This window comes from Hibiscus syriacus, unplaced genomic scaffold (genome assembly GCF_006381635.1).
Source record: "Hibiscus syriacus cultivar Baekdansim isolate YM2019G1 unplaced genomic scaffold, ASM638163v2 tig00111848_pilon, whole genome shotgun sequence".
In the NCBI taxonomy this organism is placed as follows: Eukaryota; Viridiplantae; Streptophyta; class Magnoliopsida; order Malvales; family Malvaceae; genus Hibiscus; species Hibiscus syriacus.
This window is the reverse complement of record NW_024063201.1, coordinates 3,065,226-3,137,314: the sequence shown is the minus strand read 5'-3', so window position 1 is coordinate 3,137,314 and position 72,089 is coordinate 3,065,226.

Genomic DNA, 72,089 nt, shown 5'->3' with positions numbered 1-72,089 from the left:
CTCCCGAGGCAGAAATATTGGAAAATTATAAAAATAATTCATTTCTACGCTCACAAGGCTGTACTTATATTTTTCTTATGGTAAACTAAATGTATCACCATTTAATTTTTAGGGTACACTATACGTTTAATATCTAAAATATTAATTTTATTTTGTTTTAGTATCTAGACTTTTGTTTGTTTTAAAATCATACATAACATTTACTTTTTATCTCATTTTAGTACTCATCCGTTAAAAACTGAACGGTACTGTATTTTTTATGTGTAAATTGTACTACCTCTGTCTTACTAAATGTGTCCATTATTAAGTTTTTAAAAGTTAATTTTTTAAACTTTGACAATGATTACTTTAAATATTTTAAATAATTAAATTATATAAAATATATATTCAAAAACTACTTGATTGAATATTTCTAAAATATATAGTTCATATTTTTATCAATAATAAATTTTAGATAATAATGAGTCAAACTTAAAAAAATTGACCAAAAAAGTTAACAGTGGAAAGATTTAATGGGACAGAGGGAGTATCATTTATCACTCAGCTATCTCTTCACTCATATTTCGGTAACCAAAGTTTAAAAATTTTCAATTTAACTACTCAACTTTCAAATTGCTCCTATTTTAATCACTCTTATTTATTTTATTAATAATTTTTGTGACTTGATATTTTTATTATTATTTTATTAATATATATAATTAAAATAAAATATGAAATTTGAAAGTTAAAGTGATTAAATTAAGAATATTTGGAAATTTAAGTAATTAAATTAAAAATATTTTAAATTTAGTGACCAAAAGAGGAATAGGAAGATATTTAAGTGATGCATGATGCAATTTACCCACGAAAAGGTTTCACTTACATAAGTTCCTTTAAATTTTTAACAACGAGGTATTAAAACAAAACAAAAAGTAAATGTTAGGTATGATTTTGAAATAAATGAAAGTTTATGTACTAAAATGAAACAAAACTTATAGTTTAGGTACAAATGTGTAGTTTACCCTAATTTTAATCCCTTTCATTTTGACAAATGATCTTATGATTTTATCATTCAAATTATTTTACTATTTAAATGGTTCAATCAAGTTGTCGTGAGAATTTAACAAAGAATGTGATGTGGTTGTTAATAAAATTAGTATAATTACATGTTTAGTTCTTATTACACATTATATCATTTTAGTCTTGATTTTAAATTAATTAAATAATTTTAATCCCCCAGCATGTCACTAATTAATAACATATATCACCACATGTTCATTAAGATTATGATAAAATTAATATATTGGGTAAGTAATAAGGAATAGATGTGTCGTTATACCAAATTATTAATACTCACGTCACATCCTCAATTAAATTTTAATGGAACGTGACTTGATTAAATCATTTAAATAGTTTGGTAGTTTGATTGACAAAATCGAAAGATTAATGGTCAAAATGAAAAGGGACACTAATTAAATGGTCAGAGGTACAATTTACCCTATTTTTTATTTGAATTTAGTTTTATTATGTACTTTAGTATTTAATTTTTAATTAAATATTTAAATTTAGTTTAAAGTATAGTTTAATATATTTTTTTAATTATATATGTAAATTTGACTTTTAGGTTTAAATTAATACATGAATTTGATTTTATGACTCAAACTAATTCAAATAAGTCATTTATTGTAAGTATTAATTTGGACAAAAAGTAAAATTCAAGTACAAATTTAAATCAACAAGTCAAGTTAAAATACATAATTAAAAAAAAACTCTAGATACAAAACTAAACCTTAAAATCAAATTCAAATACTTAACTGAATAATAAAATTAAATATCAAATTATATTTTAAAATCAAATTCAGATATCACTATAAATATACCCTTCAATATACACTAGATTGATATAAACAAATGTAGCCGTACAAGTAAATAAAAATATAAATAGAGATAAACACGTTTTTTTTTAAATTTTTTAAATATACGTACAAGATATACTCCTTATTGTTCATATTATATTTGTAGAATTTTTGTATTTTCAATGATATTTTGAAATAGTAAAAAAGTAAATAGTTTGAGATGATTATACGATAATATATGTTCATAATATTTCTTAGTCATTGACAGTGTAAATATACCTCACAGATGAATCCACTAGAATTCAATACTTCTAAGAAAATAATATTCTCTTTTACTACTAAAATTACTCATTGGGTTCGAAATGTATAATTATTCTAATAGTGTCATTTCAAAACAAAAAACATATTAACCCTAAGTATTAATAAAACAATTATCCATTTCAAACGAATTAAATTTTGTAAGGAAACAATTTTATTAGGGTAAATTACAAAATTGGTAACTGAACTTTTATATAATTACTATTTTATTCACTGTACTTTCAAAATTTTCAATTTACTCACTTAACTTTGAGATGATATGGCACTTTTATTAATTTTTAAATTAAATTAATATTTATTATTTTATATTATTTTCATTCATCACTGCTCATTTCTCGCACATCTTATTCATCTGTTTGTTCCCTTTCTCTACCACCAATTTAACCGTTAACTATAGTATGGCTGGATTAACTCTCAAATCCTCGACATTGTTTTGGAAAAAGCTAAACAAGGTTTACCAAGGCTCGCTCAAAACAATGCTAAATAGTTTGCACCACCGTCGGCTTAGATCAAAGTTAAACAATCTGCACCAACGCTAACTCAAATCAAAGTTAAACAATCTAAACTTGTAAGCCACCGCCTGCTATTTTCTTTCTGTTTATTTTGTTTTTCACTGCTATTTTAGTTTTGTTTTATCCCTTGTTTTTCTCTACCTCCGATGCTCTCTCGAATTTAAAGTCAATTTTTTTGGGTTTTAATCTTTGGGTGTTAATTGGTCTTGGTATTTTATGGTAAATTATATTTGTTTGTATAATTTAGAGAGTGTTTTGAATGGGTACATTACAGAGGTCTTCGATTTTAAGGATGATGCAAGGATGAGGTTTTCTTATTAGTTGTTTAACATTTGTTTTATCTTATTTTGGGTGTTTGGGTTTAAAGTTTTAGGGGTGCATTGGTAGTGTGTGGTTCAATTTGAAAAGAAAAAAATGAGAGTTGTGTGTTTTGACAGCCTGATTAGAGACATAGATCGAAACTCAAATTTGTTCACACTAAGGAGAGAGAGGGAGACATAGGCAAGGAAGAAAAAGAGGAAAAAGTGCCCAAATAATGCGGTTTGGGATATTATTTTCCCAGAATAATCCACTTCGTAAATTATTTCCCCATCTAGGATGTTTTCTACAGTACAAGGCTAAAGTCTCCAGGAATTTTCGGCGTCTTTAGGCCAATCAGGAAGACTCTAAGATTTCTTGGCGTCTTCAGGCAACCAGGAATACTTCAGAATTTCTCGGCATCGTCAGACAATCTTCATGCAACGCAGAAGACTTCGGGAAATCTTGGTGTCTTCAGCTTTATTTCAATCTGAACCAAAGCAGCAAAATCTGCTGCATGGCGTGGAAAGTTGCATGGCATGGAATCTCAGCATGCATGCATATGTTGGGGACCGGGATGAGTAATGGAGCACCGGGAATCTCTGCATGTGTTATGGTCCCTCCTTATTAGCTGCCACCCACGCAAAATCAAGCTAATAAATAAATACAGGTTTATAAAACCCCAAAATCTAGCCAATGTGAGGTGTTATCTCTCCCCTGATTTGAAAGAGAGAAAGAAATATATTGTAACATTCTTTCCCATTTGGAAAGAGAGGAAAGCAATAGAAACATAAAACATCATTTTCGGAGGTATCAACCAATTTTTTGCATCTTTAGTAACCTTTTTGTTGGATCTGAAAGAGATTCATCTAAGATTTGGAAGGTATTATCGTATTATTTTTCCTTGGCCTTTATGTTTACCTTTGATGTGTATATCTTTGTTTGTTAAAAATACAGTGTTTTTATAGTTATCTTATTTCTTTGCAATGCTTTTTCCCAATGTTGTTTTGAGCTATACAGTTTATGTAAGTTGAAGGTTTGGCAATCGTATTTGTTATAAGTTTTACATCGCGTTTGTGGCAATTTTTTTATTGATATTCAAGTACTGAATTCTATTTTCTAGCTTCACAAACTTAATCGTATTTGAGTATTGTTAATTTCAAATTTTTAAATTTAAGTTTGATTCCTATTTTTTTTAAATTATTTAAATTTTTCATATATTTTTTCTCATTAATTCCTATGAATAAAATAAATAAATAGATTTTTGTCGTTAATAGAATTAAAAATTAATCACTTCAATAAAATATTTGTAGTAGAAATTTTAAGATATTTTGATGAACATATTTGATTTAATATTTGTAGTAGAAAAATAATATTTATTATAATGACGAAAAATAATATTTATTATAATGATAAAAAATAATGACACCAATAATTAATTATCCATTAATAATCAGGGTAGGTTGGTGGTTATTAATTATCTATTAATAACCCGAGTAGGTTAGTGGTTGGTGGTTGAACGGGAAAGTATAGTGAATTAGGGAGTAATAAATTTGAAGTAATAATAAATAGTTATAAAAAATCTGAAGTGATAAATTTAGTATTTGTAGTATAAAAATAAAATTTATTATAATGACCAAAAATAATTGCAGCATTAATTATCCATTAATAATATCAATATGTTGGTGGTTGGTGGTTAATAATTATCTATTAATAACTCGGGTAGGTTGGTGGTTGGTGGTTATTAATTATCCATTAATATCTCGGGTAGGTTGGTGGTTGGTGGTTGTATGAGAAAGTATAATAAATTAATGAGTAATAAAATAATAAGTAGTTATAAAAAATATGAAGTAGAAAAATTAATCATTATTATAATGTATCATGTATTTAAGGATTATTTTTAAAACAATTGTTAACATATTTACATTTATTAATTATAATTTTGTAAATAATTTATTTCATTATAATTATAAATGCAATTTATTATGAATATCTATATTTTTACGTGTAGAGAAAATGAGCAACAAATTTTTCACGATTGTCCATTACAATTGACATAATATGGAAAATGAGGTCGGAGTTATTTTTCAGTCTGAAGCACCTATAAATATAATGTTTAAAAGGGACATCACATTTGTAGAGATGAATGATAGTATAGAAAGAAAAATCCGAGCTAAAGTTGATGGTTTGAGGTGCAGATTTATGGTTTGTCCCAATTCAGTCTTGTATGTTGCAGTACCACTTCAAGAAGGTGATGATATTATAACTATGGTTGAATTACATGACTCAACAAATATTCCAATTATTGAGTTATTTGTTGAGTTGTGTAATTTATCTAATGTGCCTAGGTCATCAAGAAATGCGGTTGGAACTTCATCTCAAATGGCTTTCGAGAGTCATTCCGATAACCCAACATATAGGTTGATGAACAAATTCGTGGCGATGTTGGAAAATGCAAATGAAGTTGGTGGAAAATTTGGTGCCGCAGAGTATGACGCTGAAAACTGCTGGGAAGAAATACTCGATGATTCCAGTGAAGATGAAGAAACTGAGAAAGAAACTGAGGAACCCCTTTTGGCTGAGGATGACGGTATATTCGATAGTGATGAAGCTGATATCAATATTGATGAATATCCGACACCGTATAAACCTACCCTCACATGCAAGAGAATGATTATGAAGCAATGAGGGCACATGAATTCCCGGAGATGCCACATTTAACTTCAGGCTACATGACTGAATTTTCTGATAACTCTAGTGAATTATCAGTTGGGAATCAATACATCGGAAAAAGAAGAAGCTACACTAGCGATTAAAGAGTATTGCATAAGTGGCCATGTAGATTGCAAGGTCGCAGAGTCCAACCAGAAAAGTCTATACACGAAGTGTGTTAAATATGGGCCCTAGTGTAAGTGGCTGATCAGAGTGTCCAAAATGTAGAGGCAAGATGCTTGGGTCATTACAAGGTACAATGGTCTACACACATGTTTGCAAAACGCTATCGAGCAAGACCACCAAGGATCCATTGCTCGGTGTTAGCTGTATCTATTCGAGACCAGCTCAAATACAATGTAAAATACAAACCAGTTTGGCATGCGAATGAGAAGGCAAGGAGGTTGATATATGGCGATTGGGATACATCATACAATAAGTTACCTGATTTGTTATAAGTTATGACACAATTCATACATGGAACCATCGTGAAGTCTCAGACCATACATGCATACAATCGAGAAGGTCAACTTCTTCAAGGGAAGAGGATATTCCATAGACTCTTCTGTGCATTCAAGTCATGCATAGAAGATTTTTCATTTTGCAAACGTATGGTCCAAGAAAATGGTATGTGGTTATATGGTAAATACAGACATATATTATTGATAGAAGTTGCACTGGATGGTCAACGAAATATATTACCAATTGCATTCTCCATCGTTGAAGGAGATACGACAGAGGCTTAAGACTTCTTTCTAACTAAACTACGTAAGTATTTTGTTCGAGAAGATGGAGTTTCCTTGATATTCGATCAAGGAACAAGCCTTTTGGTAGCAATTGAATGACCGGGAAGTGGTTGGACACCTCCACACTCATATACCTCATATTGTATTCATCATATTGGTAATAATTGTATTGAAAAGTTTCATACCAGATGTATTCATAGGGAGAGTGTAAGCATGGGTAAGTTTTTTTCTAGCATTTGTACCTATTTATGTGTTTATTTATAAATTGGCTTTAACACAATATATATTTTGAAACAAGATATGAACTACGCCAACCAAATTTTGACAAGAGATTGGAGGATTTGAAGGTCATAGATGAGCGTGCTTGGAAGTGGCGTCAAAATCGAGTGGAAAAAGTGGTTGCAAGTATACGATGGTGGTCGGCGATACGGACACATGACTACAAACCTTGTTGAGGCAATTAATTCAGTACTAAAAGGTACATGCCATCTCCCAATAGCGAGTGTGGTGAAAGAGACATTCTTTACGTTGACAAAAGTTTAGTCTGATAAAAGGAAAGAGATCGAGTGTCTGATAAATCGAGGTAAAATCTGGGCTCCAACTGTGGTAGAAGAAATAGAAGCAATGAGCGTCTGGAAACCTCAATGTTTGTTCATGACTTTGATCAAATTGGATATACTTTTTTTGTCATCGTATACATACGTTGCAATGAAGGAGCAGAGTGAGAAACATTTATAGTTAATTTACAACAAAGATGGTGTGATTGTGGCATCTTTCAGGCGTGGAGATATTTGTGTGCTCATGCAGTCACTGCATGTATGCATATTGGAATCAATTCATACACTTATGTTGATGAGTGCTTTCACCTACAGAGGATATTAAATATATACAGCCATGTTCAGATCGATCCCAAATTAATCTTATTGGCTAAAACAACATAATGATGAATGATTGCCAAATCCACTGCTTTGTAGAAGTCCGATGGGTCGACCTGAGTCTACTCGTATTCATACCAGTATGGATATCCATATTAAAGAGAAAGGTCAACCTAATAGATGTGGATTATGTAGAGGTGAAGGTCATTCAAAAACAAATTGTCCAAACCTTCCACGGTACAGGCCTCACTAATAATCTTATATCTATTTGAACGAATAATTGAATTTCTTGCCTATTTGTATTTCAATGAATGTTTAATTTTCTTTATTTTAATTCAAACATATGAAGGATAATATCAATAGTTGAATGAATGTGAATAATATCAATAGTTGAATTAATGCGATTAATATCAATAATTGAATTAATATGATGGATATTTGTTGACGATATATTTTAATGAATATGATTAATATCAATAGTTGAATGAATGTGAATAATATCAATAGTTGAATTAATGTTATTAATATCAATATTTGAATTAATATGATGGATATTAATAGTTAAATGATGGATATTAATTCACCTTAAAATTTATTAATTCAAACATATAAAGCATTTACAACTCCTGTCGGTGACAGGGTGTTGTTGAATAATAATGTTAAGGCGCATGTCAGTTTCGTTGTGGTCATTGCACTTGTTCAAGAGTTTGTTCATCATAACCAACCTACTCATTCACCGAGGGCATATGATCTGGTGTTGTAAATATATGCCCAGCACCACTTTACTCTCCCACCTGAGGACAAATATTCTTATTTGACATCATAGATGTCATCTGATCAAAATCATACGTTGCCCCAAACATGGGAGAGAACATGGGTTATCGATAAGGAACAAGATGAGGAGTGTAGGCCATAACACCAGAATCACCAAACACTTGATGAAATGATTCTGTGCCACCAAAAGATTCTGGTGGGATAGTATCCATTGCCGCTTGTTCTGCTCTATGGTGAGAAGAACTCCCAGTCCTTCATGGTTTCTCGGGTTTACCAAATTTTTTCTTATAATGTATAAATTGTCGTCTTTCTCTGTTCGTTGTCAAGAATGGTTTTCCATGTTCCCAATAATAATTCAGGTAATCCGAATTCTGGAAGTCAAAGTCATCCGCTTGTATGCGTTAGCAAGTATGAAGCCATGTTGTTCCAACGGTTAATATGGTTGGCATGCCTGATAGCCCAATCCTCATCGTGCCTACCCCGCCCATCTAATATGTGGAGAGCATCATGATTCTCTCGAATTCCTGGAATAGGTTGGTGGAAACCGAACTGCCTCAACACTCTATCGAAAAATTGGAACTCAACAAATGCGAAATGGATCAATGGTGTAACAACACACCAATATTGAAACCCTCCCAAACATGTTGCGGTACACAATACATAATTTCTCCATCATCATATAGCCTCCAAATAAACTATAAAACAAAATAATATAGTTATTAATTAATTAAATAATTATAAAATTCAACTAAATAAATAAACAACAATATTAGAAACAAAATAAAAACGAAATTCGCTAATTAATTATATATATACCTCAACTTTGCATTTGATGTCAATCTTAAATCTAAACTCTTTCACATTATTGTGCGCCAACCCCGTTTCTTCTATTTTATACTTCCATCTGTATACCAATCAAAATAAAATTCTCTAATTAGTTTTCCTTTACAAAATATCTTTAATTAATTTAAGATAAAATATTTTAAATCAAAATATTAACATTCGGCAAGTGGAAAGTCAACTACAGTTCGACTAATCGGTGTTAACCATGGAATTTTGTGCTAGACCCACGATTATAATAACATCATACATCCACCGATTTACTTCGTACACGCATCATATACAAGTAATGACACCTTGCACATCTCGTGATGCAAGAACGCCAATATTGCCGATCCCCAACTATATTGACGAGTATTCAAAAAGTTACCCAGAAATGGAAGATATTGTATATGAACAAGATTACCAGATTTATCCGGCATCAAGACTCCCCCGATCAACCGTAATATATATGCTCGAGTTGCATATATAATGTCTTGCTCAGTACAATAACGACCGAGATTAAACTCATTCTCCAACCATGATAATCTCACACGTGACCCTTTTGTTAATGTTTTTTCTGGTACCTTCCCAAGGTAATCCCCACATATTTCAAACACATCCTGATTCCCACCACAGTCATTCCATTTAGAGGCACCCTGAGTTGTAAAGCCACGTCCTCCAATGCGATCGTACATTCACCACACGGAAGATGAAATGTAAGAGTTTCTGGTCTCCACCGTTCAATTAATGCACTAATCAAACCGGGGACCAACCTATATTCTCTTACAAATGTGACATCGAAAAAGCCCACAATTTGTAAATTCTCGACAATACCTTCATCTGGCTTCTCACAAGTGATCAATCGACTACGAATGACTCGTTGTTCGTCATCCTGCAATTTGTTAATCCATGTAATTAGAATTAATTCACCATTCTCAACAAAAAAATTATTTCGATCATAATACCAGTGCTCCCAAATGACTAGAAATGTTTCGATCATTTAGTCTCAAAAGAACATTTTGTTCTTCCAAGCTTCAATAAATCTATAAAAAATATTTCAAATTATAATATTAATCATAATTAAAGAAAATTTAAACACAACAATATGTTAAATCAAAATAAATAGTCTCATAATTTATATTACTCAAAAAAAATCAAAAATATAATTTAAACTAAACTTACCAAACTATTCAAATACAACTTAATATATAAAATCAAAATAAATAGTCTAATATTTATAATTTAAATAAAACACCAAAATTGTACTAAAAATACACGAAAAATATAAATTAAACTTACCAAACTACTCGAATATAATTTAATATGTAAAATCAAAATAAATAGTCTAATTACTTTATATTTACAATAAAACCCTAAACAATATATTTCACACTAAACTTACCAACCCACTCAAATAGGATTTAATCCCTAAAATTAAAATAATCAGCCTATTATATTACTAAATAAAAAATATAATTTAAACTAAACTTACCAAACTACTCAAATACAACTTAATATGTAAAATCAAAATAAATAGTCTAATAATTATTTTTTAAAAATAAAAGTAAAAATTACACGAAAATTTAAATTAAACTTACCAAACAACGCAAATATAGTTCAATCTGTAAAATCAAAATAAATTATCTAATTAATTTCTATTTAAAATAAAAATAATGGAACAATAAAATTTACATAAAACTTACCAAATATTTGAATTATTTCTTCCTTTGTTCGAACTTTTTTATTTCCCTTTTCCCCTACTCCTCTACTCTCTCTCGGCCATGCAAGCTTTCTTCCCTTCTTTTCTAACTATACCCTTCTCCCCCGAACTCCCAACATACCATATTTATAAATCTGACCGGTTTCAATTATTGGTGCACAATAATGGCACCAACATGCAGAGCTTCGCTAATTCCCGGTCCCCAATGCATGCATGCATGCAAAGATTCCACACCATGCAGCAGTGCTTTGGTTCAGATGTTGAAGATGCCATGATTTCCCAAAGTCTTATGCGTTGTGTGAAGATTGCATGAAGACGCTGAGAAATTCTGAAGTATTCCTAGTTGCCTGAAGACGCCGAGAAATCTTAGAGTCTTCCTGATTGGCCTGAAGACACCAAGAATTCCTAGAGACTTTAGCCTTGTACTGTAGAAAACACCCTAGATGGGGAAATAATATGCAAAGTGGATTATTCTGGGGGAAAAATATCCCAAACCGCATTATTTGGGCACTTTTGCCAAGAAAAAGAATGGTGAAAAAGATGGTGAAATGAAGGGAAAATATATTTGAATAAAGAACTAATATGGTGTTGTTTTGATCTAGATTTATTATTTAAGGAAATAAAATGATGTAGTTTTTGTAGAGATTGCCATGTCATGACACTGTCAGCAAAGTCACACATTTTCGTCCGATATCACGTAATGTTTCGTGATGTGTTTATAATATATGATACGCTTATGTTATGTTGTGATACTTGTTGTACATTTAAAATATCACTTACATTATAATGTGCATACGTTAAATATACATTTAATATAAAGTATCATACATATATATACATTACATTATTAATAACGTTTGTTTTTTTTACATTTACAGGCCCCAAAAAACTTTTACAAAACATGTGGCCCAACAGTCCGTTTGGCAAACCCAGCAGTGACCCATCTCTATTTGTTCCCAACCCATCAAGCTAGGGTTTCCAGAATCCTAGCATTCTCTTTTGCGCCGCAATTCCCCATAGCTGCATGGTCAGCAGCCTGCGTCTAGCGCCTTTCTCTCCGATTCTTTCGGCGATCGTGATTCCAACACAACAACGAAAACCAACGAAGCCAACAAACGACAAGCAAGGAGTTAGAGTCCTATTAGGATTCTTCTAAACTAAGAATAGGTTTTACTAAGATTACAAATACCCATGTAATCTCACGATCAAGAACACACTGGAAATCACGAGAGTACATACGAAAACACTAAGGAAATACCCATAAGAAATCCATACAAAATATACTACGCAAAGAAATCGAAGCGTGTGTAAAGTTTTTTGAAAAAAAGAAATAAAAGAAAGGTATTTTTTTCTTTTCTTACCTTTTCGTTCGTCCCTAGCCCATGCATGTTGTTCTTATTTCTTTTACTTGAGTTTTGATTCGAAAAATAACCCAAAAACCATAGTGGTGGCCGATGACCGAAGAAGAGAGGTTCAAATATTCGTTTTTAGATTTACTCTCCCACGAGATGTTTTTTTTGGAAAACCATGTTGATTTTTGGAATGAGGGTGCAATGATCTTTCAAAAAAATAAAAGTTTTTTTATTTTTTCCACCGATGATCGACGCCGATCAACGGCGACTGGTGAGGCGGCATGTGGCCGTGTTCTGGAAAGCACGACGACGTGTTCATCCGCCTGATGAACACTCAATAATAGGCGAGAGGTTTTGGGGTTTCTGATTTTGATTCAAGGGAGGGGTGGTTTTAAGATTAGAAATTGTTTGTGTTTATTGAGTTATATACTCAACCCACGGATGCCCACCGACCCGACCCTGTGCCCGAGTGACCCGCGTGTTTTATCGAAATAGTGGGCATATTACATTTTCAATCTCCCTCGTTTCAATATCTCGCTTAAAAGTCCCTAAATTCGATTTTTCACACTAATTTATCTCTAAATTCGAGCTCTAATTATTTTTTTCCTTTTATTTTTGTCCCTTCATATTTTAAACTCTATCATTATCACTTATTTGTATATTTTTAAATATTATATTTTTATTTTATTTTTTATTAATATTTATATCTATATTTAATTATTTCCTTATTTATTCTCTTTATTATTATTATTATTATTATTTTTATTTTCATTATTTCTATTTTTTAATTTATGTACTATTTTTTTTATTCTATTACATATATATATATATTATTCTTATTATATCCTATGTATCTCTATGTATATATTATTATTTTTCTTTACTTTATTTATTTTACTTATTTCTATCTTTAATTTATTTTTATTTTTATATTTGTTATTACTTTCTATATTTCACCTGTTTTTTACTTTCTTTATTATTTATTTTCATTTTTCTATCTAACACATCGTTGGACTTTTAAAGGGTACATTTTCAATCAATCTAAGGTAAGTAACTTGGATCAACTTTTACCTTTTAATTTAAAGTTACGATTTTCTTAATTAAAGACAACTGGAAATTACGTAGTACTGAAAGGGCAGTTCAAGGGTGCTAACCCTTGACTGTAACCAACTCCTGAATCCGACACATCTTTGGCACGAAGCAGATCAAGTAAGAAATAAGGTTTTCGATCAACCCATTTGTCAAAATAAATTATCGGCGGCGACTCCCAATCAATTTATCTAAGTCGAAGCCCAATTCTAGGGCCCACCCGAAAGACGACCATGACAGCTTAGCGACTCCGCTAGGGACATGTAAGTGAGTTAGGCTAAGGTAATTTCTAGTTATCTTTTTAACGAAAAGGGTAAGTTTAAATTTTAAGGTAACATTTCGATCCTTATTGCTTACTTTTGATTATATTTTCGAATAAATAGTTGTACTAAACGTTTTCTAATGATTTCAGCCTTCCAAATTTGTTTTTCATCTAAGGCTCTATACCTGAGCTCTGAACCCTATTTAAGTGGGGGTGAAAGCGACACCTCCGTGTGAATTTATTCACCGTGCGGGCCTAGCAAGTAGCCTTCGGGATTCATATACCTTATGCCTTCGTATGAATTTATTCATCGTGCGGGCATAAGGGAATGTGATCTCTCGAGTTTAACTTAGTCCACACAAGCCTTTGATGTGTTTAGGACTAAGGGTCTAGCAAGACCAAGGGGGCACCGGCAAGGAGAAATCGGGTACTATTTTTAAAACTTAAACCGGGAGATCATGGAGAATTAGAGCCTTCCCCGAAACCATATTTCAAACCCTAGGATGCCTGAATTATTTCCTACTTTATTTTTCTGTTCAAAACATGTGAACTATAAATTTATGCGGTTAGGACTTGTTCGAAATTAACTTGCGGGATAGAGATCATGTCCGAGTAGGAATACCAAGCAAGTGGGTAGATATCATGTGGGGTAGGACTTTTATCTTCATGATTGTTTTTTTCACCTCACTAACTTTTTATTTATTTTCATCTTTTGCATCATTCATTCAAAAGAGGTGTTGATCCACAAAAAACGTGTTCGTTAAATGTAAATAATCTGCATTAATGGACAAAGGGGTTATAATACAAGAGATGAAAAGCTCAAAAGTCTAGCTATGGTCAGAAAAGACTCGGAATGGACCGGGTTTACACCAAGCACGTCAAAAGTCAACTTTTCCAAATCGATATGGCGAATGTTACAGGGGCAAGACAAGAAAAAGGTTACTGACCTGGAGAGTCCTTTTGAAGACTACGAGAACAAGATGGCGAAACCCTAGCTGAGCTGGATGTCGCTGCTGACAAATTCAAGAAACAATCAAACGAACTTCACAATGGAGGCCTCCAATGGCTTTTTCATTAAGGAACAGGCTCAACAGAGAGTGAAAGTTGGTGATGCAGTCATTTGAGACTTTTTGGGGTAAGTAGCTCGTCACTTGCACGGCTTATCCCGAGGATCTGGAACAGTTCAACAGGACATTCGACCAGTGATAGAAAAAGACTGTAGACGAATCAACCAGTCCGAAGTTGTTTGGGATCTATACCATCAAAATGTTTTTGTCTCTTAAAGATGTAACACTTTTGTCCCCAATAAGGATTATTTATAATAACAGGCACATTTTTCAAATCAATGCCTCGAACATTTCATGCATCATGCATTATTACATATTATGCATTATTTTTATTTTCTTTTCCATTTTTTCCATTTCATTCACATTAACTAATAAGAGATGTCTCATAAAGGGAACAAAACAAGCTTTGAAAGAAAATTGAAGATTAGCTGAAGCATGTTTGAAGATCCACAGCGATGAATGAGATACTAGCACGTGCTAGTAAGATCGAGAAAATTCAAGAGCAACTCATGAAAACCCAACGAGAGATGATTGATCAAAGTAGAAGATTTCAGGATGAATCCAGAGAACATATGACCAAGTTAATGGATATAATAAATGTTGTGATCCATGGAGAGAAGCCACTAGTGGATCCCATTTCGGATGGGACTATGAATGCTGATGCTGAAACTGAAACGATAATTACCAGAGGACCTGTTAAGGAGCCATATATTTCACGTCCACCCCAAAAACCAAATATGGAAGGTTCCCCTGGGCCAACCACGGACGAGGAGCTTTCCCTTGTGAGAGATAAGCTTCACTCAAAGAAGAGGGTCACAGAATATGACCGAATGTTGACCAAGAAAGCCAAGAAGGATCAACCTCTAATAATTAGAGGTTCTACCCCTTTTCAATCATTAACACAGGACACTCAAGTTCTATCTATGAAGTCATTTCCAAGTATTCTCTCATCATGGGGACTGAATAAAAAGAAAAACAAAGTGCAAGGTTTTCAGTTCCCTCCCTTCCACTTTTCCCTTGAAAAATTACGTTCAGAAATGCTCACAGCCGGATTGATTACGCCAGGATATATCCAGCCACAGTGGCCCCCGAATGCGAAATAGACCTACAAGGATATTATGTGGGTAAACCAGGATTGAACCCAGTTTGTTCAGCTAAGGTTCCTAGCAACTCTGATGATCCTTTAGAACAAGCAATTCAGGAGTGCAAGGTATAAGAGAAAGGGATGAAGGTCCAAAACTCAGAAGTCGTTAATTCAACGGAGAATGCATGCGAAGAATATAAGAGGCAAAAGAATGAAAAAGTAAATTTAATGGCCTCCGTGAATGTAATCCGAGACTGGCCCGTGGGTTTGAGAATGGATGGGGAAGATATAGCCAAGAAAACAACTCAAACTGCTTCAACAAAGGATTCCTATGAAAAACCTAAGGTGCAATAGGATCGAAAAAGAAATCCAAGTAAAAGAGCTTCCATGGATGTAGTCCGAGACTGGCCCGTGGGTTTAAGAATCAATGGGACAGACACAGCTTCAACACCTATATCAGATTTCTTAAAGGCAAGAAGGATTCTAGGCAACTCAGGAGGCTTGGCGAATATTACGCCAATCACAGTTGCAATATGTGTTCGGGTTCCAACTAAAACTATCACCACCGAGGGAAATCATTTTGGATATAAATTTGGGCCCAGCTTCCAGCAACCAGGAAAGGAAATGCTAATAAATCGCAAGGAAATATGATCGTTCCAAGAAGCTGCTCCGGATCAAGCATAAATTTGTGCTTCTGAGGGTACATCAAAAGGAGCCCCAGCAAGTGAAAAAATTGAGGAATGTGGAGCCAGTGTAGATGAAAGCCCTAATTCAACGAATGGGGCATCCTAATGAGGCCTTATTCCAATTTTGCAACATCTTGTTTGACTTTGTTTTACGAACTTTCTCATATTCTGCTTTGTAAGTTGCTTTTGAACTTTCATTTTATAAGGATATTTGGATGAACTTTCGTTGAATATTGAACCAAATTTATAACTTGAAGTTCTTTTAATATCAACTGGATTCAAAAACTCCATAAATGATCGGAGTTACAAATCTTTGACATTATGACATGACTAAAAAAATAATGACATTGATTTTACCCACAAAGACACACTCGAACACCATACCTTTTTCTTGCAAATAACCAATATAGCCTTTTCTTCTCATGAGATAATAAAAAGAGGCTTGGTATTTAGATGTGCGTAGGTGGACAACATGAGACATCTTTTGCATACGACATTTCTATACTCTTTATTTAAGTGATGATAATGATCTTTACAGATATATCAGTTGAGTAAGCAAATCTAGATTAGGTTAGCTGTTTGGAAATTGAACTCTAAAGATGAGATTCCTTGACTTTCAAAACACTTAGACTATAACAGGTTCTTCTTGACAAACTTAAGAAATTGGACCTTTATACCAAGATTATAATATTATATATATACAATAAAGCTTGATATGTCCCTTTAAAGCAATTGGTTAAAAGCTCTGGCTTTATGGATAAGATTCAGCTAGCCTGATAAAGGTGATTATAATGTACAACAAAGCTTGAGTTGTCCCTCTAGAGCAATTGGTTAATCGCCTCGGCTTTATGGATAATATTCAGCTAGCCTGATAAGGGTAATTATAATATCTATACAATGATATTAAGCTGTCCCTCTAGAGCAATTGGTTAAATGCCCCAGCTTTATGGATTCAGCTAGCCAGACAATGGCAAATTAAATTTATTTAAATAAGGAGTTTAGGTAAAAATAGACTGAGGGAGTTAAGGAACACTTGTTATAGTCAATTTTACACAAGCACTCAAGAATTTCATTTTTAGACCGATATTTCTGCACTACCTTTGTTAGAGGAGCTTACAAAGCTTGAACAAATGGAAGATTTCAGAGAACCGAAATAGAAGGTCTAGTAATTGATAATGCTAGTTGAGTCATTTTGTCCGCATTCAATTAAAATGCCAAGCTAAAGAAAAAGCATGTTGCAATAACCAAAAAATGTCATTTTTTTATGGCTGAAACCGTAGGTCAACCTAAAAGCCAACTAATCCACTTGAATATTTTTCAAATAGCTATAACTTTGGAAGCATTAAAAGAGTTATTGATTCCTTTGATATTCTTTGAACTCATGTTTATGATTTGATTCGATTTTAGGCTTGGATTATAGGGCAATGTTTTACAGGAATTCTTATATTTTTATAACTCTTTTTTTCTCTTCCTCCTAAATTAAGATAAATGAGAAAAACATTTTCAAACAGAACAATCTCAAACTTGAAAGGTCCTGGAAGATGCTAAGGCTCATTTTGCCTCTTTTGAAGAAAGAATGAACAATGCCAAATTTTGAGCATTTCACAAGACAATCAGTCTGAGAGATCAAATAGAACTTGTAACTTTACCTATAACCTGAGAAGAAAATGGGGCATGGTCAATTCCAAGGACAAGACCAACAAAAAAAAATGAGGCTCATCCAAGGGATAAAATAGAATTAATTCATGTTGCATGCATCTTAGACATACTTAAGAGCATCACATTTATCATTTTTAGCATACATAATTTTTTGTAGCTTTTTTAGTCAAGTTTCAACTTCAAGACGAAAGGTACTCGATTCAAAAGAACATTCAAAACTTGATGGTGGTTGCTCGATCTCACAGCGAAGTGCCGACTATCTGATGACAAAATAACTTTCCAAGTCTCGTTCAGAGTCAATTTCAACTTCACAGCAAAGGGTATTGAACTCGAAGCGACGTAATTTGTTTGAAATTGGATTTCAACTCCACAACGGAGGATATCCAACTCAAAACCAACTTTTTTGAGATTGGATTTCAACTTCACGAAGAAGGATATCCATCTCAAAGCAACATACAATACTTGGATTTTGAATTCACGACGAATGATATTCAAGTCAAGGCTCAACTTCACGATGAATGGGCCATCCACGATTTCAACTCCAAGACAGAGGATATCGTGCCCATAAATCCACGATTTCAACTTCACGACGAACGATATCATGCTCATCTACTCAAGATTGGATTTCAACTTCATGACGAAGGATATCAAATTCAAAGCTCAACTTCACAGCGAAGGGGCTTCTCTGTTTCATTCAGAGCCAATTTCAACTTCACAGTGAAGGATATTGGACTCGAAACAATACAAGCTTGGATTTCAACTTCACGATGAAGGATATTCAAGTTAAAGTTTAACTTCACAACGAAGGGGCCATCAACGGTTTCAACTTCACGATGAAGGGAATCGTGCTCACTACTAACATTCATCTTTAGCTTGTGAGTTCAACTTCACGACGAAATATATTGAACTCGAAAGAGATGCAATTTAGAAATGTGGATTTTAACATCACAATGAAGGACATCCAATTAAAAGCTCGATTTCACAGCGAATGAGCCATCTACGATTTCAACTTCACGAAGAAGGATATCGTGCACGATGAAGTGATTTAGTGTCACAGCAAACATGCCATCCACAAATTTGACTTCCTTAAGTCAATGATTAAGAGCTTCTGAAAGGATTTCTTTAACATATCGCCTTTGAGTTTGCTTCTCTCAAAACAAGGGGTCGTCTCGCTTGAGACTAATTTACTCAAAACAAAATTTTGTCTCTCTTGAGACGGTTTCCATTGGAACAAATTTTGTCTCTCTTGAGACAGTTTCCATTGAAACAAAATCTTTGAATATATTTTCCTTGAAATAAATTTCGTCTCCCTTGACACAGTTTCTTTTGAAACAAAGTTATGTCTCTCTTGAGACAGTTTCTCTTGAAAATGTTTTTGTCTCTCTTGAGATAGTTTCCCTTGAAATAAAATCTTTGAATCTGTTTCCCTTGAAACAAATTTCGTCTCTCTTGAGACAGTTTCTCTTGAAACAAATTTTGTCTCTATTGAAACAGTTTCCCTTGAAACAAATTTTGTCTCTCTTGAGACAGTTTCACTTGAAACAAAATCTTCTGTAACTAAGTTTTGTCTCTCTTGAGACATTTTCTCTTGAAACAAATTTTGTCTCTCTTAAGACAGTTTCCCTTCAAACAAAGTTTTGTCTCTCTTAAGACAGTTTCTCTTGAAACACCAATCTTTGAACATGTTTCTCTTGAACAAAATTTTGCTTCCCTTGAGACAGTTTCTCTTGAAACACAAAAAAACCTTTGAAATTGTTTCTCTTGAAAAAAAAATATTTGAAAATATTTCTCTTGAAACACAAAACCTTCGAGTTTGATTACATTCAGCTCAGTGGAAAATCAAATTTACAGCATAGATCAAGGCAAGAAGGGCTATCTGTCAACAAAATTCTCGAGTTCGATCCCATTTAGCTCGATGACACATCAATTACACTAATTTCTAGTTAAAACCGAGGTCTTCAAGTCAAGAAGAAGATCTGGGGCAATCTCTCAGTTCATTACAACATAACTCAAGGCTAAACTGAGGTCTTTAAGTCAAGAAGAATAAATGGGTTAACTGTGTCTTAATGACAAGAAACCATTTTCCGACATCATAGCTTAAGTCGAGAAAAGCTATATGTCAACGAAGACTTTTCGAGTTTGATTTCATTCAGCTCGAAGGCCTATCAACCACATGGTGAAGTCAAAGAATTACTTTTCAGTCGAATGTTTAAACCAAGGTCTTTAAGCCGAGAAGAAGACCAAAGTTGACTATAATTTGGCAACGAGAAGCTGCATTTCGATTAAAATTTCGATCTACGACTTCAATCTAATATCATTTCAAGATGAACTCTACGAGAAGCCACATGGTCAGCAGCCTGCATCTAGCGCCCTTCTTTCCAATTCTTCCGGCGATCGTAACTCCAACGCAACAACGAACACCAACGAAGCCAACAAACGACAAGCAAGGAGTTAGAGTCCTATTAGGATTCTTTTAAACTAAGAATACATTTTACTAATATTATAAATACTCATGTGATCTCACAATCAAGGACACACTGGAAATCACGAGAGTACATACGAAAACACTAAGGAAATACCCACAAGAAATCCATACGAAATATACTACACAAAACAATCGAAGCGTGTGTAAAGTTTTTTTAAATAAAGAAATAAAGATATGTATTTTTTTATTTTCTTACCTTTTCGTTCGTCCCTAGCCCATGCATGTTGTTCTTATTTCTTTTGCTTGAGATTTGATTCGAAAAGCAACCAAAAAACCAAAGTGGTCGCCGATGACCGAAGGGGGAGAGGTTCGAATCTTGAGGGTGCAAAGATCTTTCAGAAAAAGAAAACCAGCGCCGATCAAAGGCGGTCGGTGAGGTGGCGTGTGGCCGTGTTCTAGAAAGCATAGTGGTGTGTTCATCCGCCTAATGAACAAGCGAGAGGTTTTGAGGTTTCTGATTTTGATCCAAGGAGTGGTGGTTTTAAGAGTATAAATTGTTTGTGTTTATTGAGTTATATACTCATCCCACGGATGCCCATCGACTAGACCCAGTGCTCGAGCGACCCGCGTGTTTTGCCGAAATAGTGGGCATATTACATTTTCAATCCCCCTCGTTTTAATATCTTGCTTAAAAGTCTCTAAATTTGATTTTTCACGCTAATTTATCTCTAAATTTAACCTATAATTATTTTCTTCTTTCATTTTTGTCCCTTCATATTTTAAACTCTATCATTATCGCTTATTTGTATATTTTTAAATATTATTTTTTATTTTATTTTTTATTAGTTTTTATATCTATATTTAATTATTTCCTTATGTATTCTCTTTATCATTATTATTTTCCTTCTTTCTATTTTTTAATTTATGTACTATTTTTTTATTCTATTACATATATATTACATATATATATATATATATATATAATATATTATATTTTATTTTTTATTAGTTTTTATATCTATATTTAATTATTCCTTATGTTATCTCTTTATATTATTTTCCTTCTTTCTATTTTAATTTATGTACTATTTTTTTATTCTATTACATATATATTTACATATATATATATAATATATATATATTATCTATATATATATATATTATATATATATATATTTCTATATTATTTTAGTGTATATATATATATATTATTCTTATTATATCCTATATATCTATATGTATATATTATTATTTTTCTTCACTCTATTTATTTTACTCATTTCTATCTTTACTTTATTTTTATTTCTATATTTTTATTACTTTCTTTATTTCACCCGTTTTTTAATTTCTTTATTATTTATTTTCATTTTTTTTATCTAACACATCGTTGGACTTTTAAAGGGTACATTTTCAATCAATCTAAGGTAAGTAACTTGGATCAACTTTTACCTTTTAATTTAAAGTTACGATTTTCTTAATCAAAGACAACTGAAAATTACGTAGTACCGAAAGGGTATTTCCAGAGTCCTAACCCTTCCTTGACTGTAACCGACTCCCAAATCCAAGACATCTTTGTCACGACGCAAATCAAGTAAGAAATAAGGTTTCCGATCAACCCATTTGTCAAAATAAATTATCGGTGGCAACTCCCAATCTATTTATCTAAGTCGAAGCCCAATTCCGGGGCCCACCCGATAGACGGCCGCGACAGTGAGTAAAATTGGAATCGCATGAAAGTTCAATTGTCAAATTTGTAATTTATCCTTTTATTTAAAATATGAAATATCTCATATTATAATAAAGATTCACAATCACAATCGAAAATTTGACAAATAATTAGGAAAATTTCTTATAATCATTGAAACAAAACTAAACTTAAGATCACATAAAGACCATATATGGAAAGTTTAAAATATAACTAAGAAACTCGAACAAAGATATATACAAACAAATCTGATCGCATTGACAAACAAACCACAAAAGGGGATCAAACTATTGAAAGACCACCGACAAACCGAAAATCAGACTAGAGCGACGTGAAAAGCTATCCATGAACACAAATCGGGTATCCAAATCCAGTCTGAGGGTCAAAAGCAAAGAAGATCAATAAGATATCAAATAAACGTCATCTTGATCAGTCGCGGCGATGTCAAATTAAATCTTAGAAAAAGAAAAATGAAAAAAAGACAAACAATCGAAAAACGTGTCAAAAAACAAAAGAAAAAGTGTCATAAAGGAAGATGAAAACGTGTCATAAAGACAGATAAAAATGTATCATATATGTAAACTTATTCAAAATTAAAAAAAATTAAAGATACAATATAAAAAGAAAAAAAAATATAATAAAAAATATTTACGATCTATGCGAACATTAAAATTTATACTATTATCGATTAATAAAGACGGAAAAGAAAAAAATGGACCACACACTAATAAAAAAACTAAATTTTTTAAATAGTTGAATATTCAATGATGTTCAATGTATTGTATGTTTTCAAACGAATTAATAACTTACATTAAGGAAGAAAATAGAAATTAACCCTTTATGTCGGCTACGAATAAAATAGTAAAAATACATAAAGGAGAGGAGAGGCGTTGAAGTAAACGTGTGAAAGAGATGGTCGGGGGACGTACAAAGATTGTTGAGATGAGAGGTGGGTATACGGGCTACCTATCCGTTTAGTCCGCGGGTTTTGATGGTGTGGGCTTAAACGGAGCGGTTTAAAAAGTTCGTATGCATAAACAGTTTTGAATTCTAAGTCTCGCGCCCCGTCCATTTAACTCGCGGGTTAAACAGGCTTACCCATGACCCGTTTAAAAAAAATAAATGCTTTAAACGCAATAAAAAATAATGTTCTAACTTGTTACACCTTTAAAAACGATCTAGTAACTTGAAAAGGAAGGTAGCACAGTAAAAGAAAAAAATATTTAAATTTTATTTTAAATAGTCATAAAAGATTATAAAATAATATTTTTTTTATTTTTTAATCATTAATATATATATAACGATATAATTACTTAAACTCAAATTAAAAACTAATAATATTCACTTATATCACCAAATTGAAAAACAAACAAAACAATAACCACACTATACTTTTATAAAACACAATTATCCAATGCTATAATATGAAGACACAGAAGTGTCTGCAAGCAGAAATTCAAACAGAAAAATTCAACAAAGTATGTTTTCAATTTTTTCTTTTACTTTTCTTTTTTATTTTTAATCTAAATATTACGTGGCATGTGATATATTATTAAAATATCACGTGACTTTTTATAATTAAAGAACGAAATGGATAACATACTTAATGAAAAAAAATAAAGGTCAAAATTAAATAAAAAAATCTTTAAATACCAAAGTGATAATGATGTAAATTTTATAAGACTAAAAACTATATAAATATTTTAATTTTAATTTTTTAAAATGAAAAATAATTTGATACATTGTAAATGAAAAAAATATCAAGCAGCGGTAGAATTATGACAAATGCTCTAATAAATTTAAGAACTACAATGGTTATAAGTAACATCATATTTATAGGTAATTTATTTTATTTTTCTATAAAATTTTTTAAGTTTATTTTCTCTAAAATTTTATAAATTTTAAATTAAGCGGTTTTTGAGGGCTTCGCGGGCTACCCGCGGTTATACTCATTAAACCCGCGGGTTTAATGGTCCGGGCTAAAAAACCATCAATTTAAACGAGCTTTAATTTTTGGTGTCCAAAACCCGCATGAATCGCGAGTTAAACAGGTAACCCGTGAGCCTTAGCCCATATTCCCACCTCTAGTTGAGAGGCAGGTTCATAAATGAAGAAAGCTCCTATTTAGTTGCATTTAAAACCAAAAACTGCTCTAGAATGACTTAAAAAACCGTGTCTAAATATTTCCCTCTACGCTTATCTCTTATCTAAGTATGGCTTTAAGGAAAATTTTATTATACGTTTTATATTTAAACTATTACTTTTTTTAGTTTTAGTATTTAAATTTTATTTTTTTAAATCATTGACGGTAATACTTTTGTGGCATGACATGTCATTTTTTAATTTTTTAATTATCACATCATATTTTTTATTTATTTGTAATTTTTAGTTAATTTTATTCAACCAATTAGGTGGTGATATGTGTCACCTCCTATACGATAAAAAGATAAAAATAATTTTTGCTCCTAGTAAGAATTGAACTTGAGTATATTACATAAGATATAAATCACTCAACCATTGAGCTAAACTAATCATTTAAGTAAATTTCACCACATTTTGTATTTAACTTATTTAAGGATATCACCACAAAAATCAAATTTTTTCGATGATTATAAGATTCACATATAAACACTTTATATTAATCACCGAAAGTTTGGTCACTCAACTATAGTGTGATTTTTTTTATTATACTGAACTTAATACTTACTTGTATTATTATTAAATTAAAAGCTAATTTATCAATTTATTTATAAATAAAAAAATAATTAATATTTTATATATTTTTATAAAAAATATATGAAAACAATTAAAAAAACATTATATTTATAATATTTTAAAAATATTTATTTAATTTTAAAATCCAATTAATTATTTATTTTAAATAATAAATATTTTCATAATATGATAAATAAAAAATTTCAGAATAATTTAATATAAATTTTATAAATAGATAAAAGTAATTATTTAATTATTTTTATTTTCAAATAAAGTAAAAATTATCCATTAATTTAATAATAATACGAGTAAGTGTTAAGTTTGATATGATAAAAATAGATTTTTATTATAGTTAAATGACTAAACTTTTAATCATTAATTTAAAGTGTCACATATTCAAATTTTATAATCATTAAAAAATATTGATTTTGTGTTGATATTATTATATAAGTTAAATAAAAAAATATTGTAAAATTAAAATAAATAATTTCTTAATTCAATGGTTAAGTGTCTTAATTTTCATGTCGCAGGCCTAGGTTCAATGCTAAGAGCAAAAATACATTTTTACTTTATCCACATAATTGTGACGCATGTCACCATTTAATTGTTTGAATAAATTTAATTAAAATTACTAACTGTGAAAATAAAAAATGGTGTGAAAAAAAAAAATTGACATATCATGCCACATCAGCATTGTCATTAATGGTTTTAAAAAAAATAAAGTTTAGGTAGTAAAACAAAATAAAAACTTAATAAAGACATTTTAATTAGTGTGTGTTTCGGTTCGTCACTTTAATAATATTTTATGGTGCGAGACGTGTGCTGTAATGATTGAGAGGTCGTATTTAATTGCATTAAAAGCAAAAAGCTACTCTATAACCAATTGAATTGATTAAAATAACCGTGTCTATAAATTTCTCTACACTCTTATCTAAACTACATGATATATAGCATGAATCAAGTAGCCTATGTGGTAAAGAAATTATTGTTATTTCTTGAGGATTCAGATTTGAGCATCATGAAACTGGGGTATGAACGTTCAATGTTAAAAGTTTAAAAATTATTTTGAAACATATACTACCTTATACTTACCCCAGATTAATAAAAAAACTACTTGCTATATAAGTTATTCCCCACCATTACTCTTCGTTTAAAACAATTTTAATTTAATTTATATCATTATAATAATAATTTAAAGAATATTTAAGAATTCGAATATTTAGTAAACTTATGTGTGTAAATCATTTCATATTCAAACTATGTATTCTATTTGGTCGTTTATATTTTTAATAAAAATTTCTTTGCTGAGAAAAAAATTCAAACTATGTATTATGAATATCGGACAAATTTTATTACTTGCAAGTTGAGGGGCTGTACCAAATTCTCCCGTACACTTAATACGGTGGCATAGAAATTTTGGTCAATAAGCAAGCAAAAAACACTATTTAATTCAATGTCGGAAATCAACATCGGCAATATAATGGGTGGAACCCATCGTTGAAACTTCAAGTTGAATGAATCTAGATTATATTCAATATTTTTTTAATAAAGATTTATATATTCAATGTTTTAAAATGGTTGTCCCTTGTTCCCATATGTAATGGGGTAAGGGGGAGGTAAGATAATAGGCTGCCCCCAACACTAGGTTGAGAGCAGCTTCTGTAGGAGACCTCCCTTGTTCCCATATGTAATGGGGTAAGGGGGAGGTAAGATAATAGGCTGCCCCCAACACTAGGTTGAGAGCAGCTTCTGTAGGAGACCTCCGAATTATGAAATGCCTTCCATAGGACTCGATCCCACGACCTCAAGGTTAAGAACCTTGTGCTCTACCAAGTAAGCTGGATGGTCATTTCATATTTAATGTTTTAAATATATTGTAATATTTGTATTCGTTCTGTTAATTATGTGTTCAACATAAGACTTGGTTTATTTTTTTTTCAAAATTGGATTTCTTAAATATATTAAAAATGGTTTTTTTTTTGCTATTTAAGTGAACTTGTGAAAAAAAAAACATTTTGTTGCTCGACTTTATTTGAAGAAAACATGATTTGGTATAAAAAAAAATTAATGACACATGTACTTAAAAGTTGTTCTAAGAAGAATTATGGGTGTAAATGAACAGAGCGTTTAGTGAATAGTTTATGAACCGTTCGTTTATGTTCATTTGTTAAATTAAATAAATGAATATGAACAAATTTTTTATGTCTATTTAATAAACAAACACGAACAAAGGCGTGTTCAGATCATTTATGTTCACACATAAGCTCATTTATAAGTTCGTGTATATGCTCATCTATCAACTTGTTCATTTATATTCGTGAATAAACTCGTTTAAGGACTCGTTTAGAAACTCATTTACATTTTGTTTTTTTACATTTTTTAATACTAGTAAATGTAGGGACTAAATTGAACACATGGTGAAATTTGGAGTTTAAACTATGAAGCTTAATGATTTAACGAAAAATGGTATTGTCACGCCCTCGGAGATTCCTACTCTGGAGCGCGCAACCTTAGTCGCCTTGGAACACTTCTTGGACAGTTTGGCAGCTAAGTCAGCCTGAAAACACCAAGTAAGAATACTTAGTAAAAAACGCGGAAGCACAAAGAACTAGGAAGGAGATGGCACTCAAAGAACAAGAAGAGAGAATTGAGTGAATGCTCTTTATTACTCAAATGAAGTAAAAAGTTAAAGTGTGTACAAATGAGGTGTGGAGGCCTCTATTTATAGTTGAATCTCCTTACATTGGATGACTAAGATCAAACTAGATCAATGGCTAAGATGAGCCCTATTAATTACAAATCTTTATGCCTAAGGAAACTCCATCAATCACCATCTAATCAAATCCCCTTTTAAAGGGAATACACCTAAGCTACCACTCTTATGACATCAATTAATCTAATTCTTTTATGATGGTTGTTCACAGTTGATATGGTAAGATTCCTTCATAATCTCCTCTGATTTGTTGTCTCTTTCCATATAGTGTGAACAGGCTCAGGCCCTTTGGCATTTTCCACGTTTTTTGCCAAGTCTGACAGACTGGTCGCGCCCAATATGCCCTTTAGAACCTATATCGCCGACTCTAGCACACATGTTTAAGGCTTGATCTCGCAGGGTGTGATAATATCCCTCACCAAATCTAGCAACACCCTCATTGCCGCATCAGACTATACTCGAACTTGGCCACTTTGAATCCCACTTAGTGCCTTGGCTTGTTGCAGTTCCCCCATGTGAACTGCTTGCCTTGTTTTTTGGTATCATGCAACTTCATGATCTCTCATCCCCATGTATGCACCTCGACTGTATGAACCCTTTCCTACTTGTCTAGATTTGCCTCGGTATGAACCCCCTCGATCATTCGGTAAAGGCTTGGATGACCCCCTTAGTTAAACTCTAAGACTCATCGGCATCCTCAGCGTACCTTTTTAAACTCTGAAAGGTCTCCTATGTCTATCCAAACCTTTTTCCTCTTTAACCTGATGGTTAGGTCTCTCCCGACCTACACTCATCGAAGATGGAAAATTAGACTTAACAACACAAGTGTTGTGTTTGAGATGTACCTCTTTCTCATCGGTCACGTTTCTCATTTCTCCATGGATTCTAGTTCCCCATGCATTGATGCTTCATTCTAGAAACTTTGTGCCCCTTGCATCGACACTTCCTCCTCGAAGTTCGGTGCCTCTTGTTGCTTCAATTCTTCTCCCTTGAAGTCTGGTGTCTTTACTATCTCACCCATTGGTGGTTCCTTTATGTCATTCGAAAGCTCGGGTCCCTTTGTTCCTCCCTCAACTGTGCTCCCAAAAGTTGCCTCCAAAGTGATGTTTGCCTCCATCGGGACATCCTCATAAAATTGGATAGCTGAAAATGCTTTGGCCCCTTTCCATTTGTCTCGAGTCATTGGCACAGTACATGGCCAATGTAGATCAGTTATGTTCAAGGTATCTTGGTAAGGGATGATGAGAGATTGAATTCGTTTAAGTAAACTTAAACCGACAACAAAATCAAAGTTATCCAATGGAATTACCTTGAAATCTTTCTTGCCTTTTCAATCACCAATTGGAAACTCTACCATCCTCGTTACTCCAGTAATGAGCACTAACTTGGAGTTAATAGTCTTTATGTAACCATTCGCCTTCTCCAATTTGAGACTGAATTTGTTACCCCCGGTGTCTACTAGAACACTCTTCGGTTATCCAACAATGTTGATGTCTATGGACATCAACCCTTTCTTTCTTTAGACTCCATTCACCTTGAGAGAACCCATGATCATCATGCTAAGCCACATGGCCTCCTCGCCTTTGGACTCATCATCTCCCTTGGACTTCTTGGCTAGATCATCAAATCTTGCAACCTTTGTGACCCCTTCCCTTGGTGGCACTTCAGTTGCTTCGCTTCTACCCTTGGCTTGATAGCCTTGATGCTTGCAATTGTGTCAAGTTTGGCTACCTCTGCTTGTGGATCATTTTTTTTACTCAAGATAGAGGCCACCTTGCCCTTTTTCTTACAATTCCTTTCCATGTGGTTACCCTCGCAAGTGTAACACTTAAGATAACTCTTTACTATCGATTCTCGTAATAGGTTGGCTCTTCCTTTTTGTGGCTTCCCTTCGCCATTTTGATGCACTCTGGATTCATCCTTGGATGATTTCTCTCTGTCTCCCCTACCATTGCCATTGTTTTTGGCTTTAAGATTTCAAATTATGATATGGACTCAACCAAATCTATAGCCTTTGAAAGGTATTTGACGTTCTTTCGTAACACTTCTATGCTGACCCATCATCGTAGTTTGCCCAAGAATGCATAGTATCTCTCCTCTTTATTCATGGTCGGGATTTACAACTTGATCTCCATGGATCGACTTATATACTCTTGGATTAGACCATCGTTCTTAAGTTCTTTCATATTGTTTTGTGCCTCTAATTCATCATTCACGGGGAAGAATTGTCCATTCAATCTAGCCTTGAATTCAACCACTTCCCTATGGGAATTCCCTGCAAGCATCTATATCACCACCACAAAAGAGCATCATCATTCAAATAATTTGAAGCAACATTTACCTTAGTGAAGTCATCCTCGACTCCCATGCCTAAAAAATATTGCTCCATGCACCAAATGAAGTTCTCAACTTCATGTGTCGATCGTATCCCCTTGAACTTGTTCAGAACTAGAACATCGATCCTGTGCCTACTCGTGGGTGCAAATCCTAGTCACCCATTCACCATGGCCTCTATAAAACCAATTAACTCACTCTTAAGCTCTTTCAACTTTTTCAACATCTCCGCCCTCATGGTCAAGTATAAACTCTCAATGCCCCTACTCCGCTCATCAAACGATTCACTCACACTATTGATGAGTCCTCAAGTCTCTCTTCTAGTCCTTTCTCAATAGATTCCAACTTGTCCAGGCGAGATTCAGTTACCTCTAGTATTTTCTAGACTTCACTCAGTCATTCCTCAGACCCAACACCTCAGCTCACAGTATTGTATTCCTCTGTCTTCTTCTTGCCATAATCATCAAGGACTTCCTACACATCATCCATGACTTTGGCCTCAAAGACTTCCAACTTGTTAAGTATCCTCTCAATGGATTCCATGGCATCTCTCGATCTCCCACCCTTCTTCTCTACATCTGCATGGGTTTCGACTCACTCCACAGCCACTGGGACCTCTTCTTGATTTTGTTGTGCCATCTCTCCTAAAACTAGCTTGAAACGCTTGTTGTTGCAGCAACGAACTAGCTCTGATGCCACTTTTCAGACCCTTAAAGATTCCAACTCTGGAGCGCACGACCTTAGTCTCTTTGGAACACTTCTTGGACGGTTTGGCGGATAAGTCAACCTAAAAACACTAAGTAAGAATACTTAGTAAAAACACGAAACACAAAGAACTAGAAAAGATGTGCCTCTCAAAGAAAAAAAAGAGAGAATTGAGTGAATGCTCTTTATTACTCAAATGAAGTGTGTACAAATGAGGTGGGGAGGCCTCTAATTATAATTGAATCCCCTTACAATGAACAAATAAGATCAAACTAGATCAATGGCTAAGATAAGCCCTATTAATTAGAAATATTTATGCTTAAGGAAACTCCATCCATCACAATCTAATAAAATCCCCTTTTTAAGGGAATACACCCAAGCTGTCACTTTTATGACATCAATTAGTTTGATTCTTTCTTTGTATGATTGTTCACACTTGATATGGTAAGATTCCTCCACAATCTCCTCTGATTTGTTGTCTCTTGTCATATCTACACTGCATGTGGACAAAATATGATAGGGTTCCACTTTCCTTATTTGTACGGTCAGTGTAAACAGCAGGTCCTTTGGCACTTTTCAAGTTTTGGGGCAAGTCTGATGAACTGGTCACTCCCAATATGTCCTTTAGAACCTCTGTCGCCGACTCTAGCACACATGTTTCGGGCTTGATCTTGCGTGGCGTGACAGTATGTTTGGGTCGTTTATTTTCATGCATGACCTCGTTTATAAGCTTGTGTATGAGCTCGTTTATAAGCTTGTGTATGAGCTCGCTTAACGACTATTCCATTTATGTTCATGAACAACCTCTTTTTATGACTCGTTTAGAAACTCATTTACATTTTAATTTTTCACATTTTTAAATATTGGTTAATGTAGGGACTAAATTGACCATATGTTAAAGTTTAAACCATGATGCTTAAGGAAATTAAGCACTAGTGGCATAATTTTACTATTTTTCAGCTTACAAATGAACTTGTTCCTGAATGCTAAATGAGCATGTTTGTGAACATATAAACGAACATGTTCGTAAACGTTAAATGAACATGTTTGAGACTGTTAAACGAATGAATACAAACATCTTCAAAAGTAAACGAAAATGATTATGATGTTAAAAATTTAAACGAACACAAACTAGATATGAACAAATTCAAAAATAAACAAACAAACACATATATCATATTGTTCATTTAAATTTAGTTCATTTACACCGATAAAAGGAGGTAAAAGGTTCTCCTCATATCGCCTTGGTTGGTACTATATACTTTTGTTAGTGAATTAGGTTGTAGGAACTTTCACGTGGTCCTCTAACCAAAAAAAAGTACCAATAATAATGCAGACTTGTGATATATATGTATATATATATATAGAACATAATTACCAATGTAATATATACAAACATGCCTTTCTTTAAAAATAATAAAGTGGATGATATAAAATATACATATTATATTCGGAAAACAATAATCTGTTACAGCCTTAACAGGATCCAAGTGTTTGAGAGATAATATATACATAAGATAGTATTTGTGAAATGAAAATTGATTTAACAACCACAAAGTTGGAAGGTTATTTGTTAAGAATGAATTAGGTTATATTGGGATTGTTGGTGTGTATTTTTAAATAGCATCATAAATTGCCTGCTTGCTGGGCGACTTTAAAAACAAAATACGTGGGTCGACCAGCCATACATAAATTGCCACAGATAGTAGCACAAGAGAATCATCAGCGCCTCTTGTTTTTAATTAATTAATTAATGGATTAATGACGTTGAACTTGGTTGAGTTCAAGACAGCTAGCACAATGCAATAAAACCCAATATATATTTATATCAGATTAGTTATGGCTTGAGATTCTCTTAATAAAATTTTGACACATTCAATATTAATTAGCAATTATTTATTGATTAATATAATTATAATCCTTAAACCCTAATAAATTGTATTAGTGTACTATAAAATATTAAAAATTTAAGATATAAATAAATATTTTTATGAATTATATAACTTCGCTATTCGCCATATTTATTTTTCCCTTGGATATGGGTAAAATATTATGGAAAATAAAAGTTAAATTAGTGGTATAAGAGGCCGAGTATATTAATTTGCTTTTTTGCTATTGTAAATTTGTAATATAAGCCATATTACTCGTTTCGTTTTCATCATGCCATATAAAAGAAAACAGGTTTTATACACGTTAATGGTGGTGTGAAATTAAGGGCAAAAGAAAATGAATTAAACAAAGGAACCACTTGTGCATTGGTATGAATGTATTAAACAAAATATTATATGATAATAATAATATATAGCGTGCTTGCCCACTTGTCACTTGTCACTTGCCACTTGCCACTTGCTATTGCAACTGAAGGAAAACCGACAAGGGGGATGACTTAAACATGATATTCCAAAAGGAAAGTGAAATATTGTAGCCATATAAAGTGTACATATGTAGATTTTGATTTGCTTTTTTCACTACTACTTATGTTGGGGGACCACAATGGTTTATTAAAAGTAATTAAATTCCGGTTTCATCTATGTGTATATAAATCTTAACTCAATGGAGGTTTGATCTAATGATAATTATAGAATTGTATTATATTATATTTTATAATGATATAATATCTTGTTGTGTTTTTTCTACAATCTGCACAATGTTTTTAATGGATATCATATAGGATCAAAATGACATTTTTATTATTATTACGAATTAGTATAACATAGTATATGTTTGAAATATTTTTAATAATTTAACAATAGACGCTCAAACATCTTTACATATGTCGGCTTGAACCCAAAATTTCTAAAGATAACAACTATCTCTCAATAATTAAAATTGCTTAGTTCCTATAAAATCATATATATATATATATATATATATAGATAGATACATATAATATACATTTATTTAGGGATAGGATTAGCTAAGGATGACTAGTTTCCTATGGAGAAGGCATGTATTTTGAAATAACCTACCTAATCTTATCTATAATAGAAAATGAAAAAAAGTCAGCCATTAAAATAAGTCCCTTCGTAGATTATAATTACTTTTAAGATAATTAATTTTTATATATACAAGAATTCGTTCGGTCAAGTTGTTTTAAATGGCAATTGGAGTGTTCGAACAGGTGCCTTCGTCAGAGAAAGTCACCGGTTCGGAAATTCATAGCATATAAGCAAAATACATAATTATTAAGAATAATATGTGATATTATAAAATGAAGAAAATGTTATAAAATTTGATAACAATATAATTATGCATAAAATAATCAAATCCTGTACAATTTGGTAATTGACTTTGACAACTCAACTCTTTATAGGGTTAATGGCACGTGTCTTACTATAACTCATTGTATGTATGCTGCTTATCATTAGCAGACTTCTAAAACAAATAAAGACAGAACATTCAGCTAAGACAAATTCCGGATGCAATTGTAAAAAAATGTGCAAAAAATTTAACACTCGTCATCTTGTTATTTGTAAGATTTTTTACGTATTTTTTTAAAACACCATAAATATAAGGATTATTATTTATAACTCTTTAATTATTCTTATGAGATACAGTGCCAATCTTGACTATTTCTAGCTCGGAGTGAAAATAAAAAGATAGGCCTCTAATATAAAAAAAATGTATTAGATTTTTTTATTAAATTAAAAAATTAGTAATTCATTACAATATAAAAGATATAAAAAATAAATTTAAGAATACAAATATTTATAAAAAAATATTACAATCGGTCATTTTTTGATGTAAAATCATTTATGATAGTTTTAACATCAATGTTTTCCAACATATTTTTCTCAATACATAACATATCATTTGAAAATGAAAGAATGATCTCATCTAGAATTTGAAAATTTATAAAAATTAAAAGAAAGAATTTGAAAATGTAATCTACCTAGTCTTTTAAGAACAATCATCAATATGATTCAAGCATCAATTGTGACTTTACATGTGAGAGAAATAAGATAAACTAAAAAATGTGAATAATTTTCAGATGAACCGTGAAACATGGAAAGAGAAAAAAAAACATGTTAATTATACTTAAATTTTTTTCCTCTCATTAAGTTTGGAAGAAAAAAACAACTTTAATAAATTTTTTCATTGATATGAAAAATAGGGAAAGATATTTGGTGAATTGATGGTGGGAATTTGGAAAGACTAAAATTAAAGCGATTCAATTGATTTTTTTTAAATTTTTGGGAAAGAAATATTGAATTAGAATTTTACGGAAGAACATTTTATTAACGTTAATATAAAATTTAATAATGACAATTGACACCTTAATAAATTCATGGGCCCCATTATTTTATTGGGTAAATTACGTGTTTACTACCTAAACTATCTATTTTGATATTTATAGTACCTAAACTTTCAATTTTTTCAAAATCATACCTAAAGTTAGTTTTTGTTTCATTTTAGTACCCGCCGTTAAACATTTTAATTTTTTATTTCATTTTAGTAACCATTAAAAATTTAACTTTAAGTTTTAATTTTGTTTTGAAATTTTAGGTGCTAAAACAAACCAAAACTAATAGTTTAGGTGCTAAACGCATTAAGTTTTTAACGACCGGGTACTAAAATGAAATGAAAACTAAATATTAGATATGCTTTTGAAAAATTAAAACTTTAAGTACTAAAAAGAATCAAAACTGATAGTTTAGGTACTAAATGCATTAATTTTTTAACGATCGGGTACTAAAATGAAATGAAAACTAAATATTAGATATGCTTATGAAAAAATAAAAGTTTAAGTACTAAAACGAATCAAAACTGATTGTTTAGGTGCTAAATGCATAGATTACCCTATTTTTATTTTACAAATTTTAATTTATTATCAGAAAAATAAAAAAATTATACTAAACAAAAATTAATTTGTGGGCCCTAGACGAGCACCCCTCCTGCCTTGGACCAAGGCCAGACCTGATGAGATAATATATATTTTCATGGACTAAACTTTTGGGTCCATGGATGTTGGCGCAAATGTTCACAAGAAGGGTTCTATGTGCACATACTTGGGCTTGTTGGGTATGATGAGTTGGTCTAGTTCTTGGAGAATGCTTACAAGTCCATTAAGGATCAAGTCCGAGGTATCCGAGAGAAGCAACAAGGGTGTTACATGTTTGATGAGGGCAATTTTGTCAAGGTTTGTGGATTCGGACTGAGACATGTATGTGCGGATTTCTGTAGGATAATCCTATGGAGTGTTGGGCTTGCCCCATAACCATAAGACCTGACCCATTCCATGGAATGTTCTAGAAAGGATAATATTATCCAATAATTAAGGAGATAAATACTTAATTAGGGATAATGTTGGATAATGTTATATTTGAATTCAAATGCCATAGAGATAGGGTTTTTGATAATGTATAATTCAATCTAAGCCATCGATGTACTTTGATCTAGACTGTTGGATCTTGAGGGCCTAAACTATAAATAGAGAGCTTCTCCCCTCATTTATAATTATTCCATCAATTTCATTATTTCAGAGTAATAAACTTAGGCATTTACTCTTACTCTCTCTGAGTTCCTTTGTTTCTATCCTTTTAGCTTATCGACTTATTCCGCTTTGCGCTGAAGCCTTTATGGCTTGTGTTGCCGAACGTGAGGGCTAAGATAGCCTCAAGAGTTGTTCCTTTCCAAGTTCTTTTGGACTTCCAAAGTGATTCAAGTCATGGTGACTTAGGAAGTCCCCACAGTACTTGTGCTTATGAGATCCACTTCAACCTAGGTGGCTTGGATTAGCCCCAGTGGTGTTTTACTTCCTCATTATTGTCTAACCCTAACGGGTTTTTCATTTCTTAGTGAGTTATAGACTCATAAGGATGTGGTTAAGTCTGACTTAGGCGTCATTTCAACTTGAAAATCGTCTAAGTGCTGCACGAATTGACTAGTAGAAGTTTAGCCCGATAACAAGCGGTATTAGAGCAAGTCGTTGTGGATAGACAATGATCATTTTGTATGTGTTTGGTGGAAGTGTTCAGAGCAAGTTAGAGTGTAGGTGTTATGGATTCAACAATAATTCAAGCTTGTCTTGTGACAAGAAGCTACATAGTGAGTGGAAGAAATTTATTGTGGATTCAACGAGTGTTCCAGACAAGTTTTGTAGAAACAGATCTAGATGGCACAACAAAGAGGAGTTATTCCCATAGAGAATGGCGTGAAGAGCCATGATGGTGGGGACTGAGCTAGGGATACAAAGCCTGGGAGTTATCTAGGATCGTTGGAGATGAGGATCAAGAACATTGAGAGTTTCACTGAGGAAGCCAAGGAGGTTCAGGGAGTTATGGAGTCCCGTCTTGAATAACTAGAGTCCATGAGGGATAGGTTCAAGGATGTGGGACAATGGATTCTCCATGATTGGACACTGATAGATATGAGTAATGTGCTTAGGGTCGAGGTGATGACCTTGAGGGAAGAGATGGATGGGCTCAAGAGTGAGCTACTCATATGCAAAAAAGCACTGAGTGATTGTGGTGTGTTCAAGACCTTTAATGAAGGGCTTAGATCAGGGGCGATGTCTACTAGTGAGTAAGGTGATGCCTAGAGTTGTTCGAAAGCCAGAGTTGTAGCGAAGTCAAAATGTGAACTTGTAGGAGTCTAGCCAACCAAAGATGATTCGTCCAGGCTCATGCCCGAAGATACTGGTGAGCATGGGGGAGACCATGACAAGGGACAATGGATAGATGGCAGAGAAAGCTCTTCGAGTAGCCAGAAAGTGGCATAGACTAATCATGGTCGGATAAAGCTACTTTTGTGATGGTCCTCACTTGATAAGAGGATGTCCCAAAAAGAATTGCCTTGCTGCCATTATCAAAAGATGAGACAAGTCAGAAGGGGAAGTAGCTAAAGATGACATAATTGTGGGTGTCAAAGTAGTCAAGCCAAGAGCAAAGCTCGGTGTGAATGCAAGTGGTGCAAGAAAGTCGAGGGTAAATCAGCGAGATCCACTGAAATGTTTCCTATGCCAAGGATAACATAGGGCCAAAAGTTGCCCAAATTAAGAAAATCTCAGCACCAATGCAAGTGACGAAGTACAAAAGCCGAGGTAAAGAAGAGAGCCATTGAAATGTTTCCAGTGTAGGGGACCACACAAGGTGCGTGATTGAACATATGAAGTAAATATCGACACGAAAGCTAAGGGCCAAGAAGGAAAGTCGAAGGTAAATAAACAGGAGAAATTGGAGTATTTTCAGTGTAAAGGTCCATACATGGTGTGGGAATGCCCAAACTGAATCAAGCAGTCTAAGGGAAAAGACAAGGCTAAGGGTAGTGAGCCTGTCAAGCTTGGTTCAATGATGTTTACTTATGCCAAGGTTAATCAAAGGCAGAAGCAAGACGGGTTTCCCAAAGCCAATGTTACCAAAGAGCTTGCCAAGGATAACGAGGAGGTAGTCGTTGTTGTGGAAGCTAGAGTTAGCAAAGGGCCAAAAGAGCCTGAGTCATTTGAAGAGCAGTTGATCTCAGTGCATTATGGGAGTGAGACATGGTCTAAGTTGATGAGTCTTAGACATGATGAGGCGTTGAAGGAGTATGCGAGTCAGTTCAAGGAACTCATGCTCAGAGTCCTAGAGTTGACTGAAGAAGATGCATTCTTTACATTTATAGATGAATTAAAGCCATGGGTAAAGATGGTGATAGAGAAAAGAGGAATAAAGGAGTTGTCTAAAGCTTTGATAGTCACCGAGTCCATCGTAGAACTGGAGTTAATAAGACGTCCAAGCCGAAGTTGAAAGCTGTGGGTAGTGGAAAAATAATTTGAGATGAGGGTCATTCCAACGACGAGGAGCAATGCTCTTCGAGTGATGCTTGTTCGAGTGGAGTTTGTTTGAATGGTGAACATTTGATCAGTGATCGTTCAAGTGGGGATCACAAGTCTGAAGAAGACACATATGATGTTGGCGAGCAAGCCAAGGTGTTTTGTTAAAGCATGGTGGTGTTAAATGGTGATAAGACATGGTGGTGTTAACCAAGGCGAGCAAGCCAAGGTGTTTTGTTAAAGCATCCAAGGTGATCAAGACCAAGTGTTCTCACCTAGAGACGAGGGCGTCGCTAGATCAAGTGGGGGAGAATATCATGGACTAAACTTTTGGGTCTATGGATATTGGCGCAAATGTTCACAAGAGGGGTTCTATGTGTGAAGTCTTGGGTTTTTTGGGCATGATGAGTTAGCCCAGTTCTTGGAGAATGTTTATGAGTCCATGAAGGATCAAGTCTGAGGCGTCCGATAGAATCGACGAGGGTGTTACATGTTCGATGGGGGCAATTTTGTCAAGGCTCTTGGATTTGGATCGAGACATATGTGTGCGGATTTCTGTAGGATAATCATATGGAGTGTTGGGCTTACCCAGAACCATCAGACCTGGACCATTCCTTTGAAGGTTCCAAAAAGGTTAATATTATCCAATAATTAATGAGATAAATGTTTAATTAGGGATAATGTTGTATTTGTATTCAAATGCCTTAGAGATAGAGTTCTTGATAAAGTAGGATTCAATCTAAGCCGTCGATGTACTTTGATATAGACCATTGGATCTTGAGGGCCTTAATTATAAATAGATAGCTCCTCCCCTCATTTGTAATCATTATATTCTTTCAGAGTGGTAAACTAATGTATTTACTCTTACTCTCTTTGTGTTCATTTGTTTCTAGCTTTCTAACCTTATCAGCTTTTTCCCCTTTGTGGTGAAGCCTTTGTGGCTTGTGTTACCGAACATGAGGGCTAAGATAGCCTCGAAATTTGTTCCTTTATGAGTTCTTTTGGAGTTCCAAAGTGATTCAAGTCGTGGTGATTAGGAAGTACCTACAGTACTCTTGCTTATGAGATCCGCTTCAACCTAGGTGGTTTAGATTAGCCCTAGTGGTGTTTTACTTCCGCATTGTTGTCTAACCCTACTGGGTTGTTCGTCGCTTAGTGAGCCAGAGACTCACAAGGATGTAGTTAAGGCTGACTAGTAGAAGTCTATCCCCGTGACAATATTAATAGTTTTATTTGGTCATTGGCAACACGCGCACATCATGTAGACAAGGACGGATGCGAAATTTTATGTTAGGGGGACGAACTTGAATTTATAAAATTTCAGGGGATAAGAACAAATTTTCAACAGAAATTACATAGATAAAATCTAAAATATATGATAATTTTAAATTTTTAGGGAGGGCGACCGTCCCCATCTAGGACCATCCCTACATATAGATACAACTGATGGAACCCAATTACTTAAAAGAGAATAACACTTCCTTGAACCATTAAAATCACTTAATGGGTCCGAGACGCATTCAAAAGCTTATGAATTAATGATATATTAAATATCATAGAAAACAAATTATAATTATCATATAAAGAATATTTCAATATTTGTGCATATTAAAAAAATTATTGATATCATACTAATTATCTTTGGGAAATAAAAACCTCATTCCTTATCACCTATCTAAACTAGTTAATCATATTAAAGGAATTTAAAAAAAATATTGAAGGATTATTTATGAGCATATCAAACCATAAATTTATGATTGAGATCCCCTCTAACAGGAAAGATAAATAAATTAAATTTTAGGAGACACTATTTTTTTAGTAATATCTAAACCTATAACAGACCAAATTTAATCATTCAAATACGGTGATTCTTGTAACGAATGAGATCTTTATTGAAACAGTGTTGGATGATTTAGTTGGTAAATATATTTAGGTTTTATTTATTATTATTTTTAAAATTATGTATTCAAAATATTTTCAATCATTTGATAATGAACGTTTATATCTCAATGATAAAATTATAAATTTAAAAATCAAAGTTCAAAATTTCAATATACCATTTTTTTTAAAGTATTAGGTATGCAAATGCAAATTTCTTTCTTTTTTCTTCCCTTAACATTATAAGTTATTTTTTTTATATTTTTCTAAAATAATAGAGATATACTTATTTCTTTAGGGAGTCAAGTGTATTTGTCCCTGAATATGTAATATTTGAATCCTAGATTTCAATAGATAATACAATCTCTTAACCTATGGCTTGATTAAAAATATTATTTTTGAAATATATTTTTAGATTAAATTTTTCAAATTGAATTGAAATATATTTTTGAAAGCAAATAACTGTCAAAAGCCTTATTGGTGTTTATAACCGAAATTCTTATGCTTTATCTGGTCCGAAAATTTCATAGTGATATCTACTCAATAAACATATACATTAGAGAAAAAAAAAATGAAGATTTATGATGGATGTGAAAGTTTCGGAATTATTATATTTTTACAACAATATATATTAGCTAAAATTCTCTACAAATCTTATTTTGTAGAAATTATAATATTAACTATTTTAAAAATTAATAATTAAAATACTTTTCTATTATAAAATATTTAATTCAACGTCTTAAAATATGGTGGGAATTGAGTGGGTTTGGCATAAAAGGTAGAATCTGTTATAAGAAAAGTGAGAGACTACGGACAGATCCACTTAGAACTCTCCTTTAGTGTTGTTTAAGGGGGCGTTTTCATGTTTTAGATGCGAGTTGAAGGCAAAGGCAAAGGAGTTTAAAACTATAAATAACCTCATTGACCAAAAATGCCTTATAATATACGATTTTAACCGACTTTTTTTGGATTTGCCAAAATGACCAACTAAATCGCAATGCGATCGATAATTCGCAACGCGATCTCCGGTATCGCAAATTAGTTTCCAGATTCGCAACGCGAACTTCGACTATCGCAATGCGAATATGTAAATCGCAATGTCAACTATCACAATGACTGGTGATATTGCATTTGTTTCTTAAGAATTTTCTTTAAAAAGATAGTATTCGCGCGGACATGTCGAAGACACGTACGACCACGACCACGAGACGAGACGAGACGGACGGCGGCGGCGGCGGCGCGCGAGAGTCTCCCTTGTTCTCTATCACTCAACAAGGAAGTGGGAAAGCCAAGCCTTAAATACCATTCCCAATAGTGTTTCCAATACTATGTGGGATTGAGCTTTACCAACACTTGTTTCCAATATAATGTGATTATTCAGGAAACAATTAACAATCATGCACCTTAAAACAACTGAATCAACAACCAATTGCTTTAGTATTATACGATTAAATATGTCATAATTAAATGTCAATCTACAATCAATCGCGATTATTGCAATTTTAAGCAAAACATTCAAAAATAATATCACTATTTAAGGCTCAATCCCACATAGTATTGGGAACAAGTGTTGGTAATGCTCAATCCCACATAGTATTGGAAACACTATTGGGAATGGTATTTAAGGCTTGGCTTTCCCACTTCCTGGTTGAGTGATAGAGAACAAGGGGACTCTCGCGCGCTGCCGCCGCCGCCGTCCGTCTCGTCTCGTCTCGGGTCGGGTCGGGTCGGGTCGGGTCGTCTCGAAAGATATTTTATAATTTTAATAATATAAATTTTAACGAAACAATACCAAGAACCATTTATATACTTTTGCATTAAATTTTCTTCTCAATGGTTATCGTCTACATCAACCAACCAACACACACAAATAAATAAATAAATAAATAAATAATAAATAAAGACAAGGACAGAACAAGCAAATATGTCATATCGATCTAACTTACCCAATGCCAGCCATAATATATTATTTTTTGGCATGGACAACTATGTACTAATTTCGAAATTAAAATGAAAGCATTTCAAGTACCGCACACCTTACCATGAAAAATAAGACAAATAGCTAACCAATAGTCCTCATTTTTGCTATAGACATAAAAATAGACCAGTTTCAGTTTGTTGACAACTGTTCAGGTTCAAAATGTATTCCATTCCGACAAGTACATGTTCACGTAAACTAACAGAAGTGAAGGTTAACATCTCCCAACCAAATTAATCGATCCATATTACCCCCATGGATGGATCTAGAGGAACTAGAGGGATAGTCGCCAGTGGTCTTTCTAAAAATTTAAAATTATCATCTATTTTAGATTTATTTATATTTCATGTTGAAAATTAATTTTTGCCCCCTAGAATTTTATAAGTTCGTCCATTCTTAAAATTTTAGAAGTTTGTCCCCTTATAGAAAATCATGAATCCGTCCCTTATTAGTCCCACTAAATACAAATTATTAAAATATAAGATTTTTCAACTTAAACTAGTGATAAATACATCACAAGACTCATATAAAAAGAAGATGTAGTTACGCTTCCAATTGATCCACACGACCAAGTCTTGGAAAAGATAAACAACAGAGCAACATATTTGCGACTGCTTTTTGAATGAGATTATGATGTTATTTGGTCAACATGTCTTCTTGAGATATGACCGAATGTCTCTCAGATTTCTAACAGTTCTTGAATCGCATCAATCCGATATCGGGAACTCAAAATATGTCAATTTTAAAGAATACAACGCTTGTAGAAATCCCTATACGTGATTAATACGAGGTTTTGTAATCATTATGAATTTTCAATATTTTTATTGATTATTTATAATATAATATAATACAAAATGATATATTATCTTTCAGAATTAAATTTATTATTTTATTAGGAATTTATATTGAGTTAAAACAATTATCTTTAGTTTACTGTTAGTAGGAATTAAGATATTATTTTATTATTATTTTCAAGTATTAGTCATGCTACAACAAGGACTCATTCACCCTATATAAAGGAGGATCCTCCCACCATTGTAAACACATTTTCTTGAATACAAGACATTGAGAGTTTATCTTTGCAAGTGTTGATTATTTGTGCCTTCGAAGCTTCTTTTCAAGTTCTTTGTGAGAGAGGTCTTCACACTACAGTTTACCTCTTCATTGCAATTAGGAGGACTGATTAGATCCATTTATCGATTTTACCTTTTTATTGTGACTAGGAGAGTTCGATATGAAAATTATCCATCGATTATCATTATCACCATCATCATCTACATCGTTAAATCACCATTATCGACCATCACCAAAACCCTAATATTAGCTAAGTTATTCTTATCTGGTTACATTTATTGTCTTTGTTTTATTTCGTTATCTTTGTTCTATCTTTATTGTCTTCGTCTTAATTCTTTTTTCCAATTTTCCAGAAAACAAAAACTCTCTTAAACCCCAATTATGCTGACACCATTCATTCCACCCCTCTCGTTCTTTGATCGAGTCTAGAGTTTTCTAGGTTTTGATACTTCAACAACGAGAAACATTCATCATCCGTTGTCACATCTCTATCATTTGGTATCAGATTTGAGACGATTCTTGGAAAGAATCAAGTGAATTTGTTTCTCCTTGCACGCCTACCTAATCAAAGTACCCCAACGAAGTTAGTTTGTGAAGATTCATTATTTTCAGGTTCTTTTTATATTCTTTTAATTTAGTTTCACTTTCTTCTTGTTAGTTTGATATTTTTCATTAAACATAAAAGAAAAAAAAAACTAAATAAAAGATAGAATGCAAAAATGCTAAAATATAAAAATTATAAAATTGCAAACAAAGGAATTTGGAGTTGATTTTTTACAGGAACATTCTTCATATTAAGAGAGATATCCAATCTAAAATCCAGATCAATCGGATATCAATTGACCTCTATGATCCATTGTTCAAGATTGTTCGACAGATTTGAGCACTGGTTCTTGACGAATTTCCAAAGAATTCTTTAGAAAGAATTTGGTGCTTAAAATTTCTAAATCACAACTAGATCCATTGGAAGACATTTTTTAAGAATTTTTAGAGATCGAAAACCCCTTAAAAAACGTTGATAAAGTTGATACAGTGACTTAGGTTTTTCCAACTTTTTTTTATTCTTAATTGCTTTAGGTCCCATTGTTTTACCTTTCCTTGTTCCTCTACATCATCTAACACATTCTTCTCCTTGTGTTAGTAGAACTGAAAGAGTTTGCACACTTATTCTTCCTTGCATTCTCGTTCTCTTGGAGTCTTAACTTTGTTTGACCTCTTAGAGCTTTAAGTAATATTTCCTCTTTCCTAGGGATTGAACTCCGATACGAATATTGAAAAGCATTTTTTTTGAGAGAGAGTTTTAAAGAGTACAAGATTGACTTCCTTGGAATTAGGGGGAATTGGAATCCAATTCCACCACTTTCTCATGTTTGGTTCAAGTTTTCAAAGGGGGAATTGGAATCCAATTCCATCAAGTGAGGGAAAGCAAATTCCATCCATAACATGATGGAATTGAAATCCTTTGGATGAGGGAATGTGAAATTTGACCATACTACCCTCATCGATCTTTTGGTATTCGGGTCGGATTTTGTTTTAAAATATCGGGATCGGGTCGGATTTTTTTTTTAAAAAATCAGGTTCGGTCGGGTCGGGTTTTTTTAAGTTTGATATTCGGGTCGGGTTTTTTTAAGTGTGATATTTAGGTCGGGTTTTTTTAAGTTTGATATTCGTGTCGGGTCAGGTTTTTTTAAGTGTGATATTCGGGTCGGGTTTTTTTAAGTGTGATAATTTGGTCGGGTTCGGGTTTAGGGTGAAAAATACCTGACCCGACCTGAAAAAAATATAATTTTATCTTATATATTTAGGAATAATTACAATAATACCCCTATATATATATATATATTTTAATTAAGTCATTGTTTTTATTGAATAAAAATAATTTTATTATTATTTCGGGTCGGGTCGGGTTTCTAATTCATATATTCGGGTCGGGTCGGGTCTCGGGTGGAGGTTCCCTTGTTATTGGGTTGAGTGGACCAAAAACCCAGCTCAACTCGACCCATGACCATCCCTAATTGGGATGATTTTAACTTATGGTGTTTATTAGTATGATTTTTATAATTTATTGAAATGAATAATCAATCAATAAAATGAAAATTTAATATTTTTAAATTTTTTATAATATATTGCTACATGTAAGTTATAAAACAAACTAAAATTAAGCAAAAAAAAAACAAGAAAGGAAATTCTGTCATTTTACATTACTGAAATCAAATTTATCTGACATGTTTGCGAACCAAACAGAATATGGAATTGGATTCCAATTCAATTTCTTGCCAACCAAACATATTTCAGATTCATATTCCAATTCCTTCAGATTCCAATTCATTCACAGATTCCAATTCCCTCATAAACATTCCAGCAAACCAAACGCCACCTTAGAGTATTCCTTTATTGGAGTGATTGCTAGGTTTCTTATTTTCTTTGATTTTCTTTTTTACTTCAATTTTTCTTTGTGTGTTAACTTTTACGATGACTAAAGATGTAAAAGAATATGAGGCATTACGAGGCCTCATGAACCCCATTGTTAAAAAATGAACATTCTGAATGGACTTTAACAACGAATGATCAAACATAATGGAATTCATCAATAAGAAAATCAAAAAACTGATGATTAACCGTGACTAGGTGAAAACTACAGACACAACATCATACAACATAGATGTGCACAATCATGATATCAAATGCCGAATCTTTTTTCTAAACCGAAGACCAAACTCCTTGAAGGAACAATTTATACAAATGACTACATTGATTGGGAATGCAAAGTCTACATCTTACTCTCCCACAATAATTGTCCCATGGAAGAACAAGTACCATTGATCCCTTCAGAACTTATAGCTCTCGCATGGTGGAGCCACACAAAACAAAAATTTCTAGCAATCAATTTATGGTACGCACAAAAACAAGTAATGAGAAAACGTTTTCTCCCGAAAAACTACATTCGAGAGGTCCAACAATGATTTCACCGACTTTGACAAGACATAAGTTCTATAGAAGACTACTATAAGGAGATGATATCCTTAATGAATCGTGCATACATACATGAATCATAAGGATATATAGTGAATAAATTTTTCATAAGCTTAGATCCAAATATCTTTAATCTTCTTGACTTACATGGTTATGAAAGCCTTGAAGATACACTAAAGAAAGCAATGACAATCAAATAATAACTTCAAAGAAGTATTGTTTCAGAGACACTTACCAAGGTACTTTATCTACTTACTGAGGTAATTCATCTACTTCTACTTCTTCTTCTACTCCACCTTCTACCACATATGCTGAATCGGAAAATGACATCGATGAATACGATGCCAGTGGCATTGTAAATGGATATCAATCTTCAGTTATTAGAAAAAAAAGAATCACTTGAAAATCAATTGATGACACTTTGTGAGGATGGTGAGAAAACATAAAATGAAAAAGACCATAAAAAAGAGGCAAAAATAAAAGAGGTCACAACCTATAAAAGCCACGAACATGACCCTCAAGAGGTGAGTGAACCTAATTGTGAGAAAAAAAGAGTGACTCAAAATCTACGTGTGAGCATAAAAGAATTGAGAGAGAACCTTCTTCGGGAAAAACCTTGCATCATTATTCTCTTAAGGGAATTACTTGTTTCATTTTCTAACATTAACAAGGATTTGTCTAGGGTGTTTATTTATCTCTTACATGATTTTTGAGAAGTGTTAGGTGATCCACTTGATGGATAACAACTGGAAAGAGAAAAAGAATACCACACTGATCTAATTCAAGGTTTCATCATACCTCATCGAACAAATAATCTTGAAGAAACAAAATAGTTAGATTTACTGTGAAAAGGTTACATTCAGGAAATCCTTAGTCATTGTGCCATCTCAGTGATGAAACAAGAATTAAACCATGCTACAGGTAAGTATGTTGTTTACTTTGATGATATTTTTATCTACTCTTATTCTCTTGAATCTCATATCTCCCATGTTCGCTTGATTTTCGAGGTTCTCCAACAAAAAACACTTTTATGCTAATATAGAAAAGTGCGTGTTTTGTAAACTTATCTTTTTAGGCTTTATAATAAGTGCACATGCCATCTTCCATAACAGATGTAAGATCTTTCCGTAGCTTAGTAAGCTTCTACCGTCGCATTGTCAAGGATTTCTCTACTATTATCGCACCTTTGATGGCCATCACCAAAATTTCAGTTGAATTCAAATGGGAACCATAACAATAAAAAGCATTCAAAGTGTTAAGTTAATAGATCGACGAATTAGCCAAGAAGGGGTGAATCGGCAATTAAAATTTCGATGGAAGCTTTTGCAGAAAATTGAAAATATTTGCACAGCAATTTAGAGTGGTTTGAATTTCTCAACCAAAGTCTACATCCACTACCTTAGCTATCCACCCTAAGGATTTTACACAAATTCACTAATTTGTCTTTCTTTTGAGGACAAAGAGTAACCTTACACTCCCTCAAGAATTATACCCCAAATTCTTGAGAACACTCTCTCCCAAATAGAAAGTTACAAATTCGGAAACTTTACAGAAAAACCTCACAAGGTAGATTGTTTGCACAATTCTAGAACAAGAAAAGAACACTCAAAGATGAATACTATTGAGCACAAAGTGTGTTCTTGAAAGCAAAATGAATATTGAATGGAAATAGGCTTGGATTGCACAAACTTGATGTTTGAAGCTTTCTCTTGATTCATTCTCAATTCTTGTTTCTTGTTGTTTATCAATGGCTCCTGAACTTGTTTAAATACACCTTGGATCACTTCTGAATGTTAGGGATCATTGGTGAAGTCAATAGAGCCGTTATGGTGTGAATACCATTTAAAAAATCTATTGGGAGCGTAGGTGCATCGGTACACTATCAAAGCGTATCGGTACACTCAGTGTAAAATTCAAATATTTCGACCGTTATTTGACCTAGTGTATCGAAAAATCCCAGGTGTGTCGGTACACTAATTGCATTCGATGTTTCTCGGAGCCAAAATTAACATGAGTGTATCAGTACAATCGGCTATGTATTGGTACACTAATTACATTCGAAATATGGGTGTATTGGTACATCTAAGGAGTGTATCGGTATATCCCTTTATAAAACTTATTTTTAGCTCAATTAAGGTTCAAAATATTTTGTAAAATTGTTTCAAAAATATTGTAAGATTAAAACACAATTTTACACTTAAGTAAGGATTAAAATTGACATTTGAAAACTTGGAGTAATATATTTGATATTCGATTAATTTAATCGAACATTATTTTTGAAATCAAATATAAAATCTTAAAATTCATTTACACTTTATTTGTTATATCAAAACATCAAAATGTTTTCAACAATCTCTCCCTTTTTGATATAACAAAACATTTTAGTAATTTTAAGATTTTCTTCTTGAAAATCATTTTTGAAATCAATTTTGAAAAATCACTCTTACTCCCCCTTACTTTATTCTCCCCCTTTTTGTTAAATAAAAAAAGACTATAAAAACGTTTAAACAAGGTTTTAAAGAAAATAACCATTTGATTTATATAGATATAACTTTAGCTGCTAAGATCACAATCAAGATAATTGTTAGCCATTAGTCCATAATCAATATTCATAAATTGTAATGGTAATTGGTCATAATTTGTCTAAAATATAAATGATGCATATACTAACATGAAAATTTAACATAAGTTCAAAAACTAATTATCATTCAAAAATCATTCAAACCAAAAACAAACAAATATATCCCAAATTTGAAACACACAAATCCAAAACAAACAAGTTTAACATCCATCCAAATTATCATAATGTTTTAACAATAAGTTCAAATTCAACCAATGAAAACAAGCATGCAAAAGGTTCAATCATCCATTGGTGGGTTGGGAGGAGGAAAATGTGCTCGTAGAGTAGCCATTTCTAGTGTGAGTGCATTAAGCTTTTCATTCATTGCTTCATGGTTAGCTCGCATCTCCTGTTGGTTATCCAATTATTCAGCCCCCATAGCGATTAAGTGGGACTCTATGGATGCAAACCTCATGTCAAATGTCTCCATGAACGATCAAAAATATAGAGGCATTTTACTATCTTGCTGGACCGGCTCATCCTCAACTAGGTTAACGGGATCATCGACATCTCGATGAAGATCTTCAAGTTCTGGATCATTAGCAGCCTATGCTGGAGCAACTCGTGAAGAACTAGCTCCCGGTGTTTTCTGGGTTGATAAAACCCATTGATCTTTATCCCCATACCATCCCGATTTACGCAAGGTTTTGAAATTTATTTGGCTTTTAAAAGGGATGTCTACATCAAGATGTACCCTAAGCTTGATTTTGATAAAGAAATTACTGAGAAGACAACCGTAAACTAAAGGTTCTACATGTTTGGATGGAACATTGTTTACGGTTTCAACTACTTCAGCAAAAATGATTTGTGGTAGATTTATTTTATTTTTATTCTGGATACAATGTATCCACCAAAGGTCAAGTACTCTAAGAGTAGAATATCTACCTCTAGATGGTCTAAACAACCAATATCTACCTCTAGATGGTCTAACCCACCAAGAGATGATCAGGTGAAGAAAACGATTGTGGTGATCTACCAAAGTACTCGAACTAGCCTTGTTTCTATAAAGAGTAGCCATAATTTCTCTCTCGTTATCTAAACCTTCGTTATCTAAACCAAATGTCCTAGCGATTGACTCATAGTCAATATAAATGTATTGTCCTAATAGATAAGACCGAATACCTACAGTGGAAGTTTGAGACTCGTTTTGGACACAAACCACATTGGAATAGAAAATGAGGATGAGTTGATGATAAACGATAGGTTTAAGCTGAATTTTTTTTATCAAATTTCCAAGTTTTGAGGGTAGAAAGATATTTAAATTTCATATCTATAATTGCTTGGATAGAATGGATACGTTCTACCCGGATGTTATAGGACTCGAATAGGTCAACAAACCTAGTGTAGAGATTTTCTCGACGGTCAGGTTCATTAAAACAAGAATTTCTAATTGTCATTTCGGGATCATTTGGGTTTGGATTTAGAGGTGGAATGGGTGGTTAGTTTGGTGGTTGGTTTGTTCTACTAGACGATGACCTAGGGCATTTAGACGTGATTTTAAATCGAAATAGGATAAAGATACCTACAATTTTAAACACATGTATGCAATAATCAATCCCAAAACTCAATATGAGTTCTCATTATTCAAGGTTCTCAATTTTGAAAAATATTTTGAAAAATTTGATTTGATAAATCATTATATGTATAGTTTTCATTAAAACAACATAATTAAATAAAAAACAACAATTTTATAATAAATTAAATTTTTTATTTCGAAAATAAAAAAATGAAAAATTTTATGTTTTTGATGAATTTTGTTGTAGATTCTAGTATAAAAAAACAATGCAAGCAATGTTCGATCACTAATTCATACTAGAACTAATTAAAACTAGTCATATGTTCAAGAATCAATAAAATAGTATTTTTGAAAAGTTACCTTGAAAATTTCGGATTTAAAATTTTATGTTTTTGATGAATTTTGTTGTAGATTCTAGTATAAAAACAATGCAAGCATGTTCGATCACTAATTCATACTAGAACTAATTAAAACTAGTCATATGTTCAAGAATCAATAAAATAGTATTTTTGAAAAGTTACCTTGAAAATTTCGGATTTGAGTGGATTTTGTTGTTGATTGCATGATTTTGATGATGTTAGCAGGATTAGGAGTTGAAAATCGATTGAAATTCGACTTAAAAAAGTTGATTTTGAGCAAATGGAGAGTTTGGGTTGAGAGAGGAACGAACGGTGAGGGGAGTGTTTTTATTTTGGGGTTTTGGCAAAGTGATATTTTAGGGATTTAAATCCAAAAACCCGATGGGTGTATCGCTACACTCTAGGAGTGCATCGATACATATTCAAGGAATGTATCAGTACACATTCAAGGTGTATCGATACATAGCAAGGGGGTATCAATACATTAGGTATCGATACACTGTGCACAAAAATGTCAAAATATGCTTTTAAACACTTAGAATGCTAAATTAATCAGCTCTAGTGGTATTGCCAACTCATATTTCGAAAATTAAATATGTTCAATCAGTAAAATCTACCTTTAAATTTTATTTGAACATATTATTAATTTTCACTAAAGTTCATGAACTCCCCCTAACTATTAGCACATAATGCATTCAAAAATGTTATTTTTATAAGCATTGTTCATTTACTAATAAAAAGTGCTAAAATTATTTTAAACACTAAGTTAAGGCAGGTCTGTTAAACCTAATTCTCTCCTAAGTGTCCAAAATCTTTCTTTATCTAAAGGTTTTGTAAAAATGTCAGCTATTTGATGCAAAGTATCAACAAATTCTAGAACTACATCTCCTTTAGTGACATGATCTCTAATGAAATGATATCTAATTTCAATGTGCTTAGTTCTAGAGTGTTGGATGAGGTTTTTAGTGAGACAAATAGCACTAGTATTGTCACACTTGATAGGAATGGTACCAACTTCAATTCCATAGTCTAAAAGTTATTGTTTCATCCATAACACTTGTGTGGAACAACTACCCGCTGAAATGTATTCCGCTTCAGTGGTAGATAATGCAACACTATTTTGTTTCTTTGAAAACCAAGAAATCAACATATTTCCTAGGAATTGACAAGTACCGAAGGTGCTTTTCCTATCTATTTTGCATCCTCCAAAATCCGCATCAGAGAAGGCATGCAAGCTAAAGCTAGAGTCTCTAGGATACCAAAGTCCAAAACTAGGAGTGTCCTTAAGGTGTCTAAAGATTCTCTTAATGGCTTGTTGATAAGATTCCTTAGGGCATGAATAAAATCTAGCACATAAGCAAACACTAAACATAATGTCTGGTATACTTGCAGTTATATAAAGCAAAGAGCCAATCATAGACCTATAAAGTTTAACATCTACACATTTACCTCCTTCATCTTTATTAAGCTTTGTAGATGAGCTCATTGGATTGTCTTGGGGTTTGACATTTTCCAATCCAAACTTTTTGAGCATATCCTTGATGTATTTTGCTTGATTGATGAAGATGCCATATTTTCTTTGCTTGATTTGGAGCCCCAAGAAAAATGAAAGTTCCCCCATCATGCTCATCTCAAATTCCTTCTGCATTAGTTCAGAAAATTCTTAGCAAAGAGCATCATTAGTAGAACCAAATATTATATCATCAAAATAAATTTTGAACTACTAATAAATCTTTACCTTTTCTTTATTAAAACAATATAGTGTCAACCTTCCGTTTTGAAAAACATTTTTCAATTAAAATGTTTGATAATCTTTCATACCAAGCTCTAGGGGCTTGTTTTAAACCATATAAAGCTTTTGTCAACTTAAAAACATGATTTGGAAATTTTAAATCTTCAAAACCAAGAGGTTGTTCCACATACACTTCTTCTGTTATAAAACCTTTTAAAAATGCACTTTTAACATCCATTTGATACAGTTTAAATTTATTGAAACATGCAAATGCTAATAACATTCTAATTGCTTCCATCCTAGCAACGGGAGCATATGTTTCATCATAGTCTATACCCTCTTCTTGAGTATACCCTTGAGCAACAAGTCTAGCCTTGTTCCTCACTATGTTACCACTTTCATTAAGCTTATTCCAAAATACCCATTTAGTACGTATAGTAGATTTATTACTAGGCCTTTCAACTAATGTCCATACTTTACTTCTCTCAAACTGATTTAACTCTTCTTGCATATCCATAATTCAATTTTCATCATTTAATGCTTATTGGATATTCTTAGGTTATATGCATGAGATAAATGCAACATAATTACATACATTCCTAAGAGAAGATTGAGTGGTTACCCCTTTGGATGGATCACCTAAAATCTCACCATCCTTGACATAGTTGAATTCTCTTGGGTCTGAAACTTCCATTTCCTCAATGGTTAGATTCTTTAAGGCATCTTGAGTTTCTTCATCCTTCACTTATTCCTTTGATAATGGTTCTCCAACATCATGTGTATTTACAATACCTATGTCATCATCAACACAAGAATCTTTCCTCGGAAGGGGATTATCATCGAAAACAACATGAATAGACTCTTCTACCACTAAAGTTCTTTTATTAAATACACAATATGCTTTAGAATTTAAGGAATAACCCAGAAAAATTCATTCATCACTTTTAGCATCAAATTTACCAATATTGTCTTTACTGTTGTTTAAAACAAAACATTTGCATCCAAAAGGATGAAAATAACTAATGTTAAGATTTTTATTTTTGAAAATTTCATATGGAGTTTTTTTAAAATAAGCCTAATCATTACTCGGTTTATAACATAACAAACGAAATTTGTGGCTTCCACCCAAAAATATTTTGGCAAATTGTTTCACAAAGCATGGTTCTAGCCATTTCTTCTAAGGTTTGATTTTTCCTCTCAACAATTCCATTTTGTTGAGGGGTTCTAGGTGTTGAAAAATTATGGCTAATCCCATTTGAATTACAAAAATCAGTAAATCCAAGATTTTTAAATTCAGTACCACTATCACTCCTAACACTTGAAATGAAGTAACCTTTTTCATTTTGGATTACTTTTGAAAATGTGATGAATTTTCCAAATGCTTCATCTTTGTACTTAAAAATAGAATCCAAGTATATCTATAATAGTTATTTACCAATACAAAACAATATTGTTTTCCACCCAAGCTAGTAGTCCTAATTGGCCCAGAAAGATCTATATGGATCAATTGTAATACTATACCAGTTGATACATCATTAATGGATTTAAAGGAGGCTCTTTTATGTTTTCCTTTAGCACAAGCATTACATATTTTATCTTTATCAAATTTTAGCTTTGGCAATCCTCTTACTAAATTTCCTTGAATTAGTCTTTGTAAAACACTCATGCTAGTGTGTCCTAGTCTCCTATGCCATAACCGACTATCATGTTCATCCTTAGCAACTAGGCACAAAGTAGTCATATTAATAGAATCTAAATTCACCATATATATGTTTCTTATTGTATGACCAATAAGCATAATCTGATTAGATGCAATGCCAATAACTTTACAACCATTTGATTCAAATAAAACATTGTATCCTTTATCACATAATTGACTACTACTCAATAGATTATGATTTAACCCATTCAAATATAAAGCTTTTTCTATTTGTATAGAAGAGGTATTACCTATAGTACCTATACCTTCAATGTAACATTTTGAGTTGTCACCAAAGGTTACCACTCCTCCATTTTTGTCGTTAAGCTCTATAAACCGGCTCTTGTCTCCGGTCATGTGTCTTGAGCATCCACTATCAAGAAACCATGAATTTGGGCCTTGTAGCAATGCTCATTTTCCTACAAACATAGATTAATTTCTAATTTTTGGTACCCAGATTCTTTTGGGTCCATACTCATTAGTTCCTAAAAGCCTTGTCCCCTTAGGTATCCATTTGTTTAGGATATCCTTATCTTTAGTAGTATTGAGTCCTTTAGGAACCCAAGAAAGTAAATTATGCAAATCAGAATTTTTCTTTTCAAAACCTTCGATTTGATTTGCAATTCTTTAATTTTACTTTCAAGATCATTGTTGGTCTTGGATATGAGTTTATTTTCGTTTTTCAATTTTGAAATATCTTTCTTGTATTTCGTAAATAATTTCTCATAATCTGAAGCCAACCCAGTATATTCCTTTAATAACTCATCAAAAGAATAATATTCTAAATCAAATGAGTTAGAGGTTACCTGAGAGTCTTCCCAGTGACCATCAAGCACAGGTTCACTACTTCTTGTTCCTTTTCATTAGATGATTCGTCATCGCTCCAAGTAGCCACGTGTGCCTTGTGCTTTTTCTTTGATTGACCCTTCTTCTTTAATTGCGGGCAATCGTATTTGACATGCCCGGGCTTTTTGCATTCATAGGAAATGATTGGGTCATTCTCATTTGGTTCATTTTTGAAGCCTTCATTTCTTTTGAATTTTATTCCTCTTTTGGGCTTCATTAATTTTCTGAATTGTGTGACAAATAATGCCATCTCTTCATTATCGCCATTATCAGAAGAATCACTCTCATCTTTTGTGGATTTGAGAGAAACTCCAATATTCTTCTTTTTCTCCATCTCTTTCTTTGTTTCGTCATTCTTCTCGAGGTCTACCTCATCTTGAATCATCATTTCATGCGTGAGGAGAGAACCAATAAGCTCATCGAGAGTTAAACACTTTAGGTCTTTAGCTTCGATGATCGCCGTCTTCTTCGATTGCCAAGCTTTTGGAAGAGAATAAATTATCTTCTTCATAAGATTCTCATTGGGAATTACTTCTCCAAACTCTTTAAGGTCATTAACAATCACTGAAAATCTATCCGTTCTAGCTTTGATGTCTTCATCCGGTTTCATCTTGAAATTTACATAGCTACGAGTGAGAATACTGATTTTAGATTCCTTTACCTCGTTAGTTCCTTCATGAGTGACTTGTAGCTTATCCCATATCTCCTTGACGGTTGTACAAGATGAAATTCTCCCGTATCCATCTGGTCCTAGTGCACAGAAAAGAATATAGATAGCCTTTGAGTTGAGCTGGAACATTCTCGTTTCTTCTTCACTTCACGTATTCAGATATGTGGATGGTTTAGAGTATCCGTTCATCACGATTTTCCATGCTCCAATGTCACTAGCTTGAATGAAGTACCTCATCCTATTTTTCCAATAAGCATAATTTTCTCCATTGAAGAAAGGAGGCTTGTTGACGGGCAAGGACTCAAGAACGAAGTCGAAGTTTGATGTAGAGGTCATTGATGACTTGAATATCGATATAACTCTTCCCGAATCGACTTAAGAGGTAGTAAAACCTTCAAATGAGTGTAGCTTTGATACCAATTGTTGAGTTAATTGATCGACGAAATAACCTAGAGGGGGTGAATTGGTAATTAAAATTTCGGTGGAAGCTTCTGTAGAAAATTGAAAATATTTGCACAGTGATTTAGAGTGGTTCGACTTTCTCAACCAAAGTCTACGTCCACTACCTTAGCTATCCACACTAAGGATTTTCCAAAAATTCACTAATTTTTCTTTCTTTTGAGGACAAAGAGTAACCTTACAACTCCCTCAAGAATTATACCCCAAATTCTTGAGAACACTCTCTCCCAAAGAGAAAATTACAAATTCACAAACTTTACAGAAAAACCTCACAAGGTAGATTGTGTGCACAATTATAGAACAAGAAAAGAACATTCAAAGATGAATACAATTGAGCACAAAGTGTGTTCTTGAAAGCAAAATGAATATTGAATGAAAATATGCTTGGATTGCACAAACTTGATGTTTGAAGCTTTCTCTCTTGATTTTTTCTCAATTCTTGTTTCTTATTGTTCATCAATGGCTCCTGAACTTGTTTAAATACACCTTGGATCACTTTTGAATGTTGGGGATCATTGGTGAAGTCAATAGAGCCGTTATGGTGTGAATACCATTTAAAAAAACTGTTGGGAGTTTAGGTGTATCTGTACACTATCAAAGTGTATCGGTACACTCAGTGTAAAATTCAAATATTTCGACTGTTATTTGACCAAATGTATCGGTACATCCCAGGTGTATCGATACACTAATTGTATTCGATTTTTCTCAGAGCCAAAATTAACATGAGTGTATCGGTACATCCGACTATGTATCGGTACACTAATTACATTCGAAATATGGGTGTATCGGTACATCCCTTTATAAAACTTATTTTTGGCTCAATTAAGGTTCGAAATACTTTGTAAAATTGTTTCAAAAATATTTTAAGATTAAAACACAGTTTTACACTTAAGTAAGGATTAAAATTGACATTTTAAAACTTGGAGTAATATTTTTGATATTCGATTAATTTTATCAAATATTAATTTTGAAATCGAATATAAAATCTTAAAATTCATTTACACTTTATTTGTTATATCGAAACATGAAAATGTTTTCAACATAAAATTCTTAAAGGCAAGTTATGTTATGGCCTTATTCTTTATCTTCCCGATTTTTCTAAAACTTTATAGCTAGAATGTGATGCTTCATGTATAGGCATATGCACAATTCTTACGTAGGAAAAACACCATATCACTTACTTTAGCAAGAAGTTAAAATATGCACAACTGAATTACTCCACCTATAACAAGCAACCTCTTGCATTAGTTGGAGCACTCGAAGTATGGCAACACTACCTTCTTCATAAAGAATTTTTCATGCACACAAACGATAAATCCTAGAAATGGTTATTCGTACAAGGTAAGTTAAACAAACGACATGCTCGATGGGTTGAATTTATTGAATCTTTTTCTTATATCATCAAATACAAACAAAAGAAAGATAACATTGCAGTTAATGCATTATCTCGAAGGTATATATTATCACTCAAATGCATGATATTATTCTTGGGTTTAAAAATATAAAAAAGGGTACTTTTGGTCCCTTATGTTATCAGTCCATTTTGTTTAGTCTGTTTGTCATTAACTCTCTCAACCCATTAATGGAAGTTTGAGTTGTCAATTAAAAAAAAACAAAATTCACTTGCTTTCTTCTTATTCTTCTTCTTCAACCCACGTTTTTTCCATTGTGTACATTGTTTTGATAATTCTCACAATATTTTTAACTTTTTGATATTTCATATATGTAGCGCCCTAAATACCAATCTAGTATTTTCCTGTCGACCAGAGAATTTATTTAATGAATTTATTATAGCATGAAGGTGCATTGATTCGAATTTGAGTTTAATCAAGTAATAAATTAGCATTGTTGAAGGATAAAAAAGGGATTTTTAAGCTTGGGTTAAAAGCAAAGGGATCTATAATTTACCCATGTAGGAAAAAATGGTTAATTTGGGTTGATATTTTCCTATTTTAGCCGTGGGTTTGAGGAGCCCAAAAAGAGACTTATTTCCTTCTTCACTGTATTTCTTTCTTTTTCTCTTTCACTCCACCCAAGTAAAAAAAGGAGATCTTCAACCTTTCTTCATCTCATTCTTCAATCCAAAATCTAAAGGTAAGATTCAAAACCAAGAGTTCTTGAGCTTCATGAAAAGCCCACTGTCTATATAAATGGTGTTCTTGAGCTTTCATAAAGTTTTGGTAGTGTTTGATATCCAAAGGCTTCCTCCCTTGATTTGATTCATTTTTCTTATGGTTTAGTTTTTGTAATAACTAATAATCTTCCTTTCCATGTTGGAATCGTAGGTTGGCATTTTGGTGGTGGAAAAATGGTATAAGAACCCCCAAAGAGTTAGGTCAAGGAAAGATTGATTCTTAGGTAAGCTAGATAGGTTTTTGTGTAGGTAGGAGCTAAGGTAACACAATATAACTCTTCCTTAGTACTTTTAGTGCATAACATTTAGTATAACTTTCTTGTATGGGGATGGTAAATCATGTGTGGGGATTGGATTCTTAATTTGTGTTATAGACGTTTTTTTTTATGTTAGATGGGTGTAAAAATGATGTATGATGAACCTTAATAACCTTAATAAGATTTAATAACAAACTTATACCTTAAGATAAGTGTTTGGTGTGAGTTTAGGGGTGTTTCCCGAGCAAAACAATGTGTTTTTGGGTAATAATATCGATATTGGATGAATTGGTATCAATATTGTTCATATTCTAGGTGAAAACAGGGTTTCTTAGGTATGAATATCGATATTAGATGGAATGGTATCGATATCAGTGGGTTGGTATCCATACCAGATAAATTGGTATTCATACCAGAGGACTGGTATCCTTATCAGATGAACTGGTATCGATACTGAAGATTGATACATACCGGAGGTTTAATATCAATACCCAAAGTGGTTGGGTGACCCTTAAGATGTCAAATAGACTCGAGAGTGAAAAGCTTAATATCGATTCGAGAACGAGCATTTAGCTTGAGTGTGAGGTTACTAAAATACCCTTAAAGGATGAAATTACAAAATTACCCTTATGGGCCCAAGTGAATGAAATAACCTATGCAAGAGAGTTGGATTACAAAGTAACTAGGTAATGAATTATGAATCAAGGGAGGAGTCTGGAAATATAGTAATTAAAAATAATGACGAGGTAGCATATGATAATAATGATATGCGATGTTCAACTCTATAATGAGAGCTTATTCATGAAGACTCATAAGAATTAATATAAATGACCAATATTAAGGTTTTTGGATGGGTAGTATTAGTACTCTATTCATAGAGTATCGATATTGTTGTTAAGTATCGATACCAAGGGGCGAGGTATTGATACCATCGTTAAGTCACATATTCTAGTAGCAATTTTTAGTATCGGTACCCAGAATGGTATCAATACCCTAGTAGTGAAGTATTGATATTCCAAAGCCTTCTCAGATTAAGGAACACAATTTTGGTATCGGTACCAAGGGTGAGTATCAGTACTAAAGGGTTGGTATCAATATGAACGGGCTTAGTATTGGTACCATCATGCTAAATTGGGCAAGAAGCCCAATCTTAGCTTAAAGGGCTCGGGAAGTAGTCTATAACCACAAAAAATTCTCTAATGAACTCATAAGTGAGAACAACTAATGAATACAACAAAAGCTTAAGAATCTTATGTAAAAGATACCATAAGAATTACTTTTACATAATGTTCTAGGTGAAAGAGCGACCAAGATAGTAGTGAGTGACGGGATAACCTCACTCAATTGTGATGAGATATGATAGTGAGTGGATGAGCTATTTTGTTATCCTTGCATGACATTGATTGATGTGTATGGCATATGGGCACACTAGCATGTTTATGTGTATACACCGATCGTCTTGTTTGCTAGAAATATTGAGATATATCCAAGTTAGTGCTTTTGCACATCCAAGTTGTTTGCTAGAAATATGTGAACCTAGAGGCATCCTAGGTACTAGGTAATAAGTGCCATTCTAGATGAAGATTCTGATGCTGTGTGACATGGGTCTTAACTAGGGTACCTTGGGTAGGATAGAGGGGTGTGAGTTTCGAGATACTAATTGACCATTTGAATGTACTATGATGCCTACCCCTGTTTATGTGTGTGATGATTGTGTGTTTCATATGATTGTACATAGTAGCATGATGTTATGATTGGAGACCAAATTATGTATACTCATGACGAGGCCCTTGGTAGTAGACTAATAGAAGCATGAGACTCAAACAATTATTATTGTAGATGTACCTTGTATAGATACGTTAGTAGCATTGATAACATATTAATATTGTTTCTCTGACTGTATTTTTTAGCATGTTTATTTTATGAATACATGTACTATAATAAATGTATTTTGTCGCGTGGGGCATGTGAGCTCAATGTTTTGAATGTGTTTTCATTTGCAAGTTTTAGGTTTTGTGAAGTGCGAGGGGAAAACAATATCATTAGAGGAGTCTTAGAAGAGTACCATAGTATAGTGATGACGACTTAGTGGGCATATAGAGGTAATGATTTGAAATGAATCGACTTATAAATATTTTAATTTTAATTTTATTTATTTTATTCATCGAGCTTTTAAATTAGGGCACTGCTTTTATAAATGGTCATGTGTCCAAATATTTTAAAAGTGAGAGTGATTTAAAAAAAAGGTTAAACACTTCGGTGATCCCGTGTGACACTCAAGTCCATAAGATTTGGGTGTTACATTTAATGATATCAGAGCTAGAGTTTAGTCGATTCTATGTTAACTTGGTGATAACTCTCCAAAAGATTTATCTTCTAGGATCTTTTTACCCAGGTTAAGTTTGAACTTTAGCATCATTAGGAGCATATTAGGATCATTTGTACATAGTTTTTGCATCATTTACATCATGAGAATTAGTTGATATGCTTTAAGTTGGTTTTGTTTTTATTACTGAAAAATGATACATTGATACTCTAGCATTGCTTAAAACTTAGATAATGCTATGCAGAGGCTGCAATAACCGATGACTCACCAGACGGTTAGGGAATATTCTAGAATGGACAACTAGAAGGGTTAACTGTCAAATGGTAAAAAAGCACCTGAAACGTGGCTGAAACCTATTGGTTGAAGGCTGAAATCCTTAGCCTATAAATTATAGAGTTTTTTGCATAATTGGATATTATATTTTCTACCTCCAAATATTTTCTCCACTTATTCTACCTTTTGATCAGCCATGATAGCGCTTAAGTTTCTCGCCAATGAGTGTTGCAGTAGCTTCGGAGCTTCATCAAGGCTCATCGATGGCCAAGAAGATTTCTTTTCTACTTTTGTTATGCGTTTGAGATAGGGAAGTTGAAAGTAGATTTGAATTTTAATTAATTTCCTGGGATGATATTTTGGGTTATAAATTTAGTAGTTTGTCGAATATTTTATTACGACTTATGCTTTGACCTAATGTTATGAGCTGCTACAATTTCAAATATAGTTTTAGAAATATAATTATCTTTATGAATGTTTGTTGATGATGTTTATAGATGAAAATTATTAATAAATGTATTACTTTTGTTCAGCTTTGGTTTGCTGAAAATCAAGTTTGCATGTGAGATATATGTTCTGTAATATCTAGCATTGTTATTAGTTTAATCGATTGAGTCAATGATAGTTGATTATTGTCTATTAGAAGGTATTAATCATTGATAGATGCATAAAAATTTGGTTAATAACATACTGATAGTAGAAGCTACCAAATAATATCTTAACCCATTCAATCCTTGGCCTATTGTTCTCACTAATACTGTAGCACTACCTGGTATTTCTATATATGATTTTTACCTTTAGCGACCAACTTGTTATATAAATTTTTCAAACCTAAATACATTTTTATAACTCTTTTGTAATATAATTCTTTCTATGGGTTCAACATCCGATACACTTATTGTATTCACTTTTAGTACTTTACACGATACGTACACTTGCGTTAAAGATATAAAATCTTATGTAGCTTCAAGTGTTTGGTGCCGTTGTCGGGGATCATTGGTTTTGCATTAGAATTATCTTTTCATTTACTTCTTTTCTTTTTATAGGACTTATTTTCTTTATTAGTTTTGTTGGTATATGTCCCATAACGACAATGAACTAGAACCATGTGATCCTGAAATTGAAAGAACATTCCTTCACCGTCGACGAAATGCTAACCGCAATCGATCAAATATGGCTAGGTGAGGTAAAGGTAATAACGGTTTACAACTGTTACCACATGCTAATAATGGAGAATAGTTAACTGGAATTGGAGTTAAGCAGTGACAATTTTACAACATGGACGACCGTAATCGGCCTATTCCAGAGCATGTTGTGTCAACATTATATGATTTATATCTTAGCATCGTGCGACCAACTATTCATGCTGCCAATTTTGAGCTGAAACTGGTGATGTTTCAAATGTTTCTATCTATGGGGAATATAGTGGTTCATTCACTAAAGACTCTCTAGCACATATTCGAGCATTTTTGGATGTGTGTGACTTATTTTTTCAACAAGGAGTCCCTGAGGAAGCACTGAAGTTGAAATTGTTTCCCTACTTGTTGCGAGATAAAGTTAGAGCATGGTTAAATTCATTGCCACCTGGTGCTATAGCATCCTAAAATGAGTTAGCAAATTTTTTTTGATGCAATTCAATCTATCGAATATGAATTCTGAGCTGCAAAATGACTTGACATCTTTTAAGAAATTAGAAGATGAAAATTTGTTTGAGGCATGGGAACAATTTAAGGACTTACCGCAGAAATGCCCAATGCATGGATTCCCACATTGGATGCAAATGGAATTGTTTTATAATGGTTTGAAAAGGTAAACTCGTATGTTGGTAGATGCTTCTTCCAATGGAGCATTGTTGGATAATAGGTACAATGAGGCTTATGATATTTAGAAAGAATATCTAACAACGGTTATCAATACTCCAATACGTGGAACATGTTTGAAAGACACAATGTTGAAGTAGTAGATATTGATGCTTTCAATATAATGGCTTCCCAAATCACATCGTTGACGAACATGGTGAAAAAGTTACAAAAGTCGGGAGGTATGTATGAAGTGAAGATAATAACTCTTCTCTTATGTGTTTACTATGGAGATGATCATAGTTATGAGGAGTGCCCTCAAAACCCCGAATCTGTCTACTATGTGAGGAACTACAATAGGAATGATAATTCCTATGACAACACTTATAATGGAAACTACTACAACATCCCATTTTATCTTGGAGAAGTCAAAATGTTGCTAATCTACTACAATAACATTACAATCAACAACAGATGATGCCTACCCTCAGTTACATCATCAAGCTGCACAACCACAACAATGGCAGAATTACCAACGACAACATTCTACTCAAGCAACCAAACTTACTTCTCTTGAAGTCATCATTCAGAGCTTTAGAAAATTAGATAGGTCAATCGGTGAATGCCTTGAGTAGTAGACGGCAAGGAATTCTACCCAGCGACATTGAAAATCCCAAGCAACAAAGTAAAGCCTAATGCAATGAGCATTGTAATGCCATTACAACTCAAAGTGGTCTCCACATTGGAAGGCCTATTGAGGAACCTAAGAAATGACTGATGAGAGGATTTCATAGCACAACACGATAAAGGTAAAAACATAAAAATAGATATTGAAACACTCACTGTTAATATTATAGCAAAAGAGAAATGAAAGTGAAGTAATTTTGGGCCATTTCTAGTAGCAATGCCAACAACATTACCGAATATAGTACCACCTCCAATGGAACAACAAAAAAATCCAATGCCTCCTCCATTATTTCCTCAACAATTTAAGAAGATCAAGGAGGATGAACAATTTAAAGTATTCATTGATGTTCTTAGAAAATTAACAAAATCATGCGAGAAATTCTTTCTAAGAAGAGAAGACTAGGAGAATTTGGAACTTTTGTACTTATCGAGGGATGTAGTGTTATGAACTCAACCTAATTGCCGCCAAAACTCAAAGATACAGGGAGTTTCACTATTTCTTCCATTATTGGTGACCAATTTATAGGTAAAGCGTTCTGTGATTTGGATGCTAGCATTAACTAAATGCCACTATCAATTTTTAGGGAATTTGGGAGTGGAGAAGTAAGACCTACCATCATCACTTTACAACTTGCTGATCAATCCATCATGCATCATAGTGGCATTATTGAGAATATACTGGTTCGGGTGAAAAAATTTATTTTTCCAAATGATTTCATCATTTTGGATTATAAAGCTAACAAGGACGTTCCAATCATACATGGCTGATTTTTCCTTGCTGCATGCTCTATTTTGATTGATGTTGAAAATGGAGAACTTACTATGCGTGTGAATGATGAACACATTACTTTTAATGTCTTTAATAATGTTTCTTATATTGATGATAATGTTGAATGCTATTCTATTGATATTATTGATATGTTTGCACAGAAAAATTGGAATGAATAGTACAACATGAATAATGTTGACAGTAATGCTGAGTCAATTGCAGAGATAGCCAAGGATGAGGAGGCTATAAGTAATTATATACAACATTTTGAATCATTATAACTTCCCAATCAACCTATACAAGTTCCAAAATCTTCGATTAAAGAGCCACTCACATTGGAATTGAAGTCGTTTCCTGAGAGTTTGAAGTATGCATACCTTATAGACAATGAAACTTTTCCTTTTATTGTTGCGACAAAGCTCGAAGAATCACAGGAAGATAAGCCGATCGTTATCCTGAAGCATAATAAACAAGAAATTACTTAGAGCATCGTTGATATCAATGGCATTAGGTTAACATTCTGTATGCACAAAATCTTGCTAGAGGACCCCGACATTGGTTTTTTTAACCAACAGAGAAGCTTAAATCCGATCATGAAAGAAGTTGTTCAAAAGGTGATCATAAAATGGTTGGATGTTATAGTTATATACCCAATCTCAAATAGCAATTGGGTAAGCCCTGTGTAGTGTGTTCTGAAAAAGCGACACTACTTTGGTGGCAAATGAAAAAAATTAGTTAGTTCCAACGAGGACTACTACTGGATGGAGAATCTGTAAGGACTATAGAAAGCTCAATAAGGCTACAAAGAAAGAACACTTCCCATTACCATTTATAAATAAATTATTGGATAATCTCATTGATAAAGTTTTCTATTGGTTCTTAAATGATAATAGTGGCTATAACCAAAAAGCTATAGCCCTTGAAGATTAGGAGAAAACTAGTTTCACCTACCCATATGGTATATTTGCCTTCCGACGTATGTCGTTTGGTCTGTGCAATGCTCTAGTTACATTCTGGCGATGCATGATGGTAATATTTTATGACATGATTGAAGATTACTTGGAGATATTTATGGATGATTTCTCTATCTTTGGGCAAGAGTTCGATCAATGACTCACTCATTGGGAGAAATGGCATTTCATGGTGACTAAGGGTATAATGCTTGGGCATCATATCTCTCGTCGTGGCATTAAAGTAGACAAAGTTAAAGTGGAAGTTATCAAGAAGCTCCTACCTCCCACTAACGTGAAATCGATTAGAAGATTCTTAGGGCACATTGGCTTTTATCAAATATTCATTAAAGATTTCTCCTAGATTGCTACACCATTATGCTCATTATTGGAGCAAAATAGAAATTTTTTGGTGGATGATGAAGTGATAAAGTCATTTGAAACAATTAAGCTAAAATTGGTTATTGCTCATATAGTAGTAATACTAGATTAGAGTCACCTATTTAACTTTATGTTTGATGTTAGTGACCAAGCTGTCAGATTAATGTTCGGACAAAGGAAAGAAAAAGTATTCCATGCTTACATTATGCTAGTGAAACATTGAGTACTGATCAATTCAACTACACAACAACCGATAAGGAATTACTGGCTGTGGTGTTCACCTTTGACAATTTCCAATCTTATTTAGTTGGAACTAAGATCATTGTCTATACTAATCATTCAACTTTGAAGTATTTGTTTGTCAAGAAAGACAACAAGGCAAGGTTAATGAGATATGTGTTGTTACTTGAAGAATTTGACATTGAAGTCAGAGACAAGAAAGAGTCCTAGAACCAATAGGTTATCATTTATCACGCTTAGAAATTGGTAGTGAATATGGAAAAATACTAGTGGTTCCAAACACTTTTCCCGATGAGAGGTTACTTTTAGTTGAAATTCTTCCTTGGTATGTGGACTTTGTTAATTATTTAGTAAGTGATTTTTTCCACCTTACCTTAATTACCAAGGTAGAAAAAAGTTCATGAGAGATGTTTGTACATATCATTTGAAGAGCTGTACCTTTTCAAGCAATGCAATGACCAAATTTTATGAAGATGTATTCCTGAATGTTAGGAGCAAAACATTTTGCATCACTGCCATAGTGCGCCTTATGGTGGTAATTTTGGAGGTATGTAGACTTTAGCAAAGGTTTTGCAATATGGCTACTATTAGCCTTCGCTATTCAAAGATGCCAATGATGTTGTCAAGCAATGTGACCGATGCCAATAAATTGGTAGCATTTCTTACCATAACAAAATGCAAATGTAGCCCATTTTAGAGATCAAATTGTTTGATCTCTGTGGATTAGATTTCGTGGGACCATATCCCTCATCATGTGGAGACCTTTTTATCTTAGCCATTGTTGATTATGTATCCAAATGGGTTAAAGTTGCAACACTGCCCAAAAGCAATGCTAAAGCGTTTTTAAGGTTTCTCCACAAAAATATTTTTACTTGTTTTGGAACACCCCGAGCATTTATCAGTGATGAAGGTTCTCAGTTTATTAGAAAACAAGTGGCCAGAGCATTGAACCACTATGGAGTGAAACATTGGATTGATACAACATAACAACCGTAGACCAATGGCCAAGATGAAGTTTCTAACTGTGAGATAAAGAAAATTATTGGAAGGTTGTCAATCTTCACAAAAGGATTGATCCTTACGTCTTGATGAAACATTATTGGCTTATATGATATCTTATAAAACCCTGCTAATCATGTCTCCTTACCACCTTGTGTATAAAAAACTTATTATTTACCCGTGAAGCTAGAGTATAAAGGCATGTGGACTTTGAAGTAGCTAAACTTTGATTTGGATGCTGCTGGTGTGACACGGATGCTGGAAATCAATGAATTAGAAGAGCTTCGAAATAATGCTTATGAGTGTGCTAGGATTTACAAAGGCTAGAGTAAGAAATAACATGTCAAACATATTTTTCCAAGGAAATTTAATGCTTGACAACATGTCTTGTTATTTAACTCTCGTTTAAAGCTATTTCATAGGAAGCTTTGATTTAGATGGTATGATTCATTTTAAGTTCTTGAGGTTTTTCCTTATGGTGTTGTACTGTGTTGAAATTGTCAACATTCCTTATGGTGCAATAGAAACAAGCATGACGATCTCACTAGTGATTCATGTACGATAAAACCAAAAACTAGAGGAAAAGGATTCTATTACTTACATTGGGTTTCTTGAAAAATAGCAAGATTGCAGCTATGATAATAGTGATCACGAACGATCCGAATCGCCATCCTCCATGAAAACATCTCGACCTCTACTTAGTTCACCCGATTGAGAGAAACTATTTTTACTTTTCCCAAAAACATTTTTGAGAAAATCGACTAAAAAGATCAAGAAATGGCCGCTAGACCATTATTTATCTTTAAATACACGAATTATCCTAACCTTTAGGTTTTTTTATTTTGAATTAATTAAAATCTTATTTTAATTATTCAAAAAATAAAATCTTCTTTGACTATTCTAAACTAAATATTCATTAAAAGTGTTGTAATTAAAATTACATTTTTTAATGTCTACTTATTTTATTACAGATAATTAAATTATATGTATATCAAATATACATATATTAACTACAATTATATTGTACAATTTAATATTCGCTCATTTCATCCTTAGGGTGTGATCCTGTAAGTTATTGTAACATTAGTAGTAATTATTAGAACTATTCCAACATTACAAACAATGAGTGATATCTAGAAATATATCATTGTCACCTAAGTTACAAGAAATCATGATTCGACATATCATCTTCATGATTAACTCTTTTATGTATTACATCCTTTTGTCCATTATATCTAGAATAGACCTAAGTCCTGGAATAGTCACACTTGTATGACCCATCTATTATTTCTTGATATCTAGAGTAGACTATAATTAACAAATAATTTTTGATATCACATATCAACTTATTCGAACATGACCATACATTTCTAGTCTCTCTCAATCAAGTGGTTTGTGATATATTTCCTATTATGTAGGTAGGACAAATCCTTTCTTAATCATTCATATCCTACTACATATATCGAGATATGTTCAATATTAGTCTTTATAGTGCAACCAGTTATGGAGCATGTTTAACTGCATCGACATATAACAATATATGTTTTGATTGTAATGATATCAAGTTTGAGGATCATACATATAGTCATCAGCATGAGAAATGTTGCCACTATCACATAATAATCCAAGACATATGTGATAACTCCGTAAAAGGTTACATTTTGAGACATTTTCACTTTAGTTATTGAATGTTTAAGAGCTCATTTAGGACCATGTAGATGCATTTAGAAGCATTTAGTTGCATGTTGTGGAATTCAGTTTGCCGCGACATTTTAATTTGTCATCAGTACTACCTTATGGGAAGGTATTTGTCTAATGATGTGTAGGAATTGAGAGCAAGGAAAAGAGAAAATAAAATGCTGTGACACAAGGAGATTACTGAGCAAAATGAAATTGCCAAGTTCGACTGGCATTTCGATAGCGCTTAAAGTGCGAGAATATATTTTTGAAGCCAACTGTCTCCGTCTTTCCGAGAGCTCTACCCGAGAAATCCACCTCGAAGATCCACCTAGAGGGATCAGCACTGCAACCGCCGGTCCTGCTGATGACGCCGCTTGACCCTACAGATTTTGTCTGTCCTTGGGCACCGATAACGGGATTGTGCCGGTCACTCAGCCAGCTACCCAGGCTGTATCATAACCTGTTCAGCCTGACTCCCAAGCAACTTAGTATAAGACACCTTAGTATACTCTGTCAGGTAGAAGAGGCATAGAGATAAGATAATTCCGAGAAGTAAACTTAGGTTTTCCAGAGTGACTCCTACTACTCATTCCCAAAGTAGCTTGTCGTGTGAGAAAGACAAAGTCCTATTAATCAAATCGTATATTTACATTTTTTTTTGCTTTAACATTTCCATCCACTTTGCCACGACATATCCATTTGCTACCATACCACCATTCCATTTCTACAACATCCATCTCATTTTCCCACAACATTATCTTTTGTACATACCATCAATAACTTTACTTAGGTGACAAAGTAAAGCGCTTTGATAGAACATATTCGACTTCCTCCAATCCCTGTAGAGACGATACTCACTTATCACTGTATTACTTGTTCGATTATGTATACTTACACACATATCCGTACTCATTTTATAGTACTCACAAGAGCGGACAAGTTTTTGGCGTCGTTGCCGAGGATTGGCAACTAGAAGTTAATTAGTTTTGCCATAGTATTTTTATTTTACTTGTTCATTTTTTTGTATAGTGTTACTTGTTATTTTCCTTGTCTTTTTCAGGCTTTTATTTTACATACTCATCGTGCTCAAGCAAAGATGTACCAAACTGGAAATCAAGAAATTGGTCAAGTAGATGATCATAATGCCAAGGCAATTTCAAATACGAGGAATGCATATAGGCCTCATACTATTCAAGATCATTTAAACCCTATCATGGATGACCTAAATCCTAGAATTCTGGCACCCATGATTCAGGGAGCCCACTTCGAGCTCAAACCGGTTATGTTCGACATGTTGGACTTTATTGGACAGTTTGGTGGTGCTCCTCATGAGGATGCAAGGCAGCATGTTCGGGCATTTTTGGAGGTTTGTGAATGTTTTTGACAACAAGGTGTGCATGAAGATGCACTGAAATTGAAGTTATTTCCATATTCTTTAAAAGATCACGCCAGGGCATGGCTCAATGGACTACCTTCCGACTTGATAAAGTCTTGGGCTGACTTGTGCAAAAAATTTTTGCTATGGGATAATCAACCCGATATGAATAACCATCTTAGAAATTCCATAGCATCTTTTCACCAAGGCAATGAAGAGTCTATGTATGAGTGCTGGGATCGATTAAAAAGTTTGCTTCGTAAGTGCCCCAATCATGGATTCCACGACTGGACTCATGTTGTGATGTTCTATAATAGAGTTAATGCGTCTACGAGGATGATGCTAGATGCCTCGGCAAATGGGAAATTACTTGACAAATCACCAGCATAGGCATTTGACATCCTGGATAGGATTACCAACAACGATTATCAATTTTCATCTACAAGGCTTGGACTTGGACGAAAATCACATGGAGCTTTCGAGCTAGATTCTAAGGATACGATGTCCGCCCAACTTGCTGATATCACCAATATGTTGAAGAATTTACAAAGGCTAAACGAGGTGAGAGAAGTGAAGGCATCCAATTTAGCATGTTTATTATGACACGACAATCACAATAAGAGTGAGTGCCCGATCAATCAAGAATCCATAAACTATGTGGGCAACTATAATCAAGGCAACAACAACCCCTATTCTAACACATATACTCCTGGATGGCGTCAACATCCAACCTTTTTGTGGGAAAATCAAGGAACCAGCAACTTTAGTCAGCTCGCTAGGCAACAAAACTTCAGTGACTCCCAGGGTTTTCAAACGAATATGTCATGGCATAATTCTAACGAGGGAATACCATCTTTTTCTAACACAAGCTCTTTGGATGGCACGATGCAAGATTTTATCGCAACAACGAAGATCATGCTGCATGACCATGCGACCTCTATAAAAGGCCAAGAAGCTTTTCTTCAAAGCCACAGCTCGTCTTTGAGAGCCTTGGAGGGTCATGTTGGTCAAATTGTCGTGGCATTACAGTCTTGCCCAAATGGCAGTCTTCCTAGTGATACTGAAGTCACTAAGGCTCAAGACATAGAGTATTGTGGTATATTTACCTTAAGGAGTGGCATTAAAATCTACAAAGATGCTAAGTTTGGGGGGAGACACTTGGAGAGCCTGGTCATGAGATTATGCATGAAGATTTGAAGGTGCAAGAAGATTTACATTTGCTGGAAAACAATGATGAGGGTTCGAAGACTGCAGCCAATAAAGATAAGAAAACTTTTTCTACAACAATATAAAAGCCCCCATCAGTAGGAGTTGATGACCAAAGGAAAGCTGTAGAATTTTGCCACAACATATTTTTATGCAGTGATAATCACTTCAATCTTGATGAAGAAGACGAAGAGGAGCTCGAGGATATTCCAAAGGAGATGAGTAAGTCTAGCTCACCCATAGCTAGACCGGGTATGAAATTTGAACCTTTGAATCCTATTAAATTTACTCAACCTAAACCCCAAGTAGCTGCTCATTTTTCTAGGCTAGAAATTGTGAAAGAGCTAAGGAATGAAATGGAGATTAAGGAAAAATTTCCTAATGAGAAATTATTATTTGTCGCAGCAATTTTTTGGTATGCGGACATTGTCAATTTTCTCGTTAGTGTTGTTTTGCTTCCTTGCTTTAACAGCCTAGGAAAGAACAAGGTCATACACGATGATGGCTACTGTTATAGGGATGACCTCAACCTCTCCAACGAATTTGCTGCCCAAATGATTTCAAGTTGCCACAACAAAAAGGAGCAAAAAGAGATCTCATTCCACTACCATTAAGCTTCAGGAAAAGAGCACTTTGAAGAAGAGAGGACTACTGCAAAGGTCCTACAAATCAAATGTGAAAGACAAAAAATGCCAAGGCAAACTATTTTGAATGCAGAAATATTATATGTGTGGGGCATTTTGGTCTACACTGGTGCTCTGGTCGAGCGCGACAAATCTACACTTCTCTTGTACGATGTCAAAACTGGCTAAGCATCTTGAGGATGCCGTTACATTTGGGATTTACTCCTGTGCATAAATAAATGTTTATTTCGTTATTTTTTAGCTTCCTTTTAATTGACTATTTTGTTTTTCTTTGCAATGATAGGGTCCATACAACCTCTAGCCGCACCCGCTTCTGACTCCGAACATTCCAGCCCCGCCAAGTTGAGAAAGCGCACTCGCTGCGCGACCGCTGCACCACCACACGTATGAAGTCAAGGTACCTTG